The following is a 72,089-nucleotide window of genomic DNA, read 5'->3' as shown; positions in this document are numbered from 1 at the left end:
AAGAAGCTAAATATTTGTTTCCTGGGTTTCAGGAATGTGACTGAAAAAGTAAAAAAAGAACAAAAAGAAACTGATTGATAGTATGAGGGGATAAATCATTGAACAAATGCTGTGGTCAAGGCTACGACAGCACCAGTGTAATGAGTGGAGCTTACTGAGGTGTTCAAAAACTCATATCAGACCGAGAGACTAATGCTTCTTAGATAGTTCTTTATGTGTTTTAGTTTAGAAAATGATCTCTCTGCAGAAGCAACAGTTACATTGAACAGTTACATTGAACAGTTACATTGAACAGTTACATTGAACAGTTACATTGATGGTAAAAACAGCTTGAGTTGCCGTAGCAACATCAGTGAAACTGGGCAGAAGGGTGTTGTGCTTCAAATACAGCAGCTGTAACATCTTTACTTGTGCCTGTTGTTCTCCTTAAATATGCTGACAGTCCCTGTAATCGGGCACTAGAATTACTGAAAAAAGAATATGTATATGCTTACATGACTTATTTAATTGATTTCCCACCATTTTATAAGTCAGAAGACAGCCATCCATACCTTACTAGAACCCTGTCAACATCCTCTATTGAATAAACGTGTATTTGCCTCACTCTGACCACATCTACTGACCACAACCATACAATGTCTGGCCACAACAACACAACTACTGAACACAACCACACAACTTCTGACCACACAACTACCGACCACAATCACAACTGTTGACCAGAACTACTGACCACAACTACAGAAATGTTGACCACAACCACTGACCACAACCACACAATGTCTGGCCACACAACTACGGATCACATATCTAACTACTGACCATAACCACACAACTTTTGACCAGAACAGCTGACCACAACCACAAAACTACTCACCCCAACCTCAAAACTACTGACCACTACTGAACACAACTACAAACTACAAACCACATCTACTGACCAAAACTACTGACCACTACTGAACACAACTACAAACCACATCTACTGACCAAAACTAATGAATACAACTAAAGACCACAAGAAAACAACTGCTGACCACAATTACTGACCACGACCTCAAAACTACTGACCGGGAACCACACAACAACTGATCATAACGACTGACCACAACTACTGTTCTGGTCTGCACTAGCTCTGGTCCAGCTCTGGTCAAGGGTGTAGCTACCTCGCTCTTGTCCTGGGTGTAGCTAGCTTGCTCTTGTCCTGGGTGTAGCTAGCTCGCTGTGGTCCTGGGTGTAGCTAGCTCGCTCTGGTCCTGGGTGTAGCTATCTAGCTCTGGTCCTGGATGTAGCTATCTAGCTCTGGTCCTGGGTGTAGCTATCTAGCTCTGGTCCTGGATGTAGCTATCTAGCCCTGGACCTGGGTGTAGCTAGCTCGCTCTGGTCCTGGGTGTAGCTAGCTCGCTCTGGTCCTGGGTATAGCTAGCTCGCTCTGGTCCTGGGTGTAGCTAGCTCGCTCTGGTCCTGGGTGTAGCTAGCTCGCTCTTGTCCTGGGTGTAGCTAGCTCGCTCTGGTCCTGGGTGTAGCTAGCTCTCTCTTGTAATGGGTGTAGCTAGCTCGCTCTTGTCCTGGGTGTAGCTAGTTCGCTCTGGTCCTGGGTGTAGCAAGCTCACTCTTGTCCTGGTTGTAGCTATCTAGCTCTGGCTTGCACTCGAGCTAGATAAATTATAACTACTGAAATAGTACCAACAATAATTTTAACTCTTGAACCGTTTAAGCTAGTTAAAACAAAACCATCTTTCATATGTTCAGACTATGCTAACTTAAAATTCATTAAAACTTTTATTAACAAATAACTCTACCATTAACAAATAACATTACCATAAATGAGCAAAAGGCAACCCACCAAGAGTTAGTCTTGAACCATTCAAGATAGATATAGCAAACTAACATTCATATTCTCAGACTATTCTAAATGTATCTTGTAACGGATTTCCTCCTCTTCATCTGAGGAGGTGTAGCGGGGATCGGACCAAAATGCAGCGTGGTAAGTGTTCATATTGATTTAATAACAAAACACAACGGAACACTGGAACAAAACAATAAACTTGAAAAAACTAAACAGTCCCGTGTGGCGACAAACACTGACACGGAAGACAAACACCCACAACTCAAAAGTGAAACCCAGGCTACCTAAGTATGATTCTCAATCAGGGACAACGATAGACAGCTGCTTCTGATTGAGAACCATACTAGACCGAACTCAAAACCCCAACATAGAAAAACACACAGACTGCCCACCCCAACTCACGCCCTGACCATACTAAATAAAGACAAAACAAAGGAAATAAAGGTCAGAACGTGACACATCTACCTACTATTTCAACTATAACCAGACACCACAATTACTACTGCAGACACTACCACGACTATAGAGTTTTTCAAAACCATAAATACTTTTTTGCTTTACATAGTCAAGTAAAATGTTTAAACTTCTAAGACTACCACAAAAAAAGAGCTTTAGCATGCCCAAAACTTTACTTGTTAAGTTACCATCTATTAATATTATTATTATTATTAACATAGAACATGGGACATAAAAGGTTCCTACAGGAAACGTAACACCCCTTTTAAAAGGATCCATATGGATAAGTTTCCTGGAAGCACCTTGTTGCCATTGTTGCAATCTGAGTAATCACCCCTAAAGGTGCCTCCAGGAAACTTCTATTAGAGTCTAGTGGGCCTCTACATACTCAACACATCCTGTTCTATATGGTCTAAGGACATTGACAATGATAAGACAGTGGGATATCATGTTTGTATGTATGTACTGTACTTACCCCTCTCCTTCCCGAGGCCCCTCTAAATATGTGGAGTAGATAAAAGACAGTGAGAACATCATCAACATGAACACTAGAAGATGTCGTCTCTCTCTGGGACTCCTTGTCTCATATCATTTCTCTAATGTCAGAAATCCAAATAGAGTTCCACCACCTAAATGAGTCCAGCGTACCTCTGTGAGACAACTTCTCCACTGAAGATATTCCACCCTACCACGACCTCTTAATTTCAGTAAATAAATGTGACTGGTCCATCAGTGATCCAGGTATATCAGAGACTACCTCTCTCTAGTTTAGTGGTCCTCTACAGCCTCAACACATCCTGTTCTAGAACATCAACATTAATGTGACTGGTCCATCAGTGATCCAGGTATATCAGATACTACCTCTCTCTAGTCTAGTGGTCCTCTACAGTCTTAACACATCCTGTTCTAGAACATCAACATTAATGTGACTGGTCCATCAGTGATCCAGGTGTATCAGATACTACCTCTCGCTAGTCTAGTGGTCCTCTACAGTCTCAACACATCCTGTTCTAGAACATCAACATTAATGTGACTGGTCCATCAGTGATCCAGGTGTATCAGATACTACCTCTCTCTAGTCTAGTGGTCCTCTACAGCCTCAACACATCCTGTTCTAGAACATCAACATTAATGTGACTGGTCCATCAGTGATCCAGGTATATCAGAGACTACCTCTCTCTAGTTTAGTGGTCCTCTACAGCCTCAACACATCCTGTTCTAGAACATCAACATTAATGTGACTGGTCCATCAGTGATCCAGGTGTATCAGAGACTATCTCTCTCTAGCCTAGTGGTCCTCTACAGTCTCAACACATCCTGTTCTAGAACATCATTCTATGGTCTGAAGACACTGTGATATGAAGGACACTACTTACCCAGATTACGAATGAGATCCTCCTCAACCACATCTGTAGACATAGATAAGAAGATAAAAGCCAGGGAACATTAATGTGTACAACATTGTGTTTTCTACTTCTTTAGAAGGTACATATAATCGATATTGCTATACATAATGTTATCAAAGTGATGATCAGAAGACACTACTTACCTATCTTCTCAGTGAGGTCATCTGTAAATATGTAGAGTAGATGGAAGACAGTGAGAACATCATTAACATGAACACTAGTAAATGTAGTCTCTCTCTGGGACTCCTTGTATCATATCAATGTTCCAACATCAGATACATGTCAGGGAACATTAATGTGTACAACATTGTGTTTTCTACTTCTTTAGAAGTTACATATAATCGATATTGGTTTACATAATGTTATCAAAGTGATGATCTGGAGACACTACTTACTGCTCCCCTTCTTGTTGTCATCTGTAAACATGTAGAGTAGATGAAAGACAGTGAGAACATCATGAACATGAACACTAGAAGATGTAGTCTCTCTCTGGGACTCCTTGTCTCATATCACTTGTCTAATGTCACAAATCCTAATTGAGTTCCACCACCTAAATGAGTCCAGCGTACCTCTGAGAGACAATTTCTCCAAAATATATTCTACACACCACCCCTTCTTAATTTCATTCATTAAATGTGACTGGTCCATCAGTGATCCAGGTGTATCAGATTCTACCTCTCTCTAGTCTAGTGGGCCTCTACAGCCTCAACACACACATCAACATTAATGTGACTGGTCCATCAGTGATCCAGGTGTATCAGATACTACCTCTCTCTAGTCTAGTGGTCCTCTACAGCCTCAACACATCCTGTTCTAGAACATCAACATTAATGTGACTGGTCCATCAGTGATCCAGGTATATCAGATTCTACCTCTCTCTAGTCTAGTGGTCCTCTACAGCCTTAACACATCCTGTTCTAGAACATCAACATTAATGTGACTGGTCCATCAGTGATCCAGGTGTATCAGATTCTACCTCTCTCTAGTCTAGTGGTCCTCTACAGCCTTAACACATCCTGTTCTAGAACATCAACATTAATGTGACTGGTCCATCAGTGATCCAGGTGTATCAGATACTACCTCTCTCTAGTCTAGTGGTCCTCTACAGCCTCAACACATCCTGTTCTAGAACATCAACATTAATGTGACTGGTCCATCAGTGATCCAGGTGTATCAGATTCTACCTCTCTCTAGTCTAGTGGTCCTCTACAGCCTCAACACACACATCAACATTTATGTGACTGGTCCATCAGTGATCCAGGTGTATCAGATACTACCTCTCTCTAGTCTAGTGGGCCTCTACAGCCTCAACACATCCTGTTCTAGCACATCAACATTAATGTGACTGGTCCATCAGTTATTCAGGTGTGTCAGAAACAACCCACAGGTGAAAGGGGGATGCCTAGTGAGTTTCCAACCAAAATGTGTTTTCCGCATTTACCCCAACTCCTCTGAATCAGAGAGGTGCAGGGGACTGCGTTAATTGACATACATGTCTTCAGCACCCGGGGAACAGTGGGTTACCTGCCTTGCTCAAGGGCTGAACAACAGATTTTTACCTTGTCAGCTCGGGGATTTGAGCCAGCAACCTTTCGGTTACTGGCCCACTAGGCTACCTGCCGCCCCCACTGGGCACACCCGGTAATTTTAACGTGGATAATTGGGTAATATTTGGTTGAGATTTTGATCAATGAGATTACAACCTACAGTATATTCACCCACTCAAAAAGACAGCCAAAAGTTAGTTTTCTGTTCTAACATCAGAAAGAACCTCTTTAACGTGCTCTGGAAAAAAGTAAAAACATGAAATGGTTGACATAATTTTAGTAAAGTGATGATCTGGAGACACTACTTACTGCTCCCCTTCTTGTTGTCATCTGTAAACATGTAGAATAGATGGAAGACGGTGAGAACATCATCAACATGAACACTGGAAGATGTAGTCTCTCTCTGGGACTCCTTGACTCATATCACTTCATTAATGTCACAAATCCTAATTGAGTTCCACCACCTAAATGAGTCCAGCGTATCTCGGTGAGACAACTTCTCAAATGAAGATTTTCTACCTACCACCACTTCTTATTTCATTAAATAAATGTGACTGGTCCATCAGTGATCCAGGTGTATCAGAAACTACCCTCTGTGCATATTACATCATTTCAACGTGGATAACTGGGTAATATTTGGTTGAGAAGTTGATCAATCAGATTACAACCTACAGTATATTCACCCACTCAAAAAGACAAAAAGTTAGTTGAATTCCCAATGTGTTTTCCCTATCCTTTCAACCATCTAAAAGCACAACCAAATCCCAGTAGAAAAACAACGTTGGATTTATGGTTTTGTTGTCACCCAAATGTCTGTCACTGCGCTTTCAACTAAAGCACAGAAAAGTTCAAATGGGAATACAAGGTCAGATATGTTGTTTATTTATACAACAGATTCATGTGAATATCCTTGTGCTTCATCTAATAGCAGAATCAAAGGATCTGGATTGTAGTTGAGATTAAATACAAATAAATAAACATAAAATGGTTGACCTTAATTCTAACAAAGTGATGATCTGAAGACACTACTTACCTAACTTCCCAATGAGTTCATCTGTAAATATGTAGAGTAGATGGAAGACAGTGAGAACATCATCAACATGAACACTAGAAGATGTAGTTTCTCTCTGGGACTCCTTGACTCATATCACTTCTCTAATGGCACAAATCCTAGTTGACTTCCACCACCTAAATGAGTCCAGAGTACCTCTGTGAGACAACTTCTCCAATAAAGATATTCTACTCTGCCACCACTTCTTAATTTCATTAAATAAATGGGACTGGTCTATCAGTGATCCAGGTATATCAGAAATTAACCACTGGGCACACTACGTAATTTCATCGTGGATAATTGTAGTATTTGGTTGAGACATTGATCAATGATATTACAACCTACAGTATGTTCACACACTCAAAAAGAGCCAAACATTAGTTTAATTTCTAATGTGTTATCTCTATCCTTTCAACCATCTAAAAGCACAACCAAATTCCAGTGGAAAAACAAATGTTGGATTTAAAAAAAAAAAATCTATCTTTCAACTAATTTAAAGCACAAACAAGTTGAAATGGGAAAACAATGTCAGATATGTTGTTTATTTATAGAACAGATTCATGTGAATATCCCTGTGCTATATCTAATAGCAGAACCAAATTACCTGGATTACAGTTAAGATGATATAAATAAAATAAATATAAAATGGTTGACATAATTCTAACAATGTCATGATCTGAAGACACTACTTACCTATCTTCTTAGTGATGTCATCTGTAAAAATGTAGAGTAGATGGAAGACAGTGAGAACATCATTAACATGAACACTAGTAGATGTAGTCTACTAATAAGGGTCTTACAAACCCTTATGCATTGACAGAGTGTTTAATTTTGATTGGGAATTAAAACAGAGGAATTAAATTCCTTCAACAGCTATACTGCAGGGTACTTCACAGCTGAAAATTCAGTTTTTAAATGCATTTTCCACCGGCATTCACAGAGATTACATTTATGGAAAACACTGCACATGTCGTCTCAAGCAGAAAATACCTTTAAAAGACTGTTGCTGTCTTATAATGTGCATTGAATTGAATCCCGACCCTTTTTCATACCACTGTTCCAACATCAGAAGGAACATCTAGGGCCAATCAGAAGTTGAAACAATAACAAGGTGTGAACCCAGCCACTGTTGTTTTGGTAAAAAGCTGAGGGAGGGTCTGGAGAACTAACATCACTCTCAAATTCATAGACAGAGCTATGGATGCAAGGACTGACCATTCATGACAACAAAATTATAGTTTTAAATAGGTTTTAGACTGTATAGTGTTTCATATATTTACTTTGTTTACAAGCATTGAGATAAAACAAGGTTATATGTTGGATTCTGAAGGGGTACAACAGTTGAACTAAGCTCTTTAATAATGTATAAGTTATATTCTTCAAGAATCAATGTGTACATATAATTAATTTATTAGTCCAAAAATGTATGTATCAATTACCAATTACCTTTTTGTGCTCAACAACAAAAAATAAACATAAAATGGATTACGTAAATCTAGCAGTGATGATCTGAAGACACTACTTACCATTCTCCATCCTGAGGACCTCTGTAAATATGTAGAGTAGATGGAAGACAGTGAGAACATCATTAACATGAACACTAGAAGATGTAGTCTCTCTCTGGGACTCCTTATTCATCGACCTGGCCAAGGCTTTCGACTCTGTCAATCACCACATTCTTATTGACAGACTCGACAGCCCTAGTTTCTCAAATGATTGCCTCGCCTGGTTTACCAACTACTTCTCTGATAGAGTTCAGTGTGTCAAATCGGAGAACCTGTTGTCCGGACCTCTGGCAGTCTCTATGGGGGTGTCACAGGGTTCAATTCTCGGGCCGACTCTCTTCTCTGTATACATCAATGATGTCGCTCTTGCTGCTTGTGATTCTCTGATCCACCTCTAATGCAGACGACACTATTCTGTTTACCTCTGGCCCCTTTTTGGACACTGTGTTAACTAACCTCAAGACGAGCTTCAATGCCATACAACTCTCCTTCCGTGGCCTCCAACTGCTCTTAAATGCAAGTAAAACTAAATGCATGCTATTCAATCGATCACTGCCCGCACCTGCCCGCCCGTCCAGCATCACTACACCGGACGGCTCTGACTTAGAATACATGGACAACTACAAATACCTAGGTGTCTGGTTAGACTGTAAACTCTCCTTCCAGACTCACATTAAGCATCTCCAATCCAAAATTAAATCTAGAATCGGCTTCCTATATCGCAACAAAGCATCCTTCACTCATGCTGCCAAACATACCCTCGTAAAACTGACCATCCTACCGATCCTAGACTTCGGCGATGTCATTTATAAAATAGCCTCCAACACTCTACTCAACAAATTGGATGCAGTCTATCACAGTGCCATCCGTTTTGTTTTGCTTGGCCCTCGTCGCCAAACCCACTGGCTACAGGATATCTACAAGTCTCTGCTAGGTAACGCCCTGCCTTATCTCACCATAGCAGCAGCCACTCGTAGCACGCGCTCCAGCAGGTATATCTCACTGGTCACCCCCAAAGCCAATTCTTCCTTTGGTCGCCTTTCCTTCCAGTTCTCTGCTGCCAATGACTGGAACGAACTGCAAAAATCACTGAAGCTGGAGACTGATATCTCCCTCACTAGCTTTAAGCACCAGCTGTCAGAGCAGCTCACAGATCACTGCAGCTGTACATAGCCCATCTGTAAACAGCCAATCTATCCCCATACTGTACTTATATATTTACCTTGCTCCTTGGCACCCCAGTATCTCTACTTGCATATTCATCTTCTGCACATCTACCATTATCTACCATTCCAGTGTTTAATTGCTATATTGTAATTACTTCGCCACCATGGCCTATTTATTGCCTTAACTCCCTCATCCTACGTCATTTACACTCACTGTATATAGACTTTTTGTTTTCTATTTTCTACTGTATTATTGACTGTATGTTTGTTTATTCCATGTGTAACTCTGTGTTGTTGTGTGTGTCGAACTGCTTTGCTTTATCTTGGCCAGGTCACAGTTGAAAATGAGAACTTGTTCTCAACTAGCCTACCTGGTTAAATAAAGGTGTTCTCAGCTAGCCTACCTGGTTAAATAAAGGTGTTCTCAGCTAGCCTACCTGGTTAAATAAAGGTGTTCTCAACTAGCCTACCTGGTTAAATAAAGGTGTTCTCAACTAGCCTACCTGGTTAAATAAAGGTGTTCTCAACTAGCCTACCTGGTTAAATAAAGGTGTTCTCAGCTAGCCTACCTGGTTAAATAAAGGAGAAATAAAATAAATAAAACAGTCATGTGTGCAATCTGGGTTAGGGAAAATAAAACCACTACTTACCCTTTTCTGCCTTGAGTTCATCTGCAAATATGTAGAGTAGATGGAAGACAGTAAGAACATCATCAACATGAACACTATAAGATGTAGTCTCTCTCTGGGACTCCTTGTCTCATATCACTTCTTTAATATCATACTATGGGATAAATCTAAATTGAGTTCCACACACCTAAATGAGTCTAGCTTACCTCTGTGTGTGAGACATCCTCTCTCCAATAGAGATCTACAACATTATCATTTACCTCTTAAATTCACTCAATACATGTGACAGGTATCAGTGATCCAGGTGTATCAGAGACTACCTCTCTCTAGTCTAGTGGTCCTCTACAGCCTCAACACATCCTGTTCTAGAACATCAATCTATGGTCTGAAGATACTGACACTAATAAGGCACTGGGATATACCACTTCAAGTTTCCAGTTTCATTTGATGTATGTACGGGATACACATGGTATTCACTGTCCATGCTTACTTGCAGGTTTAACAATGCAATAACAATGAATATGTCAATTGGAAGCTGTGGCCTGCTTAGTGAATCTTTACAGTCGTGTGTAATCTGGGTTAGGGACAATAAAACCACTACTTACCTAGCTTCCTAGTGAGGTCATCTGTGAACATGTAGAGTAGATGGAAGACAGTGAGAACATCATTTAACATGAACACTAGAAGATGTAGTCTCTCTCTGGGACTCCTTGTCTCATATCACTTCACTAATGGCACAAATCCTAACTGAGTTCCACCACCTAAATGAGTCCAGCGTACCTTTGAGACAAATTCCCCAATAAAGATATTCTACCCTACCACCTCTTAATTTCATTCAATAAACATGTCAATTATATGGTTTAGTCTGCGTTGTGAATCTTTACATTCATGTGTGTAATCTGGGTCAGGAACAATACAACCACTACTTAACCTTTTGCATGTTGGGGGCAGTATTTTAGTTTTTGGCTAAAAACGTACCCATTAGAAACATCCCCAGAAGCTAGAATATGCATATAATTGTCAGATTAGGATAGAAAACACTCTAAAGTTTCCAAAACTGTAAAAATATTGTCTGTGAGTTTAACAGAACTGATATTGTAGGCGAAAATCTGAAGAAAATCCAATCAGGAAGTGCCTCTTATTTTGAGGCACTGTTCCTGTTCCTCTGTTCCTATGCATGCCTATCCTCCATTTAAAGGGATATCAACTAGATTCAAATTCAACTAAATGTCAACAGTCTTTAGACATAGTTTCAAGCTTTTATTTTGAAAAATGAGCGTGAAAGATCACATTGCGTAAGTGGATAGGTGGGGGCTCTCAGAGTGAGTTTTGCGCTACAGAGTAAAGCGGCCATTGTTTCTCCCGGTGTTATTGAAAAATCTACACACCCGGTTGATATATTATCGAATATATATTTTAAAAACAACCTGAGGATTGATTATAAAAAACGTTTGACATGTTTCTGTGGATATTATTTGGAATATACGTCTGCGTTGTCGTGAGCGCACTTTCCTGTGGATTTCTGAACATAACGCGACAAACAAACGGAGGTATTTTGGGTATAAAAATAATCTTTATGGAACAAAAGGAACATTTGTTGTGTCATTGGGAGTCTCGTGAGTGAAAACATCTGAAGATCATCAAAGGTAAACAATTAATTTGATTGCTTTTCTGATTTTCGTGACCTAGCTACTTAATGCTTAGTGTACATAATGTTATGTTATGCTATCGATAAACTTACACAAACGCTTTCGCTGTAAAGCATAATTTCAAAATCTGAGACGACAGGTGGATTAACAAAAGGCTAAGCTGTGTTTTGCAATATTGCACTTGTGATTTCATGAATATGAATATTTTTTAGTAATATTATTTGACTGTGGCGCTATGCTATTCAGCGGTTGCTGATGACAATTATCCCGCTACCGGGATGGGTAGCGTCATCAAGTTAACAGGCTGCAGTTTGAGTTCATCTATTATCACACCTGCAGATAAAAAGAAAAGTGAGTCACCAGTGTTAACATGTGAATCACCTGCCGGTTAAAATCAGTCATCAGTGTCATCATGTTGTCATGACGTTGCCCTCTTTGGGTACAGCAAGCCCCATCCCCCTCTCCCTGCCTCCCCCTGCCTCCTTCAACTAGGCTGCTGTGGTCAGAGAGAGGTCGTAAATTCCTGAGAAGACCCTGCCTCAGGGTCACACAGTATAGAGACAGAGTGAAGTTTCATAGAGAACAAAGGAATTTATTCCACCTCACAGAACTGGAGGTCTGAACAAATTTCATGTTCCGGAGAAAGTATAAAAGATCGGTGAAGAATCCAGCTACGAACTGGTCTGTTTGTTACAACTTGGTGGAGCTCATTGGAGACGGTGTGGCCACATTACCATAACGCTGTTTACATAATAGCCTCAGATATGAGGTTTACATCTAATTGTTGTATAAGATGAATGAGTGAGTATGATACTGTTTACACAATTTTACAATGTGATTTTGGACTGTTTAATGAAGGAAACCCCATTTCCCTTTTGAGTTGAACTAAATCAGAGGACCGCCCCTGAGCCCAGTTAGGGTCAGGCATCCTGGGACAGCCCCTTTTCTGCAATTCCCGAATAAAACCCAACTTTGAGAAATTATCACCAGACCATGTTTCTCTCAATCACGGGAGGACAAAGGTTATAGACCTTTGCTGAATATTTTAATCATACCACGTGGTTAAACTCTTAGACTATCGATACAGACAGAATAAGAACAAGTCTTTGATATTAATTACTAGTCTGCAGCAAGGAATTCGGTATCATTGAACGCGAAGAACGACAACCGCCGAAACATCCATTCTACATATATTTATACATATTACATATATCTAGATTTATTTATACAACAGATTAATGTGAATATCCTTGTGCTTCATCTAATAGCAGAATCAAAGGATCTGGATTGTAGTTGAGATTAAATACAAATAAATAAACATAAAATGGTTGACCTTAATTCTAACAAAGTGATGATCTGAAGACACTACTTACCTAACTTCCCAATGAGTTCATCTGTAAATATGTAGAGTAGATGGAAGACAGTGAGAACATCATCAACATGAACACTAGAATATATAGTCTCTCTCTGGGACTCCTTGACTCATATCACTTCTCTAATGGCACAAATCCTAGTTGACTTCCACCACCTAAATGAGTCCAGAGTACCTCTGTGAGACAACTTCTCCAATAAAGATATTCTACTCTGCCACCACTTCTTAATTTCATTAAATAAATGGGACTGGTCTATCAGTGATCCAGGATATCAGAAATTAACCAATGGGCACACTACGTAATTTCACCGTGGATAATTGTAGTATTTTGTTGAGACATTGAAATTACAACCTACAGTATATTCACACACTCAAAAAGAGCCAAACATTAGTTTAATTTCTAATGTGTTATCTCTATCCTTTCAACCATCTAAAAGCACAACCAAATTCCAGTGGAAAAACAAATGTTGGATTTTTGGTTTTGTTGTCACCCATCTAATATTTATACCTGCGGTTTCAACTAATTTAAAGCACAAACAAGTTGAAATGGGAAAACAATGTCAGATATGATGTTTATTTATACAACAGATTCATGTGAATATCCCTGTTTAATCCCTGTTTAATCCCTGTTTAATCCCTGTTTAATCCCTGTTCTATATCTAATAGCAGAACCACATGATCTGGATTACAGTTAAGATGATATAAATAAAATAAATATAAAATGGTTGACATAATTCTAACAATGTCATGATCTGAAGACACTACTCACCTATCTTCTTAGTGATGTCATCTGTAAACATGTGGAGTAGATGGAAGACAGTGAGAACATCATTAACTTGCACACTAGAAGATGTAGTCTCTCTCTGGGACTCCTTGTCTCATATCAATGATCCAACATCAGAAGGAGCATCTTATATATGCTAAGAATAGCCTTCTTTAATGTTTTCTTACTTAAAGGCAGTATGAAAAATTACGGAAAATTGTATTTTTGTGGTTTACATAAAGTAATAATTTGAAGACAGTACTTACTATTCTGGTTCCAGAGGTTCTCGAAGTTAACTGTAAATATGTAGAGTAGATGGAAGACAGTGAGAACATCATTAACATGAACACTAGAAGATGTAGATATATAAAAGTGCTCATCTGAAGACACTACTTACACTTCTTCTTGAAGTCCTCTGTAAATATGTAGAGTAGATGGAAGACAGTGAGAACATCATGAACATGAACACTAGAAGATGTAGTCTCTCTCTGGGACTCCTGGGTCGGGATTCAAGCCAATGTGCGCTATTGTTAAGGGAATTTTTATCAATGATGACTAATTATGTATACATTTCAATCAGGACTGACTAATCCGAATACTATTATGTTACTATACATGTACTAATCAGAATACTAAATGTTACTGTATATGTATGAGTTTTCATTCTTGATCCCAGTACTGAAAATAGTGGGTGTGTGTGTGTGAACGTGGGCAAAAGTTAGAACAATGACGGTCTGTTCCTTTGTACAAATGAATGAACTATCTCCAGACTGTCTAGAATGCTTATCTACACTGACTGACCTTGGCTCTAGGCGAGGAGGGAAGGCTTGAGAACTATAGGGCCTTTCTACCAGTGTCAAGAAGAGACGGAACATTTAGAAAACGCTGACGTCATTTTCAGTTTATAACCTGTGGTAAAATGTGTAAGTACTCAGTACTCTCTTGAGTAAAGGCTGTTACTTGACTTTTAAGACCGGGGCTCTTATAAAATAAGGGTCTTACAAACCCTTATGCATTGACAGAGTGTTTAATTTTGATTGGGAATTAAAACAGAGGAATTAAATTCCTTCAACAGCTATACTGCAGGGTACTTCACAGCTGACAATTCAGTTTTTAAATGCATTTTCCACCGGCATTCACAGAGATCACATTCATGGTAAACACTGCACATGTCGACTCAAGTCTAAAATACCTTTAAAAGACTGTTGCTGTCTTATAATGTGCATTGAATTGAATCCCGACCCTTTTTCATACCACTGTTCCAACATCAGAAGGAACATCTAGGGCCAATCAGAAGTTGAAACAATAACAAGGTGTGAACCCAGCCACTGTTGTTTTGGTAAAAAGCTGAGGGAGGGGCTGGAGAACTAACATCACTCTCAAATTCATAGACAGAGCTATGGATGCAAGGACTGACCATTCATGACAACAAAATTATAGTTTTAAATAGGTTTTAGACTGTATAGTGTTTCATATATTTACTTTGTTTACAAGCATTGAGATAAAACAAGGTTATATGTTGGATTCTGAAGGGGTACAACAGTTGAACTAAGCTCTTTAATAATGTATAAGTTATATTCTTCAAGAATCAATGTGTACATATAATTAATTTATTAGTCCAAAAATGTATGTATCAATTACCAATTACCTCTTTGTGCTCAACAACAAAAAATAAACATAAAATGGATTACGTAAATCTAGCAGTGATGATCTGAAGACACTACTTACCATTCTCCATCCTGAGGACCTCTGTAAATATGTAGAGTAGATGGAAGACAGTGAGAACATCATTAACATGAACACTAGAAGATGTAGTCTCTCTCTGGGACTCCTTATTCATCGACCTGGCCAAGGCTTTCGACTCTGTCAATCACCACATTCTTATTGACAGACTCGACAGCCCTAGTTTCTCAAATGATTGCCTCGCCTGGTTTACCAACTACTTCTCTGATAGAGTTCAGTGTGTCAAATCGGAGAACCTGTTGTCCGGACCTCTGGCAGTCTCTATGGGGGTGTCACAGGGTTCAATTCTCGGGCCGACTCTCTTCTCTGTATACATCAATGATGTCGCTCTTGCTGCTTGTGATTCTCTGATCCACCTCTAATGCAGACGACACTATTCTGTTTACCTCTGGCCCCTTTTTGGACACTGTGTTAACTAACCTCAAGACGAGCTTCAATGCCATACAACTCTCCTTCCGTGGCCTCCAACTGCTCTTAAATGCAAGTAAAACTAAATGCATGCTATTCAATCGATCACTGCCCGCACCTGCCCGCCCGTCCAGCATCACTACACCGGACGGCTCTGACTTAGAATACATGGACAACTACAAATACCTAGGTGTCTGGTTAGACTGTAAACTCTCCTTCCAGACTCACATTAAGCATCTCCAATCCAAAATTAAATCTAGAATCGGCTTCCTATATCGCAACAAAGCATCCTTCACTCATGCTGCCAAACATACCCTCGTAAAACTGACCATCCTACCGATCCTAGACTTCGGCGATGTCATTTATAAAATAGCCTCCAACACTCTACTCAACAAATTGGATGCAGTCTATCACAGTGCCATCCGTTTTGTTTTGCTTGGCCCTCGTCGCCAAACCCACTGGCTACAGGATATCTACAAGTCTCTGCTAGGTAACGCCCTGCCTTATCTCACCATAGCAGCAGCCACTCGTAGCACGCGCTCCAGCAGGTATATCTCACTGGTCACCCCCAAAGCCAATTCTTCCTTTGGTCGCCTTTCCTTCCAGTTCTCTGCTGCCAATGACTGGAACGAACTGCAAAAATCACTGAAGCTGGAGACTGATATCTCCCTCACTAGCTTTAAGCACCAGCTGTCAGAGCAGCTCACAGATCACTGCAGCTGTACATAGCCCATCTGTAAACAGCCAATCTATCCCCATACTGTACTTATATATTTACCTTGCTCCTTGGCACCCCAGTATCTCTACTTGCATATTCATCTTCTGCACATCTACCATTATCTACCATTCCAGTGTTTAATTGCTATATTGTAATTACTTCGCCACCATGGCCTATTTATTGCCTTAACTCCCTCATCCTACGTCATTTACACTCACTGTATATAGACTTTTTGTTTTCTATTTTCTACTGTATTATTGACTGTATGTTTGTTTATTCCATGTGTAACTCTGTGTTGTTGTGTGTGTCGAACTGCTTTGCTTTATCTTGGCCAGGTCACAGTTGAAAATGAGAACTTGTTCTCAACTAGCCTACCTGGTTAAATAAAGGTGTTCTCAGCTAGCCTACCTGGTTAAATAAAGGTGTTCTCAGCTAGCCTACCTGGTTAAATAAAGGTGTTCTCAACTAGCCTACCTGGTTAAATAAAGGTGTTCTCAACTAGCCTACCTGGTTAAATAAAGGTGTTCTCAACTAGCCTACCTGGTTAAATAAAGGTGTTCTCAGCTAGCCTACCTGGTTAAATAAAGGAGAAATAAAATAAATAAAACAGTCATGTGTGCAATCTGGGTTAGGGAAAATAAAACCACTACTTACCCTTTTCTGCCTTGAGTTCATCTGCAAATATGTAGAGTAGATGGAAGACAGTAAGAACATCATCAACATGAACACTATAAGATGTAGTCTCTCTCTGGGACTCCTTGTCTCATATCACTTCTTTAATATCATACTATGGGATAAATCTAAATTGAGTTCCACACACCTAAATGAGTCTAGCTTACCTCTGTGTGTGAGACATCCTCTCTCCAATAGAGATCTACAACATTATCATTTACCTCTTAAATTCACTCAATACATGTGACAGGTATCAGTGATCCAGGTGTATCAGAGACTACCTCTCTCTAGTCTAGTGGTCCTCTACAGCCTCAACACATCCTGTTCTAGAACATCAATCTATGGTCTGAAGATACTGACACTAATAAGGCACTGGGATATACCACTTCAAGTTTCCAGTTTCATTTGATGTATGTACGGGATACACATGGTATTCACTGTCCATGCTTACTTGCAGGTTTAACAATGCAATAACAATGAATATGTCAATTGGAAACTGTGGCCTGCTTAGTGAATCTTTACAGTCGTGTGTAATCTGGGTTAGGGACAATAAAACCACTACTTACCTAGCTTCCTAGTGAGGTCATCTGTGAACATGTAGAGTAGATGGAAGACAGTGAGAACATCATTTAACATGAACACTAGAAGATGTAGTCTCTCTCTGGGACTCCTTGTCTCATATCACTTGACTAATGGCACAAATCCTAACTGAGTTCCACCACCTGAAGAAAATCCAATCAGGAAGTGCCTCTTATTTTGAGGCACTGTTCCTGTTCCTCTGTTCCTATGCATGCCTATCCTCCATTTAAAGGGATATCAACTAAATTCATTTTTCTATGGCTTCCCTAAGGTGTCAACAGTCTTTAGACATAGTTTCAAGCTTTTATTTTGAAAAATGAGCGTGAAAGATCACATTGCGTAAGTGGATAGGTGGGGGCTCTCAGAGTGAGTTTTGCGCTACAGAGTAAAGCGGCCATTGTTTCTCCCGGTGTTATTGAAAAATCTACACACCCGGTTGATATATTATCAAATATATATTTTAAAAACAACCTGAGGATTGATTATAAAAAACGTTTGACATGTTTCTGTGGACATTATGGATATTATTTGGAATATACGTCTGCGTTGTCGTGAGCGCACTTTCCTGTGGATTTCTTAACATAACGCGACAAACAAACGGAGGTATTTTGGGTATAAAAATAATCTTTATGGAACAAAAGGAACATTTGTTGTGTACCTGGGAGTCTCGTGAGTGAAAACATCTGAAGATCATCAAAGGTAAACAATTAATTTGATTGCTTTTCTGATTTTCGTGACCTAGCTACTTAATGCTTAGTGTACATAATGTTATGTTATGCTATCGATAAACTTACACAAACGCTTTCGCTGTAAAGCATAATTTCAAAATCTGAGACGACAGGTGGATTAACAAAAGGCTAAACTGTGTTTTGCAATATTGCACTTGTGATTTCATGAATATGAATATTTTTTAGTAATATTATTTGACTGTGGCGCTATGCTATTCAGCGGTTGCTGATGACAATTATCCCGCTACCGGGATGGGTAGCGTCATCAAGTTAAAACTTCTTGCTCCTACTTGAGACGCAGATGTCTCAAGTAGACACCTGGAAATGCAAATGCGCTACGCTAAATGCTAAATGTACTCGTTAAAACTCAAACCTTTATCAAAATTCACATGCAGGGTATTGAATTAAAGCTACACTCGTTGTGAACCTAGCCAACAAGTCAGATTTTTAAAATGCTTTTCGGCGAAAGCATGAGAAGCTATTATCTGATAGCATGCAACACCCCAAAATGCCTGAATGCGACGTAAACAAAGACTTTGCTTATCCGGCGCTACACAAAACGCAGAAATAAAATATAAAACATTCATTACCTTTGACGAGCTTCTTTCTTGGCACTCCTATATGCCCCATAAACATCACTATTGGGTATTTTTTTCGTTTAAATCGGTCCATATATACCCAAAATAGCTTTCTATGGAAGCTGTGTCATTCAGAAAAAAACATTGTTTTTAAACGCTGCGTCATTTTTTAAAATTAAAAAAGTCGACGATAAACTTTCACAAAACACTTCGAAATACTTTTGTAATCCAACTTTAGGTATTAGTAAACGTTTATAATCTATCAAAATGATTACAGGGCGATGTATATTCAATAGCTCCTCGTCTGCAAATCAATGGCTGCCAATGTGCACATTGAAAACATCCTGGTGGAGACCGGAAGAAACGGAATCCAGTTAGTTGGATTTTCCAACAAAAAACTCAATTGAAAATGACGACAATGGCGACATCGTGTGGAATCTGTATGAATTGCATGCAGGTCGATATAAAATTTTGTGCCCTTTTAACAACCCATGAAAGTGACTTATGGAAATTATTTTTAGCTTTCAGAGAGCAGTTTTTCTTGCGTTTTTCAATGAAACACACAATCTGTTATAGTCACAGCCGTGATTTAACCAGTTTTAGAAACTTCAGAGTGTTTTCTATCCACACATACTAATCATATGCATATATTATATTCCTGGCATGAGTAGCAGGACGCTGAAAAGTTGCGCGATTTTTAACAGAATGTTCGAAAAAGGAAGGGGTAGACTTAAGATTAACAGGCTGCAGTTTGAGTTCATCTATTATCACACCTGCAGATAAAAAGAAAAGTGAGTCACCAGTGTTAACATGTGAATCACCTGCCGGTTAAAATCAGTCATCAGTGTCATCATGTTGTCATGACGTTGCCCTCTTTGGGTACAGCAAGCCCCATCCCCCTCTCCCTGCCCCCCCTGCCTCCCCCTGCCTCCTTCAACTAGGCTGCTGTGGTCAGAGAGAGGTCGTAAATTCCTGAGAAGACCCTGCCTCAGGGTCACACAGTATAGAGACAGAGTGAAGTTTCATAGAGAACAAAGGAATTTCTTCCACCTCACAGAACTGGAGGTCTGAACAAATTTCATGTTCCGGAGAAAGTATAAAAGATCGGTGAAGAATCCAGCTACGAACTGGTCTGTTTGTTACAACTTGGGGAAGCTCATGGGAGACGGTGTGGCCACATTACCATAACGCTGTTTACATAATAGCCTCAGATATGAGGTTTACATCTAATTGTTGTATAAGATGAATGAGTGAGTATGATACTGTTTACACAATTTTACAATGTGATTTCGGACTGTTTAATGAAGGAAACCCCATTTCCCTTTTGAGTTGAACTAAATCAGAGGACCGCCCCTGAGCCCAGTTAGGGTCAGGCATCCTGGGACAGCCCCTTTTCTGCAATTCCCGAATAAAACCCAACTTTGAGAAATTATCACCAGACCATGTTTCTCTCAATCACGGGAGGACAAAGGTTATAGACCTTTGCTGAATATTTTAATCATACCACGTGGTTAAACTCTTAGACTATCGATACAGACAGAATAAGAACAAGTCTTTGATATTAATTACTAGTCTGCAGCAAGGAATTCGGTATCATTGAACGCGAAGAACGACAACCGCCGAAACATCCATTCTACAACATGACTGAATGTCGCTCTGAACTATCCCCTCTAACCAATACAGAGAGAGAGAGACGGACAAAACTCTCCAACAGAAACAAACTTTTCAACAAAAATCCCGACGACACACTGAGCGTAAATATATATATTGATTGCAATTGTTCCCAAATGAGTGAGTGTTCATGTGCAAAGGATTAGCATTTCAATTGTTATAATTATCAACTTTGTAGTGTCTCATCTCAGTTGACCCCCACTTCCCCTTTTGTCTAACAAGCCGCGATGCCGGTTTAGCCCACTAGGGCACATTCCCTTATCATTTCTTGTAACCATATTGACTTTGTTTGTTTGTTTATGCATTTCTGTGAATTACTTAGTTAATAATAAATAAATGATTTAAGACAATTGATGTATGGATTACTCATAGTGAAGACTGGGTTCGTGCAGATAACCAACAATTTACGACGTTTGGAATGAGACTAACGTGAGGTAAAGTAAATAATTCATTAATCAGAAGACTATTTGATCACATATAAAATATCTGAAAAGTTATTTTAGGAAATGATAACTTTGTAATCTGAATATTTTCCTTGGTGCCACGACTTCCTAGTTAATTACAGTTACATGATTAACAAGTTTGATCGCGTAATACTAATTACAGAGAATCTTTGATAAAACTAAGTGTTCAATTTAATGATAGTAAAGAGATGACAATGTTAATCACCTGCAGGTTAAAATCATTCATCAGTGATAACATATTAATCACCTGCAGGTGTAGTATATTATCCTGTATCCATAAAATACAACCACTGTGAATGTGGTGAGGATGAAAAAAGCATTGCGGACATTTATTTCTAACAATGAAACATTCATATCATCTCTCCATTACCTTTCTTATAAGATATCCAGCAGATAGCCAGAGATAACCCAATCCCAGTGATGGCTCCCAGACAGCATAACACAATAGAGGATATTTTCCATGGGGTTGTATCAAATAACTCACCTAAAACACAAACATCATTACACATCAACAACAGGGTTTGGTACTAATACTACCACACATCAACAACAGGGTTTGGTACTAATACTACCACACATCATTACACATCAACAACAGGGTTTGGTACTAATACTACCACACATCATTACACATCAACAACAGGGTTTGGCACTAATACTACCACACATCATTACACATCAACAACAGGGTTTGGTACTAATACTACCACACATCAACAACAGGGTTTGGTACTAATACTACCACACATCAACAACAGGGTTTGGTACTAATACTACCACACATCAACAACAGGGTTTGGTACTAATACTACCACACATCAACAACAGGGTTTGGTAATAATACTACCACACATCAACAACAGGGTTTGGTACAAATACTACCACACATCATTACACATCAACAACAGGGTTTGGCACTAATACTACCACACATCAACAACAGGGTTTGGTAATAATACTACCACACATCAACAACAGGGTTTGGCACTAATACTACCACACACATCATTACACATCAACAACAGGGTTTGGTACTAATACTACCACACACATCAACAACAGGGTTTGGTACTAATACTACCACACATCATTACACATCAACAACAGGGTCTGGTACTAATACTACCACACATCATTACACATCAACAACAGGGTCTGGTACTACTACTACCACACACATCGTTACACATCAACAACAGGGTTTGGTACTAATACTACCACACATCAACAACAGGGTCTGGTACTAATACTACCACACATCATTACACATCAACAACAGGGTCTGGTACTACTACTACCACACACATCATTACACATTAACAACAGGGTTTGGTACTAATACTACCACACACATCAACAACAGGGTTTGGTACTAATACTACCACACATCAACAACAGGGTTGTGTACTAATACTACCACACATCAACAACAGGGTTTGGTACTGATACTACCACACATCAACAACAGGGTTTGGTACTAATACTACCACACATCATTACACATCAACAACAGGGTTGGGTACTAATACTACCACACACATCATTACACATCAACAACAGGGTTTGGTACTAATACTACCACACATCATTACACATCAACAACAGGGTTTGGTACTAATACTACCACACATCAACAACAGGGTTGGGTACTAATACTACCACACATCATTACACATCAACAACAGGGTTTGGTACTAATACTACCACACATCAACAACAGGGTTGGGTACTAATACTACCACACACATCATTACACATCAACAACAGGGTTTGGTCCTAATACTACCACACATCATTACACTTCAACAACAGGGTTTGGTACTAATACTACCACACATCATTACACATCAACAACAGGGTTTGGTACTAATACTACCACACATCATTGCACTTCAACAACAGGGTTTGGTACTAATACTACCACACATCAACAACAGGGTTTGGTACTAATACTACCACACATCATTACACATCAACAACAGGGTTGGGTACTAATACTACCACACACATCATTACACATCAACAACAGGGTTTGGTCATAATACTACCACACATCATTACACATCAACAACAGGGTTTGGTACTAATACTACCACACATCATTACACATCAACAACAGGGTTTGGTACTAATACTACCACACATCAACAACAGGGTTGGGTACTAATACTACCACACATCATTAGACATCAACAACAGGGTTTGGTACTAATACTACCACACACATCAACAACAGGGTTTGGTACTAATACTACCACACATCAACAACAGGGTTTGGTACTAATACTACCACACATCAACAACAGGGTTTGGTACTAATACTACCACACATCAACAACAGGGTTTGGTACTAATACTACCACACATCAACAACAGGGTTTGGTACTAATACTACCACACAGCAGTGGAGTGTATCATAATAAACACTATCCTTCTGTATTGTCGTCTCAAAGCCTTTGGTTAAAACACATACTGGACATTAACACATCAATTACTCCAGCGTTTCTTGTCAAATCAAATCACATGGCTCCTTTCAGCTAAAACCAATAGACCTTCAGTATCTTACTATGGCCCCTTTCAGTTAAAACCAATAGACCTTCAGTATCTTACTGTGGCCCCTTTCAGATAAAACCAATAGATAACACTATAGGCCTACTGAATATTGGTAGTGTAAAAACTATTGGTCACTAAATCCGGGGGAAATGACGGACCATGTAAAAAACTGTTGGTCACATATTAAAGCGTGTGTAGCGAATTGCTTGTGTTTCTAGTTCCAACAGTGTAGTAATATCTAACAATGTCTAAATAATATTATGTTGTGTTACTCACTAGGGAGGTGAACCTCTGTCTCCATCTTCTCATTGATCTGGCTCTGTTGGACTCTGCAGGTAAAGCGGTTGGTGTCAGTCTCCTGGACAATGACATGTTGTTTGACTGTGTAGAATCCCTTGAAGTCTCTATGTATCTCAGGAGGACCAGCAGAGAGATGGACTCCTTTACTGTCCCACCACACCAGCTCAGGCTCAGGGTGCCAGCCTTCTGATTCACACAGCAGACCCATCCCTCCCTCTCTGTGTCCCACAATGGACACCACTGGCTTGGATCCTACAGCTACAGACCCACAGACAGACTGGATGTTACCTGGTGACAGGCTGTGAACAAATAGACACATACTGTATCCAGCAATATGAAGGAAAGAGGTGATGTCATTGTACTGTAGTTAGATTATTAAATTAACATGAAAATAAACCTCACCTTTAACGAGGACTTGAATAATGAGATCATGATCCCAGCTCTTTGCCTTAATAAAGCATTTGTAATGTCCCTCATCAGTGCCTTGTACCCTGGACAGTTTTAAAGAGGTGTTGCCCCTCCATAGTTCCTCTTCAAACAGTGACGTTCTTCCAATGTAGGAGGGAATCTGATCCTCTCGTATGATTTTTCTGTTTTGGTAACGATAGACACGACCATCTTTGAAGTCCAGGTTCAGCCAGTCCACTGTCATGTCCTCAGCGCTGATGTTGGGTTTGAGGTAGCAGGGCAGAATGATGTCATCACCAGCCACAGCAACAATGGTATCGGTTGGACCAAGAACCTCAAACCTCTCTGAAGAGAACAGACAGAAATTAAGGAGTATTTAGGACATTACCCACCACTAAAGACACACAGACAGTCAAATGTAATTCATAGAAACGTGCCATTCAAAATATACGTAATAATGCACACACACAAAGAGGAAGCAATAGTTGCTGCATGGGTCACCACACACACACAGAGGGAATTAGCAGTGTAGTTACCAGACACAGAGGGAATTAGCAGTGTAGTTACCAGACACAGAGGGAATTAGCAGTGTAGTTACCAGACACAGAGGGAATTATCAGTGTAGTTACCAGACTCAGAGGGAATTAGCAGTGTAGTTACCATACACAGAGGGAATTAGCAGTGTAGTTACCAGACACAGAGGGAATTAGCAGTGTAGTTACCAGACTCAGAGGGAATTAGCAGTGTAGTTACCATACACAGAGGGAATTAGCAGTGTAGTTACCAGACTCAGAGTGTGAACTGTGGAGGAGAAGCAGGAGAGTCACAAACAGACTGTCTGGTCCAGACTCCATTATTCCTGAAAGAGACAATAGGTCTAACAAAATAAACATCAATTATAAAGATCAGAACCAGATATCAACCAGTAGACCTTCAGTATCTTACTATGGCCCCTTTCAGATAAAACCAGTAGACCTTCAGTATCTTACTATGGCTCCTTTCAGATAAAACCAATAGATTACACTATAGGCCTACTGATTATTGGTAGTGTAAAAACTATTGGTCTCTAAATCCAGAGAAATGACGGACCATGTAAAAACTGTTGGCTGGTTTGCTCTCACCCATCTGAGAGGTTTGCTGTGAAAGCCCTCACCTGCTATATACTATATATACACCTGCTGCCACAAACCGACACAACAAAAAGGGAGACAACATGGAGACAACACTGTTGTTCAGAGGAGCTAGCCAACAACACTGTCTGGCTGAGATGATGAGACAGTGGAGTAGGCTTTTAACGTCATATATTTAGCTGGTGGCAACATGTGGAATAGACACTGGCTGGAATGCAATTTTAACCAATCAGCATTCAGGATTAGACACACCTGTTGTGTAAACATGAATAGATGACAAATGGCATTAAACTTATAACAGGGCTATAAACACAGCATCAATATAAACATAAATATTCACCTCTTGGAGAAAGAGAAAAACAAATTACTTGGATTGACAGTGTCAAGATTTATGTCATCCTCTCTCTACAGCTGTGTGTGAGAATCCGCCAGGCTGAGATCTTATCCGATCTGCCCTGGCATCACAGGGTCGTATATTACTCTGTGCATGAGCTAGGTCCAAGAACTCTCTGGGATGACTCTAGAACAGGCCTGGGCAAGTATTTTCCATGGTGGGCCACATTAAAATATATTTTTGCTATCACAGGCCAGAATCATATTACAGGATGATACATCATGTGTATGACTGTGTTGACAGATATATCTCACTGTAAATCACATCCAGATAGGCTACTTATTTTACTTGTTTAACATGCACAGAAATAAACCACATCCATGTTCTCCTTTTGGTAGGTATTTTCATTACTAAACATGAAATGAACTACACAGATGTACACTGTGCATTCAGCACCACGGACAGAACTCTTGTTAATGAGGCTGCACAAAAACACAACAAAGAGAGAGAGCTCAACATTACATTTAACCACTCAATCAGTGTGAGGAGTGAAGTCTCTGATAGGCATTGACTAGAGCAGTGAAGTTAGGTATAGTTTCTGATGTTGCTATGCATAGGATTGTTGAGAGGTGACAGTCAGTAAGAGATGATCTGTGCCTTGACGTGTTATATTTTACCACTGAAAATGTCTGTTCACATACACACGTTGACCCAAACAGTACAAATATCTTCTGAGCATGACTCCTAATCTTTGGAAAGTTTTGAAAGATGCATAGAACCTCGTCAGTGACATTGTTTTGAATAGTTCTCCAATCACTGCATCAGACTGAAGATCGATAAGCTCAAGTTGCAGGTCAGTGGGAGCGTTGTCCACATTGAAGGTGAAAGGAGAGGAAACCAACAGCATGTCATTTTGAAAATTAACTTTTTTGAAAATCCTCAAATCGACGAGAAAACTCACAGCTCAAAGCAAGCAGCAGCGATGTATACTTCTCCCGCTGGTCATCTGATTTTGCCCTTTAAAGATTTTGCCCTTACGAAGATTACCACTTTAGGGACTGTATCCACAACATGGCTCATTTTCAGAACACATTTACAGAGCACCTACTGATTAGGGGTGCACCGATATGACATTTTTGGCTGATACCGATAACCGATATTTTCCATGCAAAAAAAAACCCAGATACCGATAACCGATATTTAAAAAAAAAATTGTGGCCTTTTAAGCATTCAAGTACAGTTAAACAGTTAACACACACGGACGCAGCTGTCCAAGGCACTCAATCTCTGTGCAAGAGGCGTCACTACAGTCCGTGGTTTGAATCCAGGCTGTATCACATCAGGCCGTAATTGGGTGTCCCATAGTGGGGCGCACAATTGGCCCAGGGTCTTTCGGGTTTGGCTGGGGTAGGCCGTCATTGTTAATAAGAATTTGTTCTTAACTGACTTGCTTAGTTTAAAACAAGGTTACACACACACGCACACACACACCACACTGACCAAAAAGTTATTTTGTTGGTATTTATGTATGTCACAATTACCAGTTAAACATAATCAAAACCTATTTCTTTCACTTACTTGATGTGCTGTTTCATTTTCTCATTCTCACTCATTTCATTCTCAACCAGGATTTCATCACGCATGTCAAGCAGTGAAGTTTCAGCTCTGTCTGTCCGTGGCCTCTCTTCCTTGGTGCACACTGTCACTGTGTCCGTTTCCATCTTGTCCAGCTGTGTATGTAACATTTCAGGTAAACCCTGTTTCTTGTCTGCATCGACGTAGCGGTCCTTGTACCTTGTATTGAGCATGGAAGTAGCGGTCCTTGTACCTTGTATCGAGCATGGAAGTAGCGGTCCTTGTACCTTGTATTGAGCATGGAAGTAGCGGTCCTTGTACCTTGTATTGAGCATGGAAGTAGCGGTCCTTGTACCTTGTATCGAGCATGGAAGTAGCGGTCCTTGTACCTTGTATTGAGCATGGAAGTAGCGGTCCTTGTACCTTGTATTGAGCATGGCAGTAGCGGTCCTTGTACCTTGTATTGAGCATGGAAGTAGCGGTCCTTGTACCTTGTATTGAGCATGGAAGTAGCGGCCCTTGTGCCTTGTAATGAGCATGGAAGTAACGGTCCTTGTACCTTGTATTGAGCATGGAAGTAGCGGTCATTGTACCTTGTATTGAGCATGGAAGTAGCGGTCCTTGTACCTAGCATCGAGCATGGTGGTGACACAGTAAAGAGGCTCAGAGAGAATGCTACAGAATCGCGAGTTATTTTGTAAGTTGTAACCCCACGGTCTGTGCCGGCAGTTTATCACGTCTGCAGCAGAACGCAGTTGAGCTTATTTCTCGAGTCAGTTGTTTGAATGAAGCTAGGAGAGTTTGTGTTTCCAAGTTTCAAAACATGTTCTCAAATCCCATTGAAATGGCAGCAGCGGTATGAGAACCAGCACATTCTTGAGCATGCAATACGGCTTTCCTCAGTAGGAAATCCTCGTGGACCCACTGTGCTGTCAGATTCATAATGCTCATGGGGCTGACATCGCTGGTCCAAATGTCAGTCGTGAAGCTAATAGCAGTGACGCTCATGGAAGTGAGTTTCAACAATACTGCGTAACTCCGCTAGGGGAACATCTAAGTGTGTCTAATAGTGTGTTCCGGGGCTCGACCAGTCGGCAAAAGCCAACATCATCCACGACAGAGGACGGTTGATTGTCAAGGGCAACGAATTCTATTATCTTGGTGTTAATGGATTTCACCTTTGATTGTCTCGCTGAAATGTTCTTACTCTTTCAAATGACTGCTGGACTTGAACTTGTTCAGTTGTTGGAAGTGTACGCTTAGTATCTTTCTGCTTTTGTTCTGTGTAGCGCTGTATTTTTTGTGGCGTCATTACGTCATCAACCTACGTTATATAGGTATGCACCTCATCTACCTACGTTATATAGGTATGCACGTCATCTACCTACGTTATACAGGTATGTAGGTTATCTACCTACGTTATATAGGTATGTACATCATCTACCTACGTTATATACTGTAGGTATGCACGTCATCTACCTACATTATATACTGTAGGTATGCACCTCATCTACCTACGTGATATAGGTATGTACGTCATCTACCTGATGTTATATAGGTATGCACCTCATCTACCTACGTTATGTAGGTATGTACGTCATCTACCTACGTTATATACTGTAGGTATGTACGTCATCTACCTGATGTTATATAGGTATGTACCTCATCTACCTACGTTATATACTGTAGGTATGTACGTCATCTACCTGATGTTATATAGGTATGTACCTCATCTACCTACGTTATATACTGTAGGTATGCACGTCATCTACCTACGTTATATACTGTAGGTATGCACGTCATCTACCTACGTTATATACTGTAGGTATGCACGTCATCTACCTACGTTATATACTGTAGGTATGTAGGTCATCTACCTACGTTATATACTGTAGGTATGCACATCATCTACCTACGTTATATACTGTAGGTATGCACGTCATCTACCTACGTTATATACTGTAGGTATGCACGTCATCTACCTACGTTATATACTGTAGGTATGCACGTCATCTACCTACGTTATATAGGTATGTACGTCATCTACCTACGTTATATACTGTAGGTATGCACTCCAGCTTTGACATCGGTTTTTCACATCGACGTTGAACTATACATCAAGCCGATGCCGATGTTGGCATTTTTAGCTAATATCGTCCGATTCCGATGTGCTTACCGATATATCGTGCATCCCTATCCCAAATGGTACCCTATCCCCTATTTTGTGCACTACTTTTGACCAGGGCCCATAGTAGTGCACTATATATAGGGAATAGGGCATCCCTAACAGATAGTGTGGTGAAGAAGGTGCAACTGCGCCTCGTCAACCTCAGGAGGCTGAAGAAATTAATCTTGGCCCCTAAGACCCTCACACACTTTTACAGATGCACAATTGAGAGCATCCTGTCGGGCTGTATCACCGCCTGGTACGGCAACTGCACCGCCCGCAACCACAGTGGCTCTCCAGAGGGTGGTGAGGTCTGCCCAAAGCATCACCGGGGGCACGCCTGTCCTCCAAGACACCTACAGCACCCGATGTTACAGGAAGGCCAAAAAGATCATCAAGGACATCAACCACCCGAGCCACTGCCTGTTCACCCCTCTATCATCCAGGAGACGAGGTCAGTACAGGTGCATCAAAGCTGGGACCGAAAGACTGAAAAACAGCTTCTATCTCAAGGTCATCAGACTGTTAAACAGCTTCTATCTCAAGGTCATCAGACTGTTAAATAGCCATCACTAGCTGGCTTCCACCTGGTTACTCAACCCTGCACCTTAGAGGCTGCTGCCCCATGTACATAGACAGGGAATCACCGGTCAATTTAATAATGGAACACTAGTCACTTTAATAATGTTTACATACTGCTTTACTAATTTCATATGTATATACTGTATTCTAATCTACTGCATTTTAGTCGATGCAACTCCGACATTGCTCATCCTAATATTTATATATTTCTTAATTCCATCATTTTACTTTTAGATGTGTGTGTATTGTGGTGAACTGTTATATACTACTGCACTGTTGTAGATACTGTTAGAACACAATAATTCCACTACGGATGCAATAACATCAGCTAAATATGTGTATGTGAACAATACAAATCGGATTTTGATTTGGCTGAAACCAATCAAAGTAACATGAAGTAATTAGTGGTAATGACCTCTTATTACACAGCATGTAAAAAAAACCAATAACTCCCCCACCCTACAACTTACAATTCGATGCACGCGCAATGTTCAGACGTTTTTTTGTTACTATCGACAATAAAAAGTCCTCAGAAACAAGCGTCCTCTCCCATCAGACGACGATAACGCTCTGACCTGAGTGGGCTGGTGCAGTGTTCATATATACATTTCCAAACGCTCTGATTGGTTGGAAATGGCAGGGCTCTGAGGGAAAACTCAGGTAAGATTGTCAGGGGAAGTTAGGTAGAGAGGAGAAGGACAGCCTTTGTTTTTACAGGTTGGCCACCAACTGTAACATTATACAGTTATAAAAGAGGTTTCTTCAAGGGTTCTTTGTTAAGGTTGATGGTTCAAGAACAGATGTCAACCAGTAAACTTGACTACAGTACTATGCTCCATTTAATTTGAAAATCAACAGATAAGAGTGATTATACAGTAGCCTAATTCCAATTAACATTTCTTTGTCTATAATACAATAAAAACATTTGAAGTGGTTTGCTGGTAGTACTTTTTTTTAAATTATCAAATTAATACCTTAGAAAAGACATAACAATTTACAATTTACATAACATGGCAGTTCAACTTTTCATGATTCACTATGATTGGCCTAACTGTGCTATAGAGCTCTGCTTTATTTTTGTATTTTTTTAAGGATTACTGACAAGGAAACTGTATCTTCACTGTCTTTACAGCGCGTCGGAAAAGAAAAAGGTGTGGAGAGTGAAAATGAAATGAGCCTTTCAGTCCTTGAAGCACGGTGTAACATAGCCTATGGGTTTCCACTAGATAGCACAGCCACAAAGTGGTCTGTCTTGAAAATGTATTACAACAACAACAAAAAATTGCTTTTTGGTCTTAATTCGAGGTTAGAGTTAGGCATAAGGTTATGAAGTGAGGTTTAGCTTTGGTTTAAAATCACATTTTAAGAAGACAAATTGTAGAAATACGCTTGGGTTTGGACTTTGTGATGTGGGGCCGTGCCGCTCTTTCAGAACTATCTATGGACAAAATCTGTTTATGTTAAGCAGATACTTAATTATTAAGGAGGTGATGAGTTTTGTATATGGGCGATACGAGAGTGTCGATTGCAGGCTAGTCAAGATAAACATCAATTGCTATTTTGTTACACGTGAGGCTTATTTGAAGTTTCGTAATGCTTAGGTTGTTATGAGTTGTAAGTGAGGACTTGGTGGACTGTGTATTCTTTAGGTTAGATTTGACTTCATGTGTTCTCTCCCGTGTGCTAGTGTAACGGATGTGAAACGGCTAGCTTAGTTAGCGGTGCGCGCTAAATAGCATTTCAATCGTGACGTCACTTTCTCTGAGACCTTGACCTTGAAGCCGAGGCTTTTGTGGAGCGATGGGTAACGATGCTTCGAGGGTGACTGTTGTTGATGTGTGCAGAGGGTCCCTGGTTCGTGCCCGGGTATGGGCGAGGGGACGGTCTAAAGTTATACTGTTACACTAGTAAGGACACAGATGTCAGACAGGTAGGATTCCAGTTGAGGTGGTTTAATAACGCTGAAGATGCACAGGAACGGAACAGCACCGCACACTGTATGTAGCATGGATGGGCTAAATCAGAGCATGAGTGGACTGGAGAGAGGAGCGTAGCGTGTACAATTTGACTGGAGTGTGGAGAACTAGATTCCCAAAGGCTGGAGCATCTGTCTTTTAGCCAGCTCCAATTTCACTCCAGTAGAACTCACTTCAGTAGCTCAGGGCCCGGCCCAGCATGCATTTGTAGTCTACTCGTGTGCTGCTACCTATAGCACCTTGCTTCAGCTACGGTTATGGAGTTCACTGAATATGTTCATAAAGAAACTGATAAAACACACAGGTGCTAAATCAAGTTGTTCTATTATCTATACAATAGGTCATAAAAGATTTTGGATTAATAGGCCTGGCATATTCCTATATTCCCCCACCTTGATTGGGTTATTCAGCCTAAAAGCCTTTAGACCTACCCATAGAAAAATAAACAACAATAACACTTCATCTCTGCCCAGCCTGGCAAGAGGGGCCAAAAAGCTATTTCGCATCCCCAGTGGCTCTGCAAGTGTGGAGAGGACATTCTCTGCTGCTGTCCTGCTCTATAGGCACCATCTATGTCTACAGATGAGATCTCACTGGACAACTGGGTAAGTAGTGTCCTTCATATCCCAGTGTATTCAGGCCATATAATGATGTTCTTAAAGAGGATTGTTGAGGCTGTAGAGTTCCATTAGACTAGAGAGAGGTATCCATTTGGGATATAAATTCAACATAATTTGCCAATGTGTTGTGACGTGGAATCTACGTAAAAAATACATTAGACAGTCAACTGTTTTGAGGGTGAAATTTCAACCGCAGGATTATGTCATCTTGGTAACCAAATTTTAACATAGACAACATTTTTACCATGAAAACAAGGTCAGATTTTCAAAGTTATATCCATTATCAGAAGAAAAAAACAACAGGCTGACCAGCACCTCCTAGTGGAGAATTTATCTATCTACAGCAGATATTCCCAAACTGGGGGATACGGCGCAATGCCGTCATGGGTACGCCAAATGCAAATGTGATTAATGCAATTGAGGCTGTGATTTAGAATTTGGAGCTCCTCTCTGTCTGCATTAACAAGGACCTTCCTCCATGCCCTGCCTCCAGTCCACTTACCGAAATCTGAACAAGAGAGCTTAATTAAAATTGCAACAAGCGGTTCTGTGAAAATGTTATTTAATCAGAAGCCACTGCCAGATTACCAGAGTTCCTCTGTCCAGTGACTGTGTTCTTTTGCCCATCCTAATCCTTTTTTTTTGTCCAGTCTGAGATATGGCTTTTTCTTTGCAACTCTGCCTAGAAGTCCAGCATCCCGGAGTCGCCTCTTCACTGTTGATTTTGAGAATGGTGTTTTGCGGGTACTATTGAATGAAACAGTTGAGGACTTGTGAGGTGTCTGTTTCTCAAACTAGCCTCCCACTCCTCTTTCTATTCTGGTTAGAGCCAGTTTGCTCTGTTCTGTGAAGGGAGTAAAACACAGCGTTGTACGAGATCTTCAGTTTCTTGGCAATTTCTCACATGGAATAGCCTTAATTTCTCAGAACAAGAATAGACTGACGAGTTTCAGAGGAAAAGTCTTTGTTTCTGGCCATTCTGAGCCTATAATTGAACCCACAGATGCTGATTTTTATTTTTTTATTTCACCTTTATTTAACCAGGTAGGCTAGTTGAGAACAAGTTCTCATTTACAACTGCGACCTGGCCAAGATAAAGCAAAGCAGTGTGACACAAACAACAACACAGAGTAACACATGGAATAAACAAACATACAATAGAAAAGTATATATACAGTGTGTGCAAATGAGGTAAGATAAGGGAGGTAAAGGCAATAAATAGGCCATAGTGGTTGAAGTTATTACAACACAGCAATTCAACACTGGAGTGATAGATGTGCAGAAGATGAATGTGCAAATACAGATACTGGGGTGCAAAGGAGCAAAATAAATAACAGTATGGGGATGAGGTAGTTGGATGGGCTATTTACAGATGGGCTATGTGCCGGTGCAGTGATCTGTGAGCTGCTCTGACAGCTGATGCTCTAGATACTCAACTAGTCTAAAGAAGGCCAGTTTTATTTATTCTTTAATCAGAACAACAGTTTTCAGCTGTGCTAACATAATTGCAGAAGGGTTTTCTAATGATCAATTAGAATGATAAACTGGGATTAACTAACACAACGTGCCATTGGAACACAGGAGTGATGGTTGCTGATAATGGGCCTCTGTACACCTATGTTACATAAAAAATCTGCCGTTTTCAGCTACAATAGTCATTTAACAATAACAATGTCTACACTGTATTTCTGATCAATTTGATGTTATTTTAATGGACAAAAAAATATGCTTTTCTTTAAAAAACAAAGACATTTCTATGTGACCCCAAACATTTGAACGGTAGTGTATACGTCACCTCGTTGACACTCCGGAGAACCTTGAACGGCCCCACAAACTGGGGGCTCAGTTTCTTGCATCAACCGCAGGAGTCCACACAGCCAGGGTCGGCTGAAAACCCAGAACACACTGGAAGGGGGTCAACCCAGTGGAGGAGTGTCGCAGCAAATTCTGGGTGTACTCTGCCCAGGGAAGGAATCGTGCCCACTCACCCTGCCGGTCCAGACAGTTACTCCTCAGGAACATCCCCAGGTCCTGGTTCATCCTCTCCACCTGCCCGTTGGACTGAGGCCTATACCCGGAAGTGAGGCTGACTGTGACCCCGAGCTTCTCCATGAAGGCCCTCCATTCTCGTGATGTGAATTGGGGGCCACGGTTGGAGATGATGTCCTCCGGAAGGCCATAATGCCAGAAGACCTGCTGGAAGAGTGCCTCATCGACCAGGAGAGTAGTGACAAGACCAGGAAGAGGAATTAAACAAAATTACTTCGCAAATTGATCCACCACCACCAGAATGGTGGTGAAATGATCAGAGAAGGGGAGATCAGTTACAAAGACAATGGATAGAGGAGACCAGGGTCGCAGAGGCACAGGAAGCGGTAGGAGCTTCCCTGCTGGAGCATTCCGGGGAGACTTGGTTTGGCCACATAGGAACAGGAGTTGATAGTTGACATGGGTACAACTTCTGTGGGTTCCCCTGTTGTTGAGACAAAACTGCCCCCACGCCTACCTTGAAAGCGTCCACCTCCACCACACAGGATATTGTGGGATCTGGATCTCAGCACTGGGGCCGAGGTGAAACGTCCCATAAGACGGAAGGCTTCATAAGCTGCTGGACCTCACACTAACCTACGGATGCCTCCTTTAAGGAGAGAGGTGAGAGGAGCGGCAACAGAGCTGAAATTCCTGATGAAACAATGGTAGATGTTGGCAAACCCCCAAAAACGTTGTATCCCTTTAATGGTGGTTGGGACTGGCCATGACCTGACTGTATCTACCTTCTTGTCGTTCATCTTCACTCCCTGCGGGCTGATTTGGTAACCCAAGAAGGAGACCGCCCTCTGATGGAATTGACACTTCTCAGCCTTGACGAACACGAGATGAGCAAGTAGGCGTTCCAGGACTGCTGGGACGTGTGTGATGGGATCCACCAGATTAACTGAGTAGATTAAGATGTCATCAATATATACATTCACCTGTCGTCTGAGCATGTCCCTGAACACCTCGTTGATGAATGCCTGGACCACTGATGGAGCATTGGCTAAGCTAAAGGGCATCACCAAGTACTCGGAGTGACCAGAAATTGTGCTGAACGCCATCTTCCACTCATCCCCCTCCCAAATGCGGATGAGATTGTAGGCAGTCCGCAGGTACAGTTTCGTGAAGAACCAGGCCCCACGGAGCTGCTCGATGGCAGACGGCACCAACGGGAGGGGGTAGCAATACTTCTTCGTAACTTCATTTGAGTCCTCTGTAATAAATGCAAGGCCGTAATCCTCCATCCTTCTTGGCCACAAAGAAGAAACCAGCCGATGCAGGGGAAGTGGGCGTGCAGATTAACCCCTGTTGGAGCGCCTCCTGAATGTAACCCTCCATAGCCTGGGTCTCAGCTACAGACAGAGGGTAGATGCGTCTGCGAGGGGGTGTTGCATCAGAAAGCAGGTTAATGGCACAGTCCCAGGGGCAATGAGGAGGGAGACAGGTGGCCTGGGTCTTGGAGAATACCTCCCTCAGATCCTGGTACACCTCCGGGATGTTGGGCTGAAGGGCAACCAAAGGACTCAAGCGACATGGAATCACAGGGAAGCAGGTCCTCCGGCATTCAGGTGACCAGTCTGTGATTCTCATCCTCAACCATGAAATGGTGGGGTTATGGTGTTAAAGGCAAGGATGATCTTGTGAACTGGTGCACTGGTGATGAAGAAGGGGATATTCTCCTGATGATTGGACTCCACGGTGAGGGTGAGCAGTTGAGTGATGTGTGTAATGGTTCCGGAAAAGGAGAGGAGAGTGGGTATGAAGTAATATTGAGAGAGGAGGCAAGGGTCTGATCCATAAAATTCCCAGCGGCACCAGAATCCACTAAAGCTGTTGACACAGGACATGAGGGACAGTCAACCAACGAGATGGACACCAAAAAGTGCCTAACAGGAAGTGATGAAGATGGAATACTCACTCCTGGCCCAGGCGACGGCAGATCACGTGACTGTCCTTCTGTTTTAGTAGATCCCGTATTCGGACATTCCTTGACCACAGTACATACAGAGCCCCGGTTGTATCCGTCTGCAGCGCTCTACCGCGGGGAGGTGTGTGACCCCTACCTCCATGGGTTCAGGCTCTGATTCCGAGTGTTCGCCGAAGGGGGGAGAGAAGCAATGAGAATTCCGACACTACTGGAGAAGGTTATCCAGATGGATGGCTATCGCAATGAGTGTGTCCAGGGTAAGGTTGTCGTCTCGATAGGCCAATTCCGTCTGGACCTCCTCGAGCAGACCTCTTCTAAATAGCGTGCGAAGCGCCGGATAATTCCATCCATTGGATGCTGCTACTGTCCGGCAGGTGAGTGCGTACTCAGCAGCCGTCTGATCCCCCTGCCATAGTTGAAGTAGACGCTCACCTCCCTCTCTGCCCTCCGGGGGTTGATCATACATTTGAACAGAGCCATGAACCCTTCATATGAATTTAGCTCCTCCTCTCCTCTCTCCCAGATGGCCGTAGCCCATTCCAATGCCCGCCCCGTCAGCAGAGAAATAACCATGGCAACCTTAGACCCTTTCGGTGGTGGGGGCTCCCATCTGGTGTGTAAAATAAAGGGAGCACTGAAGTGGAAAACCACAGCATTTGGATGGAGTACCGTCATATTTTTCAGGGAGTGATAAATGGGCATCGGAGGACCTGAGAGGGTTGCTGAATGGGCTGTTGGGCTGGCTCACTGGGTAGGCTGGTTCTACAGTATCCTCCACGAGTAGGATGCTGCGCCTCCCGGGAATGTTAGTGACGCTGCAAACTGTGAAGGACCTCTTCCATGGCCGTCCCTAGTTGTGCAAGCTGGCCATGGTTCTGACGCAGAAGGTAGCCCTGTTCGTTGATCGTCTGAGAGATATCCGATTTTCCTGCTGCTTCCATTGTTGGAGTTGGTATTTTGTAACGATGACGCCGTGAGTCAAGAAGCAGGTAAAAGGTTTAATGAAAACAACAAACATGCAACAAGACAGTATAACAGAAGTGAGGTAAACTGAACACAGGTGCAATACCAACTGAGGAATGAACAAAAAGAAGGGACCTATAAAGGGGAGGTAAAGAGGTCCAGGTGTGAATCATAACGATGAGTGCCAGGTGAGCATAATGATGAGTGCCAGGTGGGCATAATGATGAGTGCCAGGTGAGCATAATGATGAGTGCCAGGTGAGCATAATGATGAGTGCCAGGTGAGCATAATGATGAGGGCCAGGTGAGCATAATGATGAGTGCAAGGTGTGCATAATGATGAGTGCCAGGTGAGCATAATGATGAGTGCCAGGTGTGCATAATGATGAGTGCCAGGTGAGCATAATGATGAGTGCCAGGTGTGCATAATGATGAGTGCCAGGTGAGCATAATGATGAGTTCCAGGTGAGCATAATGATGAGTGCCAGGTGTGCATAATGATGAGTGCCAGGTTTGCATGATGATGAGTGCCAGGTGGCATAATGATGAGTGCCAGGTGTGCATAATGATGAGTGCCAGGTGAGCACAATGATGAGTGCCAGGTGTGCATAATGATGAGCGCCAGGTGTGCATAATGATGAGTGCCAGGTGTGCATAATGATGAGTGCCAGGTGTGCATAATGATGAGTGCCAGGTGTGCATAATGATGAGTGCCAGGTGGCATAATGATGAGTGCCAGGTGTGCATAATGATGAGTGCCAGGTGAGCATAATGATGAGTGCCAGGTGTGCATAATGATGAGTGCCAGGTGAGCATAATGATGAGTGCCAGGTGAGCATAATGATGAGTGCTAGGTGTGCATAATGATGAGTGCCAGGTGGCATAATGATGAGTGCCAGGTGTGCATGATGACGATTCCCAGGACCGGTGGTTAGTATTCCGAAGACGCCGCACGCCGGAGGGGAGGAGCAGGAGTAGACGTGACACAGTGTTCATGTTAATGATGTTCTCACTGTCTTCCTTCTACTCTACATGTTTACAGATGACATCAGGGAGGAGAGGAGTAAGTAGTGCCTAAAGATCATCACTTTGCTAACATTATTAGAACCAATATCTATTCTAAAAAAAAAAGTAGAAAACACATCACGTTGTTCATATTAATATTTCCTGACTTTTATCTGATGTTGGAAAAATGACATGAGACAAGGAGTCTCAGAGAGAGACAACATTTTCTAGTGTTCATGTTAATGATGTTCTCACTGTCTTCCATCTATTCTACATATTTATAGATGTCCTCAAGTAAGAGAGGGGTGTCTTCTGATCATCACTTTACTAGATTTATGTCAACCATTTTATGGTTATTTTTTTGCTGAGCACAAAGGGGCAACCAGTAGTTGCTACATTCATTTTTGTACACGTATGAATTATATCTACCCATTGATTCCTGAAGAATATAACTTATTAATTATTAAAGAGCGTAGTTTAACTGTTGTACCCCATCAGAACCCCAAATATAACCTTTTTTATCTCAATGTTTGTAAACTAAGTAAATGTAAGTAACACTATACAGTCTAAAACATATACAAAACTCTAAGTTGATATCATGGATGGTCAGCCCCTCCCTCAGCTTATTACCAAGACAACAGGGATCACACTTTGTTATTGTTTCAGCTTCTGATTGGCCCTAGTTGTTCCTTCTGATGTTGGAACAGTGGTATGAGACAAGGGCCGGGATTCAATTCAAGGCGTGTTATAACACAGTACACTATGACAGACTTTTAAAAGGTATTTTATGCTTGAGTCGACATGTTGGCCCAGGGTTTTGGGGCTTTCCAAGTAGGCTGTCATTGTAAATAAGAATTTGTTCTTCACTGACTTGCCTAGTTAAATAAAGGTTAAATAACAAAATATATATAAAAAATACATGTCTACAGATGAGATTGAAAAGGTTTTCACCAGTAAACTGGGTAAGTAGTATCCTTCATATCACAGTGTCTTCAGACCATAGATTGATGTTCTAGAACAGGATGTGTTGAGGCTGTAGAGGCCCACTAGACTAGAGAGAGGTAGTATCTGATACACCTGGATCACTGATGGACCAGTCACATTAATGTTGATGTTCTAGAACAGGATGTGTTGAGGCTGTAGAGGCCCACTAGACTAGAGAGAGGTAGTATCTGATACACCTGGATCACTGATGGACCAGTCACATTAATGTTGATGTTCTAGAACAGGATGTGTTAAGGCTGTAGAGGACCACTAGACTAGCGAGAGGTAGAATCTGATACACCTGGATCACTGATGGACCAGTCACAGAGAAACACATGTTAAACTGACACTATTACAGGAACAGGCATAAGCCATTATATAGATGCCTCACCTGTCTGCATAGACTCTAGACTTGCTGACTTCCACATATTCACATGTACATACAGTATGATGTAAATGATTAGATATGATTAGAGCAAGATTAATCATCATTTGAGAATGAAGTCAAGAGGTGGTAGGGAGAAACATATTTATTGGATCAGTCTCCTCTACAGAGGAACCCTGAACTCATTTAGGGTTAGAGGTGTTGGTAGGGAGGAATATCTTATTGGATCAGTCTCTCCTCACTGGGAAGCTAGGTAAGTAGTGTCTTCAGATCAGATCGTGCTTCTACACCTGCATTGCTTGCTGTTTGGGGTTTTAGGCTGGGTTTCTGTACAGCACTTTGAGATATCAGCTGATGTACGAAGGGCTATATAAATACATTTGATTTGATTTGATTTGATCATCACTTTAATAACATCATGTAAACCAATATATATTCTATGTACCTTCTAAAGAAGTAGAAAACACAATGTTGTTTACATGAATGTTTTCTGACTTTTATCTTATTATGTATGTCTACAGAAGAGGTTGAAGAGAATCTCACTAGTCAACTGGGTGTCCTAACTCTTAAACTGGGTTAAATCAAGGTTTCTCTATTCATCTTGTTGCACCAAATATTAAACCTAGTTTTAAATTAACCTAGTTAAATTAAATCCTTCCTATAACCTAAGTTTAGTTTTCAATGAATCAATGAATAAAACACAATATATACATTTAAATTGGAGATGAATTCTAAATTGCCACTTGAGGTGGTTTAACTGATAAAATGTCAGCATATCTACTGTGGACAGACCAAAACGACAGAGTTCCTCAGAGAATAATTAGAGGCAGGTTGAATCCTGTTGAGTTTTATGATAATTAACTCGTTATTAGTAGGCTATTTACGTGCCCATTTTGTACAACAATTGAGTTGGGGCTTATGATATGCCCTTCCTTGGTACGAATGATGATGTTATGCAACATGCTGTGACAGGAATGGTAACGGTAACGTCCAAAAATCTAAGTAATAATATACACACACACACACACACACACACACACACACACACACACACACACACACACACACACACACACACACACACACACACAAAGAGGAAGCACTAGTTGCTGCATGAGTCACCACACACACACAGAGGGAATTAACACTGTAGTTACAAAGACTCAAGAGTGTGAACTGTGGAGGAAAAACAGGAGAGTCACAAACAGACTGTCTGGTCCAGACTCCATTATTCCTGAAAGAGACAATTTGTTTAACAAAGAAACATAAATTATAAAGATCAGAACCAGATATCAACCAGTAGACATTCAGTATCTTACTATGGCTCATTTCAGATAAAACCAGTAGACCTTCAGTATCTTACTATGGCTCCTTTCAGATAAAACCAATAGACCTTCAGTATCTTACTATGGCCCCTTTCAGATAAAACCAGTAGACCTTCAGTAGATTACTATGGCCCCTTTGAGATAAAACCAGTAGACATTCAGTATCTTCATACATCTCTGTAAATATCAATGATTTCGCTCTTGCTGGTGGTGATTCTCTGATCCACCTCTACGCAAGCGACACCATTCTGTATACCTCTGGCACTTCTTTGGACACTGTGTTAAAACAAACCTCCAGACGAGCTTCAATGCCATACAACTCTCCTTCCGTGGCCTCCAACTACTCTTAAATGCAAGTAAAACTAAATGCATGCTCTTCAACCGATCGCTGCCCACACCTGCCCGCCCGTCCAGCATCACTACTCTGGACGGTTCTGACTTAGAATATGTGGACAATTACAAATACCTGGGTGTCTGGTTAGACTGTAAACTCTCCTTCCAGACTCACATTAAGCATCTCCAATCCAAAATTAAATCTAGAATCGGCTTCCTATTTCACAACAAAGCATCCTTCAATAATGCTGCCAATCATACCCTCGTAAAACTGACTATCCTACTGATCCTTGACTTCTGTCATTTACAAAATAGCCTCCAACACTCTGCTCAGCAAATTGGATGCAGTCTATCACAGTGCCATCCGTTTTGTCACCAAAGCCCCATATACGACCCACCACTGCGACCTGTATGCTCTCGTTGACTGGCCCTCGCTTCATATTCGTCGCCAAACCCACTGGCTCCAGGTCATCTATAAGTCTTTGCTAGTTAAAGCTCCGCCTTATCTCAGCTCACTGGTCACCATAGCAGCACCCACCCGTAGCACACGCTCCAGCAGGTATATTTCATTGGTCACCCACAAAACCTATTCCTAGTTTGTCCGCCTCTCCTTCCAGTTCTCTGCTGCCAATGACTGGAATGAATTACAAAAATAACTGAAGCTGGAGACTCATATCTCCCTCACTAACTTTAAGCATCAGCTGTCAGAGCAGCTCACAAATCATTGCACCTGTACATAGCCCATCTGTAATTAGCCCATCCAACTACCTCATCCCCATATTGTTATTTATTTTTTGCTCCTTTCCACTCCAGGAACAATCGTTAGTTGCAACATTCAGTTTTGGACATGAGTTTGAGTTTATTTTTATTTTTACAAGGACAGTGCACATTAATCAACATTTCAGTAAAAGTGGTTTTAGCCAACCGGCTAATTTTCAACCGCAGTCCCTGGGCAGGTTATTAAAAACAATTACAATATAGACAATAGCAACATAGGACAAGCAAGACGTAGCATACAGACATAGCGGCAACACACAGCTAGGGACCATGTTCACAAATCTGATTGACCATAGCCATGTCTTCAAGCATTTTGTGAAAGTGTGATATGTGGTGCAGTTATGTGTGTCTGATGGCAGTGTATTCCAGACATGGGAAGCTCTCACAGAGAAAGCGGATTGACTAAAGGTGCTTTTCCTTAAGGGAACTATACAGTCACCTCTCATGGCATACCTTGTTGGATTTGCTGCCATATGTTTGGGTTTTCTGTTTAACAAAAGTACTGAGTGGAGGGGGAGTCAGGCCATTTAGGATCTTGAATACAAGACATGCGTCAGTGCATTGCACAAGATTTTCCCAACTCAGGAGCTCATGCTTTCTGAGGATGTAACATTGATGATGGCTATTAAGCTTCCTATCAAGCACTTTGAGAGCCTGTTTGTAGACAGACTAAATGGGTTTTGATGTTGTACAGCAAGCTTGGGCCCAACTAGTCAAGCAGTATGTTAAGTGGGGGAGTATCATATATTTGAAGTACAGTTTTGCTACCTCTGGAGTCAAACAATTTCGTATAAATTGGAAATTAGCTAGGTTGAATTTGGTTATTTGAATGATCTTTTTCACCTGCTTTTTAAAAGAGAGGTTGGAATCAAGTATGATGCCAAGGTACTTAAAATCAGGTACCACCTGGAGCTTCTCCCCTGACACATAGACACCTGGCTCAGTAGCATCTGTTGCCCTCTTTGTGAAGAACATGCAGACTGTTTTTTTCACATTGAGATGCAAACACGAGTCACTGAGACACTTTGTAACCTGGACCATTACAGTAGTGAGTTCTTGTGCAGCTTGTTGTTTGCTCTTTGCATGCACATATATCACTGTATCATCTGCATACATTTGAACTTCAGACCCAGTACAGACAGAAGGCAGATCATTAATGTACAGGCTGAACAGGAGGGGCCCCAGTATTGACCCTTGGGGCACACCCACATCATAGCTAAGAGTGGGCGACAGCTCATTGTTCACTCTGACACACTGAGTTCTGCCTTCAAGGTATGATTTCATTCATCTCAAGGCATCGGGGGAAAAGTTGAACTTGGGCAATTTTTGATGAGAACCTCATGGTTAACAGTATCAAAAGCCTTCCTTAGGTCCAGAAACACAGCCCCAACAACACCCCCTTTGTCCATCTTGGACTTCACATTTTCCAGAAGAAAGCAGTTGGCTGTTTCTGTGGAGTGTTTTGCTCTGAAGCCAAACTGCATGGGGTGTAATGTGAAGGGGCTGTTGCTGAGGTGGGCAATCAGTTGTTCTGCTACACACTTTTCAACAACCTTCGACACCACAGGTAGTATACTAATGGGCCTGTAGTTACTCACGTCAGCAGGGTCACCCGATTTAAAGATGGACGTTATTATGGCTGACTTCCATACCCTTGGAAACACCCCCTGACCAATAGATGTGTTGGTGACCTTAGTAATGGGGCCAATGAATGTCTATTTGTAGTTTTTAAGATAGGCAGAGTCCAGCCAAAACACATCTTTGGCTTTAGAGTTCTTTAGTGAGCTAATCACCTTGTTCACCAGAAACCGCCCTTATGAAGACAGGTTGAGCGTCATTCACTAGCACTGAGCCCAAGAAATCAGTGGAGGGGTTCTGTGACAGTACCATGACAGATTCAATTAAGTAGGAATTGAAGGGTATTGCTATTTCGACTGCATCCTGTGTTAGATTGTTATTCACCATGATTTCTAGTCTTTTTTGCATTGTTACTGTGACGGTTTTCCTCTTCTGACGAGGAGTATGAAGGATCAGACCAATGCGCAGCGTGGTAAGTGTTCATATTATTTTATTGGAACAGAAACACTAAACAAAATAACAAAGAGAGTGAAACGAACACAAAACTGTCCTGTAAGGTGCAGCAACACAAAACAGAAAACAACTACCCACAACCCATAGTGGGAAAACAGGCTGCCTAAGTATGGTTCTCAATCAGAGACAACGATAAACAGCTGCCTATGATTGGGAACCATACCAGGCCAAACACAGAAATACAAAAACATAGAACAACACATAGAATGCCCACCCCAACTCACGCCCTGACCAAACTAAAATAGAGACATAAAAAAGGAAACTAAGGTCAGGACGTGACAGTTACTATGGTCTTTCCTAGTTAACTTTTTTAGATTCTCCCAGATCAATTTAGAATTTCCCTTTGCTTCACCAATTATGTTAATAAAAAAGTTTTCCTTGGCCTGTCTGATTTCTTTCATTACCTTATTTCTCAACATGGTAAACACACGTCTGTCATGCTCTAATTTGGATTCTATGGCTGTTTTTAGAGCATAATCTCATTCTTTCATCTATTTCCAGATTTCTCCATTTAGCCAAGGAAGAGTGCTCTTTTGGCCAGGTTTGGATTTGATTTTCTTTAGGAAGCCATTTATTGTAGTCTGGATTGTGGATAGAAAAATCTGATTATCAATTTCCACATCTGTATAGGATGTAACGTTCGTCGTCTTCCTCTGATGAGGAGTAAGAGAGATCGGACCAAGGTGCAGCGTGGTATGTGTCCATATTTATTTGAATGAACACAGAAATAACCAAAATAACAACGAGAACCGCTCGAAAACCGTTCTGGCTGGTGGTGCAGACACACAACAGACAACAGAAAATAATCACCCACGAAACACAATAGAAAACAGGCTCCCTAAATATGATTCTCAATCAGGGACAACGATTGACGGCTGCCTCTGATTGAGAACCATACCAGGCCAAACACAGAAATAGCAAATCATAGAAAAACTAACATAGACAACCCACCCAACTCACGCCCTGACCATACTAAAACAAAGACATAACAAAAGAACTAAGGTCAGAACGTGACATAGGACAAGAGACCATTCCAGTAAATTCCCTTAATTGCATTTTCAGAATTATTTAATTCACTCTTAGGTATTCTTAGTTGATTGGGCTTTCTAAAGGTAGAGAGGTTAAACCTGTTCTTAGACAGCTTTCTGGCTATAAGTGTCAGATTATGATCAGATAGCCCAGTAACCATATTGAATGATTTAGTCTCTCTGGTTTATTACTGATCACCAAATCAATCTGTGTTTTAGAGCAACAAGTCACCCTGGTGGGCCCTTTAACTAGCTGTGTGAGGTCAAAGGTTTTAGTGGTCCATTTGAGAGTTTTCCTACAAGACTTGTCTTCATAATTCATGTTAAAATCTCACATTAAGATGACTTCTTTCCCAAAATCACATTCCCTAAGCATGTTATTCAACTGATCAAAAAACACACTTTTGGTGGAAGGTGGTCTATACATTCCAAAAAGGGTAAAAGACATTTGGGGAGACAGTGTAACGTTCAGGCCAATACATTCTAGTTCATTATCACATGACCACTCAATTTGTTTACATGGGATATGTTCTTTAATGTAAATCATCACACCCCCTCCTCTTCCTTCAATCCTGTCTCTCCTGAAAACATTGTAGCCAATCACAATCAGAGCAGCATATGGAGAGGTTTTATGGAGCCATGTCTCTGAGAGGCAGAGGAAGTCAAAGTTGGAGTCTGTGAGTAGATGTTGAATTTGATCACTTTTTGGAATGACACTACAAATGTTCAAGTGCCCCCCTAGTAGTCCCTTGGGTTTAGCTTGTGGGTCCCAGATGACTCGAGAGTGATTGACACATTGAAAAAAGTTACATTTTCTGACGGATGGGTTATGCCGTTTTGTTTCGTTTTGATTAGGGGAGGTTCGGTAGCGTATTTAACAAACCCTCCCGCCTGCACTGGATGCGGGGAACTAATTAAAACAGCTTGCGTACCAGAAGCAGAGTCAGGGATTGCATATAGAAACTTGGATATGTTTGCAGAGTCAAATTCCATCTTGGAGCCGGGTGAGTCTAGAGAAACCATGGGACCATAGCACTCACCCACTTCCGCAGCGGCGACGATCAGTGGACGAGGCCATCCACTGCGGTGAGTATCGCTGGCTCGGTGATATTAGGCCCAGGATTTAGTTACACATCCCCAGAGAGCAGGAGGGTAGTGAACAGGTAGTTTAACAGCTTCCGATAAATGTTGGACTTGTGTTTGTTACGCCTAAGCGGTTCAGTGGAATAGGGAGCGAGGTAGACTTGGCCATTATTCAGAACATTATGGTATGCTGTGTACTGTCCGCTTCCGTGGAACGGTGAACCAATGTGTTTGGTGTTGATATTCTCCGGCAGTAGACTGTTTGTGTCATCCCAGCAAGGGATGAGATTATCAGTAGAGCAGCTACATAACTGACAATCATGGCAATGTACTGGAGATAAAACACATCATTGCGCTTTAAATCTTTGCATGTTACTTAGCTGGGGACGGCGTACACCTGATATTTTAGACAAAATAACAGCATTCGTAGGAGAAGCGGCACCTGCCGCACCTCCCTCCCTTCCGTTTTTTCGAAGCCCATGTGATCTGTGTTTCTTATACAGACTTATACATGAATTACATGTACCCATTGCTTCTTGAAGAATATAACTTATTAATGATTAAAGAGCTTAGTTTAACTGTCGTATCCCATCAGAACTCAAAATATAACCTTGTTTTATCTCAATGCTTGTAAACAAAGTAAATGTAAGCAAACACAATACAGTCTAAAACATATTTAAAACTATAATGTTGATATAGCATCATGGGTGGTCAGTCCTTGCATCCATAATTTTGTCTATGAATTTGAGAGTGATATTATTTCTCCAGCCCCTCCCTCAGCTTTTTACCAAAACAACAGTGGCTGGGATTACGTTTTGTTATCGTTTCAACTTCTGATTGGCCCCAGGTGTTCCTTCGGTTGTATGAGACAAGAGCCGGGATTCAAACCTTGACCCAGAAAATATAAATTACGAATTTGCCTATATCAAATCTCCCATTCCTCTCAAAAATCTTTTAGAAAGTTGTTGCGCAGCATCTGTCCTCGTGCCCCTAGACCTTAGTGCTGCTTTTGATACCATCGATCACCACATTATTTCGGAGAGATTGGAATCCCAAATTGGTCGACACAGAGTTCTGGCCTGGTTTAGATCTTATCTGCTGGAAAGATATCAGTTTGTCTCTGTAGATGGTTTGTCCTCTGACAAATCAATTGTGCATTTCGGTGTTCCTCAAGGTTCCGTTTTAGAACCACTAATGTTTTGACTCTATATTTTACCTCTTGGTGATGTCATTCGGAAACATAATGTTAACTTTCCCTGCTATGTGGACGATACACAGCTGTACATTCCGATGAAACATGATGAAGCCCCAAAGTTGCTCTCCCTGGAAGCCTGTGTTTCAGACATAAGGAAGTGGATGGCGGCATTTTTTAAAACTTTTAAACTCGGACCAAACAGAGATGCTAGTTCTAGGTACCAAGAAACAAAGAGATCATCTGTTGGATCTGACAATTAATATTGATGGTTGTACAGTCGTCTCAAATAAAACTGTGAAAGACCTTGGCATTACTCTGGACCCTGATCTCTCTTTTGAAGAACATATCAAGACTGTTTCAAGGACAGCTGTTTTCCATCTACATAACATTGCAAAAATCAGAACCTTTCTGTCCAAAAATTATGTAGAAAAATGTATCTATGCTTTTGTCACTTCTAGATTAGACTACTGCAATGCTCTACTTTCTGGACACATGGATAAAGTACTAAATAAACTTCATGTAGTGCTAAACAAGGCTGCTAGAATCTTGACTAGCACCCAAAAATGTGATCATATTACTCCAGTGCTAGCATCTCTACCACTGGCTTTCTGTTAAGGCTAGGGCTGATTTCAAGGTTTTACTGCTAACCTACAAAACATTACATGGCCTTGCTCCTACCTATCTTTCTAATTTTGGTCCTGCCATACATACCTACACGTACGCTGCGGTCACATGACGCAGGCCTCCTTATTGTCGTTAGAATTTGTAAGCAAACAGCTGGAGGCAGGGCTTTCTCCTATAGAGCTACATTTTTATTGAATGGTCTGCCTATCCATGTGAGAGACGCAGACTCGGTCTCAACATTTATGTCTTTATTGAAGACTCATCTCTTAATTTTGTCCTATGATTGAGTGTAGGGGTGTGAAGGTGAACGGAAATGCACTGGAGCGACAATCCGCCCTTGCTGTTTCTGCCTGGCCGCTTCCCCTCTCTCCACTGGGATTCCCAGCCTCTAACCCAATTTCTGGGACTGAGTCACTGGCTTACTTACTGGTGCTCTTCCATGCCATCTCTAGGAAGGGTGCCTCACTTGAGTGGGTTGAGTCACTGACGTGATCTTCCTGTCCGGGTTGGCGCACCCCTCGGGTTCGTGCCGTGAGGGAGATCTTCGTGGGCTATACTCATCCTTGTCTCAGGGTAGTAAGTTGTCCGGGGGTATTGTCGGACGGGGCCACAATGTCTCCCGACCCCTCCTGTCTCAGTCTCCAGTATTTATGCTGCAATAGTTTATGTTGGGGCTAGGGTCAGTCTGTTATATCTGGAGTATTTCCCCTGTCTTATCCGGTGTCCTGTGTGAATATAAGTATGCTGCTCCCTCTAATTATCTATTTTTTTCTCTCTTTCTCTCTGAGGACCTGAGCCCTAGGACCATGCCTCAGGACTACCTGATCTAATGACTCCTTGCTGTCCCCAGTCCACCTGGTCGTGCTGCTGCTCCAGTTTCAACTGTTCTGCCTGCGGCTATGGAACCCTGACTTGTTCACCGGACATGCTACCTTGTCCCGGAACTGCTGTTTTCGACTCTCTCTCTAACGCACCTGCTGTCTCTAACTCTGAATGGTCGGCTATGAAAAGCAAACTGACGTTTACTCCTGAGGTGCCGACCTTTGCACCCTCTACAACCTCTATGAACGTTTCAACATCTTGGCCATTTACTGTTATAATCTCCACCCAGCACAACCAGAAGAAGACTGGCCAACCCTCAGAGCCTGGTTCCTCTCTAGGTTTCTTCCTAGGTTCCTTGTTTTCTAGGGAGTTTTTCCTAGCCACCATGCTTCTACATCTGCATTGCTGGGGTTTTAGGCTGGGTTTCTGTATAGCACTTTTTTGAATTGGTATAGCTCTGTTGGCTTGGAGTCTCTGACTACCAGAAGGACCCAGCATTGGCTACTTTTTGTATATAAACCGGTTCTTCAGAGACTACCTGTAAGAAATATTGGTTGATAAATCCTTAGAAATGACGGACTATGTAAAAAAAAAAAACTGTTTGTCACTAAATCCGTCTAGAAGGACCATGTAAAAATGGTTGGCTGGTATGGCCTCACCCGTCTGAGAGATCGGCTGTGAATGCCCTCACCCGTCTGAGAGATCGGCTGTGAATGCCCTCACCCGTCTGAGAGATCGGCTGTGAATGCCCTCACCCGTCTGAGAGGTCGGCTGTGAATGGCCTCACCCGTCTGAGAGATCGGCTGTGAATGCCCTCACCCGTCTGAGAGATCGGCTGTGAATGCCCTCACCCGTCTGAGAGGTCGGCTGTGAATGGCCTCACCCGTCTGAGAGGTCGGCTGTGAATGGCCTCACCCGTCTGAGAGGTCGGCTGTGAATGCCCTCACCCGTCTGAGAGGTCGGCTGTGAATGCCCTCACCCGTCTGAGAGGTCGGCTGTGAATGCCCTCACCCGTCTGAGAGGTCGGCTGTGAATGCCCTCACCCGTCTGAGAGGTCGGCTGTGAATGCCCTCACCCGTCTGAGAGGTCGGCTGTGAATGCCCTCACCCGTCTGAGAGGTCGGCTGTGAATGCCCTCACCCGTCTGAGAGGTCGGCTGTGAATGCCCTCACCCGTCTGAGAGGTCGGCTGTGAATGCCCTCACCCGTCTGAGAGGTCGGCTGTGAATGCCCTCACCCGTCTGAGAGGTCGGCTGTGAATGCCCTCACCCGTCTGAGAGATCGGCTGTGAATGCCCTCACCCGTCTGAGAGGTCGGTCGGCTGTGAATGCCCTCACCCGTCTGAGAGGTCGGCTGTGAATGGCCTCACCCGTCTGAGAGATCGGCTGTGAATGCCCTCACCCGTCTGAGAGATCGGCTGTGAATGCCCTCACCCGTCTGAGAGATCGGCTGTGAATGCCCTCACCCGTCTGAGAGATCGGCTGTGAATGCCCTCACCCGTCTGAGAGATCGGCTGTGAATGCCCTCACCCGTCTGAGAGATCGGCTGTGAATGCCCTCACCCGCTGTATACTTATAACTGATTAGTTTGGTTCTGCCCTCTATAGTGCTGACCAGTTAGAACATGATGTTGAGGTCCATCACTATACTCTTGATAGTCACCACAACACGCACACACACACAGACACCGCTGTTTCCATTCAAGGATGTTTATATGATTCTGGTAACCTGAATGACTTGGAATCTTATTGTTGTGGTTCTATAAAACAAATATATGTAAACAGTATTAATTAAAACTTATTCGGGATCGGTGTCCCTTCCATGTGACGGCTGAGCTACCGTAGGCTAATGCGATTAGCATGACATTGTAAGTAACAAGAACATTTCCCAGGACATAGACATATCTGGAAGAAAGCTTAAATTCCTGTTCATCTAACTGCACTGTCCAATTTACACGAGCTATTACAGTGAAATAATACCATGCTGTTGTTTGAGGAGAGTGCACAGTTTTGAACATGAAAAGTAATTAATAAACAAATTAGGCACATTTGGGCAGTCTTGATACAAAATGTTGAACAGAAATGCAATGGTTAATTGGATCAGTCAAAAACATTGCACATACACTGATGTCATCTAGTGGCCAAAATCTAAATTGCACCTGGGCTGGAATAATACATTATGGCCTTTCTCTTGCATTTCAAAGACGATGGTACAAAACAATCTAAAGCATGTTAGTTTTTTCTTTGTATGATCTTCTACCAGATCTATTGTGTTTTATTCTCTTACATTCCTTTTACAGTTCCATAAACATCACAGTGTTTCCTTTCAAATGGTACCAAGAATATGCATATCCTTGCTTCACGGCCAGAGCTACAGGCAGTTAGATTTGGGTACGTCATTCTAGGCGAAAATTGAAAAAAAAAAAGGCTAATTCTTCAGAGGTTAAGGGTTATAACTATGCAATATTTAAGTGGTAATGCCCAACGGTAGTTGGAGGATATATTGCATGTGTGTTGTTAGGCCCGAGACGAAGTCGAGATCCGGCAAACCGTGCCAATATGTCCTCCAAACACTGGCTTCAAGGGCACTTTTGAACAATGGGTTACAAACATATTCAAATAATGATTGACATATTTTCATTAAAAACGTTATTTGGATGAATTTATTCGTACTATTTTATCCTTCTACAAGATATAGTCCCAACACAAACCTTTGTTCTGTATCTATGGACTCGACCCAGTCGTTCAGTCTGTTTGTTCTGTATCTATGGACTCGACCCAGTCCTTCGGTCTGTTTGTTCTGTATCTATGGACTCGACCCAGTCGTTCAGTCTGTTTGTTCTGTATCTATGGACTCGACCCAGTCGTTCAGTCTGTTTGTTCTGTATCTATGGACTCGACCCAGTCGTTCAGTCTGTTTGTTCTGTATCTATGGACTCGACCCAGTCGTTCAGTCTGTTTGTTCTGTATCTATGGACTCGACCCAGTCGTTAAGTCTGTTTGTTCTGTATCTATGGACTCGACCCATTCGTTCAGTCTGTTTGTTCTGTATCTATGGACTTGACCCAGTCGTTCAGTCTGTTTGTTCTGTATCTATGGACTCGACCCAGTCGTTCAGTCTGTTTGTTCTGTATCTATGGACGTGACCCAGTCGTTCAGTCTGTTTGTTCTGTATCTATGGACTCGACCCAGTCGTTCAGTCTGTTTGTTCTGTATCTATGGACTCGACCCAGTCGTTCAGTCTGTTTGTTCTGTATCTATGGACTCGACCCAGTCGTTCAGTCTGTTTGTTCTGTATCTATGGACTCGACCCAGTCGTTCAGTCTGTTTGTTCTGTATCTATGGACTCGACCCAGTCGTTCAGTCTGTTTGTTCTGTATCTATGGACTCGACCCAGTCGTTCAGTCTGTTTGTTCTGTATCTATGGACTCGACCCAGTCGTTCAGTCTGTTTGTTCTGTATCTATGGACGTGACCCAGTCGTTCAGTCTGTTTGTTCTGTATCTATGGACTCGACCCAGTCGTTCAGTCTGTTTGTTCTGTATCTGTGGACTCGACACAGTCATTCAGTCTGTTTGTTCTGTATCTATGGACGTGACCCAGTCGTTCAGTCTGTTTGTTCTGTATCTATGGACTCGACCCAGTCGTTCAGTCTGTTTGTTCTGTATCTATGGACTCGACCCAGTCGTTCAGTCTGTTTGTTCTGTATCTATGGACTCGACACAGTCATTCTTTCTAAATGTTCCATTGCCATACTGGCTGTCAAAGTTCTTATCCCTTGCTTGCTAGCTAGCCAACTATGACTAACTTACAGTCATGTCAAAAAAGTGCAGCCAGAATAACAGTAAAGTAGCTGCATTTGCAATTGTTTAAGCTGTTTCCTAGTGACATTTATTTGGAAACGTCCATAACAGTGAGCTAATGAGGCTTGATATCTCCCTCACTAGCTTTAAGCACCAGCTGTCAGAGCAGCTCACAGATCACTGCACCTGTACATAACCCATCTGTAAACAGCCCATCTATCTACCTCATTTCCATACTGTATTTATTTATCTTGCTCCTTTACACCCCAGTATCTCTACTTTCACATCTTCTGCACATCCACCATTCCAGTGTTTAATTACTTTGCCACCATGACCTATTTATTGCCTTAACTCCCTCATCTTACCTCATTTGCACTCACTGTATATATACTTTTTTTTCCTTTTTTCCCTACTGTACTATTGACTGTATGTTTTGTTTATTCCATGTGTAACTCTGTGTTATTGTATGTGTCAAATTGCTATGCTTTATCTTGGCCAGGTTGCAGTTGCAAATGAGAACTTGTTCTCAACTAGCCTACCTGGTTTAATAAAGGTGAAATATAAATATTTTTTGAAAGGCTCGATTTCGCCTGGCATAGAAAACATACTCACTTGTCAGGACAATGTTGTTCAGAGGAGCTAGCCAACGACACTGCCTGGCTGGGCTGATGAGACAGTGGATTGCTCAGTCCGATGGAACAGAGTAAATAGGTATTTTAATATCATAGATTTAGCCTGTGGCAACTTGTGGAGTAGACTACGGCTGGAATGCGGTTTTAACCAATCAGCAATCAGGATTAGACCCATTCGTTGTATAAACATGTATGTATGAGCTAGGTCCAAGAACTGTCTGGGATGACTGTAGAACAGGCCTGGGCAATTATTTTCCATGGAGGGCCACATTAGAACATATTTTTTCCATCGCGGGCCAGAATCATATTACAGGATGATATACCCCGTTTGTTGTTGGATTCACGTCTCCATCTCAACCAAACATCTAAGTTAAAGAATATGACTAAATCAAATCAGAAGGTATTTAAAGTTCGATTTGATATAATCCTTTCTATACCTTATATTTTTGGTTGAGATGGAGATGTGAATCCAACATATTAATTTGTAGAAAAACTGGAATTACTACCAGACTAAATCAGTGGCACAGATCGAACTATACTTGCAGGATACACATCTCCTTCAAGTGTTGATTTTTGGTTGCGTTGCCAACCAAACACAATTCAATATCACTTTTAAAATACAATAGACAGCCTACTAACTTGTTGATAAATTAGATGATGAATTTGTGTCCCCAAATCGCCCCAAAATATAAATTAAAGAATGTGATTAAGCCAGTGTCTCAGATGGAACTATCCAAGCAGTAGAAACATCTCCTTTAAATGTTGATGCATTTCTTCTTATGTAATCATAGAAAGTGTTTATGTTCTAGATAACATGCATAGGTCATCACAGGTCTGTGGAGATCTTCACCATTGCTGTTATAATCTGTCAGAACTAGAATGACATTGATTACTTGCTCCATGTACTTTTTATGTAATCTCAACTGTGCTTTTAGATGGTTGAAAGCGTAGGGAAAACACTGGAAATTCAACTAACTTTTGGCTGTCTTTTTGAGTGGGTGAATATACTGTAGGTTGTAATCTCGTTGATCAACATCTCAACCAAATATTACCCAGTTATCCACATTGAAATGACAGTGTCCCCAGAGGGTAGTTTCTGATATACCTGGATCACTGATGAACCAGTCACATTTATTTAATGAAATTACGAAGTGGTGGCAGAGTAGAATATCTTTATTCTCTCACAGAGGTACGCTGGACTCATTTAGGTGGTGGAAGTCAATTAGGATTTGACGTTAGAGAAGTGCGAAACCGAAAGTAGCCTTGGCTGTAGACCGTTGGTTGTAACGTAGCCCAGATGTATGACTCTAAAGCAGCCTACCGTTACTCTTTAAGGTCCAATGATCTTTATATACTGAAGAAAAATATAAACGCAATATGCAACAATTTCAAAGGTTTTACTGAGTTACAGTTCATGTAAGGTAATCAATCAGTCAATTAAAATAAATAAATTTGACCCTAATTTATGGATTTCACATAACTGGGCAGGGGCATAACCATGGGTGGGCCTGGGAGGGCATAGGCCCACCCACTTGGGAGCCAGGCCCAATGACTGGGGAGCCAGGCCCAGCCAATCAGAATGAGATTTCCCACACAAAGGGGTTTTATTAGAGACAGAAATACTCCTTAGCTTCATCAGCTGTCCGGGTGGCTGGTCTCAGACGATCCCGCAGGTGAAGAAGCCGGATATGGAGGTCCTGGACTGGCATAGTTACACATGGTCTGCAGTTGTGAGGTCGGTTGGAGTACTGCCAAATTGTCTAAAACGATGTGGGAGGCGGCCCATGGTAGAGATATTAACATTCAATTATCTGGCAACAGCTCTGGTGGACATTCCTGCAGTCAGCATGTCAATAGCACGCTCCCTCAACTTGAGACATCTGTGACATTGTGTTGTGTGACAAAACTGCACATTTTAGAGCGCCGTTATATTGTCCCCAGCACAAGGTGCACCTGTGTTATGATCATGCTGTTTCATCAGCTTCCTGATATGTCACACCTTTCAGGTGGATGGATTATTTTAGCAAAGGAGAAATGCTCACTAACAGGGATGTAAACAAAAATTGTGCACTAAATTTGAGAGAAATACTGTACATGTTTTTTATGCATTATGGAACATTTCAGGGATCTTTAATTTCAGCTCATGAAACATGGGACCAACACATTACATGTTGTATTCATATTTTTGTTCAGTAAATGTTATTTTCAGCGGTATACTGACTGGCAGCCAAAACAGCCAAATACTCCGTCTAACAGTGAATAGATTCTTAATTGCAATATGGTCCTAGAATCATAAAGCCCTTGACTTTCATGTCATATTAAAATAATTTCACAAATGCAAAATATACCCTTACTGTACAAGGTTTTAACTGGCTTTATCACAGTTGCTGTGGACAGTATTTTTCAGTGACAACATGTTTCTGGCAGCCTTCTTCCATTACACACAGGTGTTTGAAGCATGCTAGACAGCTAATTAGCACAGGTGGCCCCTCTGTCTTCCATCTGTAATCCATAAACATGTGCTGTAACATGGAGATATGGCCCAGTGGGAACACTAACCCTCATCCTATCAAGGTGTGTACCAATTTAACCCTTTGTTTTTTGACAATTATTTCTCACTGATATGAAAGATAATCCTTATGCTTTTAAAACCGTTACCCAAGTGATGCATGTTAAACAGAGCATCATGGAACGTCTTAAGGATCCGCCCCTTTTTTTCAATTTCGCCTAAAATGACATAACCAAATCTAACTGCCTGTAGCTCAGGACCTGAAGCAAGGATATGCATTTTCTTGATACCATTTGAAAGGAAACACTTTGAAGTTTGTGGAAATGTGAAACAAATGTAGGAGAATTCAACACATTAGATCTGATAAAAGATAATACAAAGAAAAAAAAACTATTCCTAGCCCAGGCGCAATTTAGAATTTTGCCACTAGATGGCAGCACTGTATGTGCAAAGTTTTAGAGTGAAGTAATGAACTATGGCATATCTATTAAAATGTTGTATCAAGACTGCCCAAATGTGCCTAATTGGTTTATTCATACATTTGTGCACACTCCTCAAACAATAGCATGGTATTATAATACCATGTAATAGCTACTGTAAATTGGACAGTGCAGTTAGATTAACAAGAATTGAAGCTTTCTGCCCATATCAGATATGTCTATGTACTGGATTTATTTTTTGTTTCTTACAACCTCATGCTAATCACATTAGCCTACGTTAGCACAACCATCCCGAGGACAGGACACTGATCCTGAAGAAGCTGTAGTACTCCCACCTACAGAAGAGGCCTTCTTCCAATGACTCTTATGTGTAATGTAATGGACCTGAGACTCTTATGACTCCTGTGTGTAATTTAATGGAACTGAGAGTCATGACCAAGGCCTAGATGTAATGTAGTCTCAAAGACTGTACAGTATGGTAGCCTGTAGATTTGGTTTAGTGCACAAGTTCAAACTGTAGATTCCAACATCCATCCCTACTAGTCTACACGGGTGATTTAGTTTTAGCTCGCCGGTGGCCTAGATGTGGGCAGAGATTTCACAATGGAATATAAACCATGTACAGTTTTATGAATATTCAATCTAAAGTGGAAATAACAAAATCAGTGTTACATCAAAAATCAACATCAGACAGGGACAGCTGATCAGCTGATCAAGATCATCTATATATAAATCTGGAACCTGATTAACAGACAAGATGACCGTCTCATATGAAATATATAGCATATACTTATCAAAATGACCTATTAAGTTCGTCCATTAATGTAAGTAACTTAGGCCTACCACCCTAGCCATTTAGCTAACTGACAGATTTGGTAACAAAATGACTTTTTTATTTTATAAGTGACAGTAAATTAGGCCTTCTTATTAGAAAGCTGCAGCATGTTTTAAAAAATGTTCAAACTGGCAGTAGGCCTATTGGGAGGAGGACAGGAATCTCTGAGTGGGAGATAACCTTTATTATGATGTCATCTAGTTGGATTCTAGGAGTGATGACAGTCTGCCTCCGTGTCACTCAAAGTAGGCAGAAGTCCAGATAAAAAAACCTCTGAATAATCAATCATTCACACAAAGCCTATAGGAAATTAAGTTACTGCAGGCTATTTGGCCTAACCTATTTCTGTTATCATGCATTAGGCCTATCATTGCACTGTGTGCCATATTCACATAGGGGCGGCAGGGTAGCCTAGTGGTTAGAGCGTTGGACTAGTAACCGGAAGGTTGCGAGTTCAAAGCCCCCGAGCCGATCTGTCGTTCTGCCCCTGAACAGGCAGTTAACACACTGTTCCTAGGCTGTCATTGAAAATAAGAATTTGTTCTTAACTGACTTGCCTAGTTAAAAAATAATATATATTATAATGATGTTGAGAGCCTATAAGCTGACACAACACAAGATCACCAGAGATTGATTTGTAGCCTACACTTTATTCATGTACAGCCTATAAAATAACATTGCTGCAATTTTCAATCTTATAGGATAACTGACATTACATAATATCTGAAGATGTAGGACTGACTGAGATCTACGCAGACCCCTAAAAGGCCTGTCCGCTCGCGTACAATGTTGAATGGATTATTAGCAGGGCCGGGCGGTAAACCCGCCCCTCGTCTTCTTTGGCAACTGCATGTGTTATTTTGGGATCGGGAACAAAGTATTTCGGTCTCAATGACAACATGAAGCACATAGGAGTTATGAGAGAATGGTCTGACAGTACGCATCGATGCACGGATTTTAAGAGCACCTAATTGTATCCAAGATAGGCTATATGATTAATAACTGTAGCCTAGCCTAGCTCCTAGCATATACAGTGCCTTCGGAAAGTATTCAATCCACTTGATTTATTCCACATGTTGTGTTATAGCCTGAATTCAACATGGATTATAATGTATTTATTTTCTCACCCATCTACACACACTACCCCATAATAACAAATGGGAAACATGTTTTTCAACATTTTTGTAAATGTATTGGAACTGAAATACAGAAACATTTCATTTTACATAAGTATTGACACCGCTAAGTCAATACATGTTAGAATTATGTGTGGCAGTGATTACAGCTGTGAGTCTTTCTGGGTGAGTCTCTAAGAGCTTTGCACACCTGGATTGTACAATACTTGCACATTATTATTTTCTTCTCGCTCTGTCACGTTTGGTTGTTGATCATTGCTAGACAGACATTCTCAAGTCTTGCCATAGATTTTCAAGCCCATTTAAATCAAAACTGTAACTAGGTCACTCAGGAACATTAAATGTCACCTTGGTAAGCAACTCCACTGTAGATTTGGCCCTGTGTTTTAGGTTATTGTCCTGCTGAAAGGTACATTTGTCTCCCAGTGTCTGCTGGAAAGCAGACTGAATCATGTTTTTCTCTAGGATTTTGCATGTGCTTAGCTCTATTCCATTTTTTTTATTTAAAAAAACTCCCTAGTCCTTGCCAATGACAAGCATACTCATAACATGATGCAGCCACCACCATGCTTGAAAATATGAAGAGTGGTACTCAGTGATGTGTTGTTGGATTTGCCCCAAACATAACACTTTGTATTCAGGACATAAAGTACATTTCTTTGCCACATTTTCTTATTACTTCAGTTCCTTGTTGCAAACAGGATGCATGTTTTGGAATATTTTTATTCTGTACAGGCTTCCTTGTTTTTACTCTGTCATGTAGGTTACTATTGTGGAGTAACTACAATGTTGTTGATCCATTATTTGACTTGTTAAGCACATTTTTACCCCTGAATTTATTTAGGCTTCCCATAACAAAGGGATCGAAAACTTATTGACTCACAACATTACAGCTTTTAATTTGAATGAATTTGGGTATTGTATTGTGTGTAGGCCAGTGACATAAAATCTAAATTTAATCCAGGCTGTAAAACAACAGAATGTGTAAAAAAGTTAAACGGTTAGGCTCTGTAGGCTCCATCCCAACAGCGTGCACATTACCAGTGGCCCCATAGGCATGATTCACACCCCCATTCAGACCCACCATCACCAAACAGTACTGCATAAAGTACATGTCATTCATGGAGAGTTTGTCTCACTGATTATTATAAACTGGGTGGTTCGAGCCATGAATGCTGATTGGCTTACAGCAGTGGTATATCAGACCGTACACCACGGGAATGATAAAACATTTATTTTGAATTACTTTAGTAACCAGTTTATAATATCAATATGGCGCCTCAGGGGTTTGTGGTATATGGCCAATATACCACGGCTAAGTGCTGTATCCAGGCACTCTGCATTGCGTTGTGCATAAGAAGAGCCCTTAACCGTGGTATATTGGCCATACACCACACCTCCTTGGGGCTTATTGCTTAAATAACCTATAGGCATGATGTCATTCATGGAGAGTTTGTCTCACTCATATGTTTCATTAATTAATAACCTATAGGCATGATGTCATTCATGGAGAGTTTGTCTCACTCATATGTTTCATTAATTAATAACCTATAGGCATGATGTCATTCATGGAGAGTTTGTCTCACTCAGAATGTTCAATCAAGTAATTCGCTATACAGGCCTAAGTTATTTAATCTGCAGATAATGACTAGTGTAAAATAATGACACAACTAGAGGTACACTAAATCAAATATTATCTTTGAAATGTTTACATTTTTCTCTAATTTCCAGTCACAACATGTATCAATACAAATGCACAGTTGCAGACCCAGGCAATTTCTCCCACTGTTGCATCAGATGGTCTTAATATTGAGCAAAAGGAGGAAGTGCGCATGTCCTCTTTTTTTAGTGTGTAGCCCCTCTCTCACCATTGGTGGAGAAACACGTTGCGTTTGACAGGACTAATTACGCTTGCATCAGTCTACTCGCAAATGCTACTCGTCTGAGAGTGTGTTCTCCCACGCTGCTCCAGGAACATTCAATTTTCTCACGAATTTACCGTTATTCAGTGTTCTGCCCCACAATTTCCATCAACATGGAGAAGAAAAACGGACACACAATGACCGATTCGGTCTCCACCGACGACATCTTGGAGAAGAATGGAAAGAAGAAGACAAGCTGTAAAGACAAGTTGATGAGATTTTTGAATAGGAATATGTTAGTGATAATGACGGTGTCTGGAGTTCTATTAGGCGTCGGCCTCGGAATGATGGTTCGGAATATGAACCTAACCCGGGCGCAGATGACTTATTTTGCTTTCCCCGGTGAGATGCTTCTGAGGATGCTGAAGATGATTATCCTTCCTCTGGTCGTGTGCAGCCTGATCTCCGGCGCCGCCAGCCTGGACACGCGCTCCCTGGGGAAACTAGGAGGCATCGCGGTCTCCTACTTCCTGGTGACCACACTCATCGCATCGGGAATTGGTGTGTCCCTCGCCTTTATTATCAAACCGGGAGTCGGTGCCGGGGCTCTGAACACAAATAATCTAGGTCTCGAGAGCGTCAATACCAACAAGGAGACCACGGATTCGTTTTTAGATCTTGCAAGGTAACGGTTGCGGGGATGAGGTTATTGTTTCAATAGGCTAATACATGTATTATGTTAAAGAGTGTTTCTTGAGAGGAAATAAGCTAGCATGCCTGAGGGGGTGAGATGACTGGGGGGCGGGTAGTAGTAGAGTAAACGCGTGCGCCACTAATTCCCCCGGCCGCAATACTGTAGCCTATATAGGTTACACACATGAGAGCCAAGGCGCATGCTTGTTCCAGTACCTTACATGGAATTACATGGCACTCAGAAATCAAGAGACCTAGGCATGGATATAGATGGTCATTGGTCAATATTTTGGGGGGAATTAGTTAACATATGTTTTTTATTTACGTGATTTGTTTATGCATAATGGTACAATATAAAGCAGTAAGAAAAACAAAACAGACCCTGACAGGAAGACTCACAGCAAACAAACAACATAAAATAACTATAGCATTCCCATGAGACAAAGGTTCTCACACAGTGTGTCATTGGGTGTCTGCCTGTCTGCCCGTCTGTGTGTCTGCCTACCTATAACTCCCTCTCTACCTGAATGACTGTCTGTGTGTATGTCTGTCGGTCTATGTGTCCAACTATCTGCAAGTCAAACGCTCGGCCTGCCCTCCTATCTGTCTGCCTTCCTGTCTGTCTACCTGCCTGTCCATCTGTCTGTCTGCATCTGAGGGAAAGCTGACAGCTGTTAAACCCAGGATTCTGTTCTGCACAAAGAAAAGTTATCTGTAGGGAAGCCCAAGCTACGCCACAGCTGGCGTATGTCAACTACACAGGCATGCTCACAACCATATAGCACAGCCATATAGCACAGCCATATATCACAGCCATATATCCCTGTATGGCTGTACATGTATTCCAATACTCTATACATGCCACTGTTGGTGCATGACTGAAAACACTTGTGCCTCTTATCATAAAACACAGCATCAGGTATCAATGCAGACTGTCTGGGACAAGAATTCACATGTCCTGAAGTATTAGTGGTCTATTACAAACTGTCTGGGACAAGAATCCACCTGTCCTGAAGTATTAGTGGTCTATTACAAACTGTCTGGGACAAGAATCCACCTGTCCTGAAGTATTAGTGGTCTATTACAAACTGTCTGGGACAAGAATCCACCTGTCCTGAAGTATTAGTGGTCTATTACAAACTGTCTGGGACAAGAATCCACCTGTCCTGAAGTATTAGTGGTCTATTACAAACTGTCTGGGACAAGAATCCACCTGTCCTGTCTGGGACAAGAATCCACCTGTCCTGAAGTATTAGTGGTCTATTACAAACTGTCTGGGACAAGAATCCACCTGTCCTGTCTGGGACAAGAATCCACCTGTCCTGAAGTATTAGTGGTCTATTACAAACTGTCTGGGACAAGAATCCACCTGTCCTGTCTGGGACAAGAATCCACCTGTCCTGAAGTATTAGTGGTCTATTACAAACTGTCTGGGACAAGAATCCACCTGTCCTGAAGTGTTTAACTATGTGGGTAGTGCTGCACCCCAGCATTATGTAGTTTAACTATGTGGGTAGTGCTGCACCCCAGCATTATGTAGTTTAACTATGTGGGTAGTGCTTCACCCCAGCATTATGTAGTTTAACTATGTGGGTAGTGCTTCACCCCAGCATTATGTAGTTTAACTATGTGGGTAGTGCTGCACCCCAGCATAATGTAGTTTAACTATGTGGGTAGTGCTGCACCCCAGCATTATGTAGTTTAACTATGTGGGTAGTGATGCACCCCAGCATTATGTAGTTTAACTATGTGGGTAGTGCTGCACCCCAGCATTATGTAGTTTAACTATGTGGGTAGTGTTGCACCCCAGCATTATGTAGTTTAACTATGTGGGTAGTGCTGAACCCCAGCATTATGTAGTTTAACTATGTGGGTAGTGAACCAACCCAGCATTATGTAGTTTAACTATGTGGGTAGTGCTGCACCCCAGCATTATGTAGTTTAACTATGTGGGTAGTGCTGCACCCCAGCATTATGTAGTTTAACTATGTGGGTAGTGATGCACCCCAGCATTATGTAGTTTAACTATGTGGGTAGTGCTGAACCCCAGCATTATGTAGTTTAACTATGTGGGTAGTGATGCACCCCAGCATTATGTAGTTTAACTATGTGTTGCACCCAGCATTATGTAGTTTAACTATGTGGGTAGTGAACCACCCCAGCATTATGTAGTTTAACTATGTGGGTAGTGCTGAACCCCAGCATTATGTAGTTTAACTATGTGGGTAGTGATGCACCCCAGCATTATGTAGTTTAACTATGTGGGTAGTGATGCACCCCAGCATTATGTAGTTTAACTATGTGGGTAGTGAACCACCCCAGCATTATGTAGTTTAACTATGTGGGTAGTGTTGCACCCCAGCATTATGTAGTTTAACTATGTGGGTAGTGCTTCACCCCAGCATTATGTAGTTTAACTATGTGGGTAGTGCTGCACCCCAGCATTATGTAGTTTAACTATGTGGGTAGTGATGCACCCCAGCATTATGTAGTTTAACTATGTGGGTAGTGATGCACCCCAGCATTATGTAGTTTAACTATGTGGGTAGTGCTTCACCCCAGCATTATGTAGTTTAACTATGTGGGTAGTGCTTCACCCCAGCATTATGTAGTTTAACTATGTGTTGCACCCAGCATTATGTGGTTTAACTATGTGGGTAGTGCTGCACCCCAGCATTATGTAGTTTAACTATGTGGGTAGTGTTGCACCCCAGCATTATGTAGTTTAACTATGTGGGTAGTGCTGAACCCCAGCATTATGTAGTTTAACTATGTGGGTAGTGAACCACCCCAGCATTATGTAGTTTAACTATGTGGGTAGTGCTGCACCCCAGCATTATGTAGTTTAACTATGTGGGTAGTGCTGCACCCCAGCATTATGTAGTTTAACTATGTGGGTAGTGATGCACCCCAGCATTATGTAGTTTAACTATGTGGGTAGTGCTGAACCCCAGCATTATGTAGTTTAACTATGTGGGTAGTGATGCACCCCAGCATTATGTAGTTTAACTATGTGTTGCACCCAGCATTATGTAGTTTAACTATGTGGGTAGTGAACCACCCCAGCATTATGTAGTTTAACTATGTGGGTAGTGCTGAACCCCAGCATTATGTAGTTTAACTATGTGGGTAGTGATGCACCCCAGCATTATGTAGTTTAACTATGTGGGTAGTGATGCACCCCAGCATTATGTAGTTTAACTATGTGGGTAGTGAACCACCCCAGCATTATGTAGTTTAACTATGTGGGTAGTGTTGCACCCCAGCATTATGTAGTTTAACTATGTGGGTAGTGCTTCACCCCAGCATTATGTAGTTTAACTATGTGGGTAGTGCTGCACCCCAGCATTATGTAGTTTAACTATGTGGGTAGTGATGCACCCCAGCATTATGTAGTTTAACTATGTGGGTAGTGATGCACCCCAGCATTATGTAGTTTAACTATGTGGGTAGTGATGCACCCCAGCATTATGTAGTTTAACTATGTGGGTAGTGCTTCACCCCAGCATTATGTAGTTTAACTATGTGGGTAGTGATGCACCCCAGCATTATGTAGTTTAACTATGTGGGTAGTGTTGCACCCCAGCATTATGTAGTTTAACTATGTGGGTAGTGAACCACCCCAGCATTATGTAGTTTAACTATGTGGGTAGTGATGCACCCCAGCATTATGTAGTTTAACTATGTGGGTAGTGATGCACCCCAGCATTATGTAGTTTAACTATGTGGGTAGTGAACCACCCCAGCATTATGTAGTTTAACTATGTGGGTAGTGATGCACCCCAGCATTATGTAGTTTAACTATGTGGGTAGTGTTGCACCCCAGCATTATGTAGTTTAACTATGTGGGTAGTGATGCACCCCAGCATTATGTAGTTTAACTATGTGGGTAGGGACCACCCCAGCATTATGTAGTTTAACTATGTGGGTAGTGATGCACCCCAGCATTATGTAGTTTAACTATGTGGGTAGTGTTGCACCCCAGCATTATGTAGTTTAACTATGTGGGTAGTGATGCACCCCAGCATTATGTAGTTTAACTATGTGGGTAGTGTTGCACCCCAGCATTATGTAGTTTAACTATGTGGGTAAATTAAAGGAGAAGTTCACAAAAAATCCAGGAACTGCCAAGTGATTCCATACATTGAAACCTCTGTAGTTCAGTGAAGTTTGCCCTCTCCCCCTCTGTCTCCCCTGGAGTGCAGAACTGAGACAGCTGCAGAAACGGGTCATGCTGGAGACCGGCCTCACTCTGCTCTGTTGTCAGTCGGTATGTATTTCTGCTGCTATGGCAGTCGGCTACATAAAATATTATATAAAATAATCACATATATTTTAGGTAGAAAAGTACACATTTCCTGATTCAAAACCGCTAGTAATTTTGACAAAATTAGCTAATGTGTACACTTTCAATAAAATAATGAATTTGTCCACAGTTTGCTTATTTATGCATTCATTGACAACGGACCAGAGCCAGCAACGTCACTAGTCACGTGACCCGCAGCTGTTTCAGTTCTCCAGTAGAGGGGGAGAGGGGGAGGGGGAGAGGGCCAACTCCACTGAACTAGTTTCAATCTATGGAATCACTTGGGAGTCCCTGGATTTTGGGTAAACTTCTCCTTTAAGAGATGTTGGTTTATAAGTTCAATAAATGCCATTGGTCAATAAATGCCATTGTTCAATCAATTCCATGGCCTCATTGAACAATTGATTTAAACATTGAATTTGTTTCTTAACCTCTGCTTTCATTAATATTATGTAATCAGAGAAAAACGGGATTGAAGTCGTGAATTCACGCAGATTCTGTGGTTATTCATCCTGTAAGGCTTGCTTTGTAGTGGTAAACAGTTTTCTGTTGTGTTACTGATGAACCAGAGAGAGGGGCTTTGTCCCAAGTATGTCTCCTGCCTCAAAGTGTTCATTTGTTCACTTCTAACCACTAGTGGTTAGAGCGTTGGACTAGTAACCGAAAGGTTGCTGGATAGAATCCCGAGCTGACAAGGTAAAAATCTGTCGTTCTGCCCCCGAACAAGGCAGTTAACCCACAGTTCCCCGGTAAGCCGTCATTGTAAATACGAATTGGTTCTTAACTTGACTTGCCTAGTTAAATAAAGGTTAAATAAAAACATTTAAAAAAACATTCACAAGGAGATTACTGGTTTAAGAAATATGAAGGAAACTCCCACTAATCCATGCCTCCACCAATCCAATGCTTCAAGATTTGTGGGAAGTTGTGAACTAGTGCACACTTCAGGAGAAAGGGGATATTATTATGATGTACCCTTGGTTCAAGCATAACACATTAATGAAACCTCAACTGTTTATCTTGTCTTCCTCTGCAGGAATTTGTTCCCAGCTAACCTTGTGGCTGCAGCATTCCGTTCTGTAAGTATATCTATCTCTCTCTTCACCCCTCGTCATCTTTCTCTCCTCTCTCTCTCTACCTATCAGTCTCTCTCCCCTCTCTTCATCTCTTTCTCTAACTTTCTTTCTCTCTTCATCTCTCTCTCTCTCTCTCTCACTCACACATAGTGTCCTATGCTCACCTCTTCATATATATACCATAAATCCTTTTCTTAGCGTTGAAAGTCTATATAAGGTCATTAAGGAAGAGACTCAGAATAAAGAGAGTTCTGCTCTCCCTCTCGTCTTAGCACCTCTCATCTTCCTTTCACCAACCGTTACCATAGTGAGGTGATTCCATTCCAAACAGCCTAGCAACCTGTCTCGCCTCGTTGCTCTTTAATGTGCCCAGTGGCTGCCCGGTACCATTTCCTGGAACTGTGTGAGTGTCTGTCTATTAAGGCTAAAAGAGGGTCAGGAGGGTTCGATTTTTGGGGAGGAACACACACACACGCAAATGTGTCCTTTTATCCATGTTCTCATGGGGACATTTAGGGATTTCAGGTCCCCACGAGGATAGAGATGAACAAGACAAAAACACACACACACACACACACACACACACACACACACACACACACACACACACACACAGAGAGCTGAATAATAAATAGTTAAACCTGTTGTCATCTATTGTAGTATTACATCATGGTTAAACCTGTTGTCATCTACTGTAGTATTACATCATGGTTAAACCTGTTGTCATCTACTGTAGTATTACATCATGGTTAAACCTGTTGTCACCACCTACTGTAGTATTACATCATGGTTAAACCTGTTGTCATCTACTGTAGTATTACATCATGGTTAAACCTGTTGTCATCTATTGTAGTATTACATCATGGTTAAACCTGTTGTCATCTACTGTAGTATTACATCATGGTTAAACCTGTTGTCATCTACTGTAGTATTACATCATGGTTAAACCTGTTGTCACCACCTACTGTAGTATTACATCATGGTAAAACCTGTTGTCATCTACTATAGTATTACATCATGCTTAAACCTGTTGTCATCTACTGTAGTATTACATCATGGTTAAACCTGTTGTCATCTACTGTAGTATTACATCATGGTTAAACCTGTTGTCATCTACTGTAGTATTACATCATGGTTAAACCTGTTGTCATCTACTGTAGTATTACATCATGGTTAAACCTGTTGTCATCTACTGTAGTATTACATCATGGTTAAACCTGTTGTCATCTACTGTAGTATTACATCATGGTTAAACCTGTTGTCATCTACTGTAGTATTACATCATGGTTAAACCTGTTGTCATCTACTGTAGTACTACATCATGGTTAAACCTGTTGTCATCTACTGTAGTACTACATCATGGTTAAACCCGTTGTCATCTACTGTAGTATTACATCATGGTTAAACCTGTTGTCACCATCTACTGTAGTATTACATCATGGTTAAACCTGTTGTCATCTACTGTAGTATTACATCATGGTTAAACCTGTTGTCATCTACTGTAGTACTACATCATGGTTAAACCTGTTGTCACCACCTACTTTAGTATTACATCATGGTTAAACCTGTTGTCATCTACTGTAGTATTACATCATGGTTAAACCTGTTGTCATCTACTGTAGTATTACATCATGGTTAAACCTGTTGTCACCACCTACTTTAGTATTACATCATGGTTAAACCTGTTGTCATCTACTGTAGTACTACATCATGGTTAAACCTGTTGTCACCACCTACTGTAGTATTACATCATGGTTAAACCTGTTGTCACCATCTACTGTAGTATTACATCATGGTTAAACCTGTTGTCATCTACTGTAGTATTACATCATGGTTAAACCTGTTGTCATCTACTGTAGTATTACATCATGGTTAAACCTGTTGTCATCTACTGTAGTATTACATCATGGTTAAACCTGTTGTCATCTACTGTAGTATTACATCATGGGTAAACCTGTTGTCATCTACTGTAGTACTACATCATGGTTAAACCTGTTGTCATCTACTGTAGTATTACATCATGGTTAAACCTGTTGTCATCTACTGTAGTATTACATCATGGTTAAACCTGTTGTCATCTACTGTAGTACTACATCATGGTTAAACCTGTTGTCATCTACTGTAGTATTACATCATGGTTAAACCTGTTGTCACCACCTACTTTAGTATTACATCATGGTTAAACCTGTTGTCATCTACTGTAGTATTACATCATGGTTAAACCTGTTGTCACCACCTACTGTAGTATTACATCATGGTTAAACCTGTTGTCACCACCTACTTTAGTATTACATCATGGTTAAACCTGTTGTCATCTACTGTAGTATTACATCATGGTTAAACCTGTTGTCACCACCTACTGTAGTATTACATCATGGTTAAACCTGTTGTCACCATCTACTGTAGTATTACATCATGGTTAAACCTGTTGTCATCTACTGTAGTATTACATCATGGTTAAACCTGTTGTCATCTACTGTAGTACTACATCATGGTTAAACCTGTTGTCATCTACTGTAGTATTACATCATGGTTAAACATGTTGTCATCTACTGTAGTATTACATCATGGTTAAACCTGTTGTCATCTACTGTAGTATTACATCATGGTTAAACCTGTTGTCATCTACTGTAGTATTACATCATGGTTAAACCTGTTGTCATCTACTGTAGTATTACATCATGGTTAAACCTGTTGTCACCACCTACTGTAGTATTACATCATGGTAAAACCTGTTGTCATCTACTGTAGTATTACATCATGGTTAAACCTGTTGTCATCTATTGTAGTATTACATCATGGTTAAACCTGTTGTCATCTACTGTAGTATTACATCATGGTTAAACCTGTTGTCACCACCTACTTTAGTATTACATCATGGTAAAACCTGTTGTCATCTACTGTAGTATTACATCATGGTTAAACCTGTTGTCATCTATTGTAGTATTACATCATGGTTAAACCTGTTGTCATCTACTGTAGTATTACATCATGGTTAAACCTGTTGTCACCACCTACTGTAGTATTACATCATGGTTAAACCTGTTGTCATCTACTGTAGTATTACATCATGGTTAAACATGTTGTCATCTACTGTAGTATTACATCATGGTTAAACCTGTTGTCATCTACTGTAGTATTACATCATGGTTAAACCTGTTGTCATCTACTGTAGTATTACATCATGGTTAAACCTGTTGTCATCTACTGTAGTATTACATCATGGTAAAATAAGAGACAAAGCAAGAAGATCATTCTATGCCATTAAATAAACATTAATATTCACCAGTTTGGGCTGGCTAGTGGCATCAGTGCTATTTGTGTGTGTGCGTGTGTGTGTGTGTGTGTGTGTGTGTGTGTTTTGGCGAATGGTAGGGGGCCAGCTGAACAGCAGTGGGGGTCCAGATCTTTCAGAGCGCAGGGCCTCAATAGACAGAGAGGAAAAAGGAGTGTGTGTGAGAACAGGGAGAGGGGTCTCTGCCATTGTCTGCTGGTCTCTGGTTGCCAGGTCCTGCCAGGTCCTCTCCACCACAGCTCTGAAGCTGCTTTGTGTCTCTGCTAGTCTCTGGTTGCCAGGTCCTGCCAGGTCCTCTCCACCACAGCTCTGAAGCTGCTTTGTGTCTCTGCTGGTCTCTGGTTGCCAGGTCCTGCCAGGTCCTCTCCACCACAGCTCTGAAGCTGCTTTGTGTCTCTGCTGGTCTCTGGTTGCCAGGTCCTGCCAGGTCCTCTTCACCACAGCTCTAAAGCTGCTTTGTGTCTCTGCTGGTCTCTGGTTGCCAGGTCCTGCCAGGTCCTCTCCACCACAGCTCTGAAGTTGCTTTGTGTCTCTGCTGGTCTCTGGTTGCCAGGTCCTGCCAGGTCCTCTCCACCACAGCTCTGAAGCTGCTGTGTGTCTCTGCTGGTCTCTGGTTGCCAGGTCCTGCCAGGTCCTCTTCACCACAGCTCTGAAGCTGCTGTGTGTCTCTGCTGGTCTCTGGTTGCCAGGTCCTGCCAGATCCTCTCCACCACAGCTCTGAAGCTGCTTTGTGTCTCTGCTGGTCTCTGGTTGCCAGGTCCTGCCAGGTCCTCTCCACCACAGCTCTGAAGCTGCTGTGTGTCTCTGCTGGTCTCTGGTTGCCAGGTCCTGCCAGGTCCTCTCCACCACAGCTCTGAAGCTGCTGTGTGTCTCTGCTGGTCTCTGGTTGCCAGGTCCTGCCAGGTCCTCTCCACCACAGCTCTGAAGCTGCTTTGTGTCTCTGCTGGTCTCTGGTCCCATAAAAAAACAGTCAGTTCTTACTAAAATCTTCATTTTAAAACTTTTTTTTTTTTATCAGAAACTAAATATTAATCTGAAAAGGGCATTCATCAGCACAGGAACTAAATACATCTCTGAAACAGGCATTCATCAGCACAGGAACTAAAGACACATCTCTGAAACAGGCATTCATCAGCACAGTAACTAAATACATCTCTGAAACAGGCATTCATCAGCACAGGAACTAAAGGCACATTTCTGAAACAGGCATTCATCAGCACAGGAACTAAATACACATATCTGAAACAGGCATTCATCAGCACAGGAACTAAAGACACATTTCTGAAACAGACATTGATCAGCACAGGAACTAAAGACACATATCTGAAACAGGCATTCATCAGCACAGGAACTAAATACATTTCTGAAACAGGCATTCATCAGCACAGGAACTAAAGACACATCTCTGAAACAGGCATTCATCAGCAGAGGAACTAAAGACACATATCTGAAACAGGCATTCATCAGCACAGGAACTAAAGACACATTTCTGAAACAGACATTGATCAGCACAGGAACTAAAGACACATCTCTGAAACAGGCATTCAGCAGCACAGGAACTAAAGACACGTTTCTGAAACAGGCTTTCATCAGCCCAGGAGCTAAAGACACATCTGAAACAGGGTCTCGTCTGCTTAGTGTTTGCATGTACTGGTGCTACCCTGTTATTTATTGAAGGGTATAACACGTAGAGTTCAGAAGGATCACAATCATAGAGCTAGAATGTAAAAATGACTCATGGTTTTAGCTTTCATTTCCACCTGATCTGAAGAACATTGGAGCAAACCTGGCACAGGTGTAAACACTTAATACATCTGACAATAAATACTTGATAAATACTTGATCCTAAGTACTTTAATTTAACTAGTTACTTGTTTATGAATGGCTTTGTTAACATACATGTACTTCCAAATAATTGTTGTTTAAATAAAGTTATTACTTTTTAAAATATTCTATTGATGTTTTCTCTGTCTCTTCCTCCGTGTCACAGTATGCCACTGATTACAAGATGGTCGCCGTGGGAAACGACACCAATGGAACCATTCTCTACCAGAAGGTGCTTATTATGACATCCCTCATATTTGTTGGTTTGTTAGTTAGGGTCTCATTTAGCCTGTCATAGGCTATTCGTCCAAGAAAGACCGAAATACCAAACGAATGACAACTTAAGGAAGTGGAATTACAACCACAGTACAGTAAGAACAAAGACACATTGGAAACATACACTATAAAATAACAGGTGTCTGTGTTGGAGATTGAGGGGGCTGGTCCACAGACAGGAGGGGGCTGGTCCACAGACAGGAGGGATCTGGTCCACAGACTGGAGGGGGCTG

The 72,089-nt window shown here is 41.5% G+C and overlaps 2 protein-coding genes across 3 annotated transcripts in view; one reads left to right on the top strand and one right to left on the bottom strand.

The window, feature by feature from the left end:
• Positions 1-11,520: 11,520 nt before the first annotated feature.
• LOC139381312 (butyrophilin subfamily 3 member A2-like) lies at positions 11,521-41,125 on the bottom strand. The gene is made up of 14 exons (XM_071124764.1): positions 41,088-41,125; positions 28,400-28,404; positions 28,244-28,282; positions 25,000-25,092; positions 24,210-24,560; positions 23,784-24,065; positions 21,325-21,438; positions 17,501-17,521; positions 16,917-16,937; positions 15,122-15,142; positions 13,791-13,808; positions 13,660-13,689; positions 13,400-13,420; positions 11,521-11,591 (listed from the first exon to the last, which is right to left on the bottom strand). Exons 1-14 carry the CDS (start codon positions 41,123-41,125, stop codon positions 11,521-11,523), a joined length of 1,125 nt encoding a protein of 374 aa, XP_070980865.1.
• A 19,233-nt stretch (positions 41,126-60,358) lies between these two features.
• Positions 60,359-72,089, top strand: part of LOC139381224 (neutral amino acid transporter A-like) — a 26,014-nt gene continuing 14,283 nt past the window's right edge. The window contains exons 1-3 of one of the 2 annotated variants that reach the window (XM_071124684.1): positions 60,359-61,071; positions 66,422-66,464; positions 71,747-71,812. In XM_071124684.1, coding sequence (XP_070980785.1) covers positions 60,560-61,071; positions 66,422-66,464; positions 71,747-71,812 — 621 coding nt within the window. In that variant the 5' untranslated portion in view covers positions 60,359-60,559. The remainder of the gene's footprint in view (positions 61,072-66,421; positions 66,465-71,746; positions 71,813-72,089) is intronic. The other variant, XR_011628539.1, reaches the window with a different exon arrangement.

Source organism: Oncorhynchus clarkii, chromosome 23 (genome assembly GCF_045791955.1).
Source record: "Oncorhynchus clarkii lewisi isolate Uvic-CL-2024 chromosome 23, UVic_Ocla_1.0, whole genome shotgun sequence".
NCBI classification, from domain to species: domain Eukaryota; kingdom Metazoa; phylum Chordata; class Actinopteri; order Salmoniformes; family Salmonidae; genus Oncorhynchus; species Oncorhynchus clarkii.
Note: the sequence above shows the minus strand (reverse complement) of the source record. Positions and strands in the feature narration are given on the sequence as shown.

Excerpts from the sequence above, each read along its gene's own strand:
- LOC139381312 (XM_071124764.1), bottom strand. The coding sequence starts at position 41,125 with ATGGAGTCTGGACCAGACAGTCTGTTTGTGACTCTCCT. Across the intron at positions 21,439-23,783 it reads GACAGAGGTTCACCTCCCTA|GTGAGTTATTTGATACAACC; the intron begins GTGAGTAACACA and ends TTTGTGTTTTAG. Across the intron at positions 15,143-16,916 it reads TGAACTCAAGGCAGAAAAGG|AGGTCCTCAGGATGGAGAAT; the intron begins GTAAGTAGTGGT and ends ACATATTTACAG.